The sequence below is a fragment of the Pinus tabuliformis genome, chromosome X (genome assembly GCF_031772625.1).
Source record: "Pinus tabuliformis cultivar Carrire ecotype Pingquan chromosome X, CPIR1, whole genome shotgun sequence".
NCBI classification, from domain to species: Eukaryota; Viridiplantae; Streptophyta; class Pinopsida; order Pinales; family Pinaceae; genus Pinus; species Pinus tabuliformis.
In genome coordinates this window covers 1,549,031,055-1,549,103,143 of record NC_142308.1, presented here as the reverse complement: position 1 = coordinate 1,549,103,143, position 72,089 = coordinate 1,549,031,055, and positions in this window count along the sequence as shown.

Here is a 72,089-nt window from a genome sequence, read left to right as displayed (position 1 = left end):
ATATTTTTATAGAATTTTCCCTAGAGTTATGTTACCCCTTCACAGAATGTTGTATAATAATGATGCCTTGAGGTTTTCCCCCAAAGCTGAAATTGATATTCTCCCTATCGAAAGATGGTTTGGAGAAGATTTTTTTTACTTATACCAGAGTATTTGGAAGCACTGATTTCCCTCATGTACTTCCATTGTATGTTCTTGATAAGCTAATGGCCCGTGAAATAGCCTACCAAACCTGCGGGGTTGGAGGAATGAGAAAAGAATTAAAAGACAAGAAAAAGGCCATCTGGCCACAATTCCCTGTGGCCTATTGGGCCTTTTCACTATTTGATTTAGGGCATGCTTTTAGAGATGTATAAAACATGCTGAGTCCATGACTATTTAAATTTCCACGGAGATAGTTTGATCCTTTTGATGTAATAAAAAACTTTACTACGGTTGTGAAAATAATGGTATTCACTAAAGAAGATGATCTCTTTGATGACATCTTCCAGCAGAAAAGCACACTTAAATACATTTTACACATGGCCCAAATCTAGTTTGGCCCCGCAGAATTCCAAGAGTTTAAACTCTACAGAGAACGGTCATTGGCAAACCTCCCTTTAGACAAGTTGCGCTTAGAACCAATAAGAGAGCCCACTCCCAACATTAGTATAAGTGAAATCTTGGGGATAGACAAGTCCAAATCTAAGTCTTGAGAAGAATCAACATAATGGTCTAAGTGGTTAGAGGGTGACCATAATAAAAGTGAAGGGTCCGTGAGGGATACTGCCCAATCTAAAGAGAACCCAAAACAACAATTTTTTTCACCAACATAAGTGAAGGTTCCCGCTCCTCTCATCTAGCCAACAAAGCTAGTAAGAACTAAGCTGGAGAAAGAGTGGGAAAAATTTAATGAATTAATCAATACTAAGGAGAAAAAGATGAAGACACCTGAGAATATAGCATAGACAATGATAGGAATAGTCATTGAAATAGTAATCAATGCTCCAAAAAAGGAGCATATTCCCATAGCCCCATCATTTGAAATAATGTTGAAGATAAAGGAGATCCCTCCTCTAGATGTATTTTATAGTCCGTAGCACAAAGTAGTGGTAAGAAGAAAGAGAAAGAAATGAAAATTACACAGCATGCTCTCACCTGAGGCAGAGTAGCTAGATGTCCTTTGGCGAGACCCTACCACTGATCCTACAAAAAAATTTGACTAAGTTATCCTAGATCATAGGAGCCTATGCTTCTGCTACAATTGATAAAGTGTCTAGAGTAAAACTATTGCTTAAGGATAAAGAAGAAAAAAATCCTATTTTTGCAACAACAGTTATAGTAGGCTAGTACTAACTGGGAAGTGGAAGAAAAATGGGAAAAATTACAACAGGACTTTCAACAAATGTAGCTAGGGTATTAAAGCAATTTGGAAAAAAAGGAACATCAATTATAGACCATTTTTAAAAATGCATAAAGATGACCCCAAAGTCATAGAATTTGCCTAAGAAGCCCTTGCCTTGAATGATCAACTCTTGCAACAACAAGAGGCACTCTACCAAAGAATATCGCAATGGAGTTCCCATTGTGAGATAAGCGACAAAATTACCAGTCATGTCATGGATTTGCGACTCGATTATGATTCAGTTGATAAGAATATTTTTGATTATTTGAAATGGTAGGAATCAGGTGAAGGCAGGAAAGCAAGGTTACTCATGATCATTGAATTGCATAAAGAAATGTTGTTCAATAAGTGGGATGCATAAATAAAAAAGGCAGAAAAGGCAGCGGAAGAAGCAATGACAACAACAAGCAATGTCATTGAATGTGTCAATGAAAATATGCATAGAGCAAACCTGATATCACAAACTGCTCCAGGATTTCTCCCAAAAGCACAGTAATTGCAGACAAGCTGGAGATAGAGAGCTGAAGTGTCAGGCCAGGCTGTAACTCCTCAAAACAAATTGATTCGTATATTATTCCTTCAGGTTGGTCTTTATTATATACATGAGGGAGAGACTGTTCACTTCATCTCTTGATGACTGTTCATATTACATATTATTTATTTACATTATATTCACCCAATCCTGATGATTAGGTGTCAACATTCCCCCCCTTAATCTGAAGGGATGTTGGTGAGTCCAAGCATCATTTTGAAACATTCAATCTTTTCTCTTCCAAACTCTTTGGTGAATATGTCCGCAATTTGCTCATTATTCGAACAATGAGGGAGATGGATCGTTTTAGCCTCAACATGATGTCAAATCAGAAGATATTTAGTATTGATGTGCTTTGTTCGTTCATAGAACTTTGGGTTATTGTCAATCATGAGTGGAGTTGATTGTACTTGTTTAACCTACAAATTTTAAAGAATTTTCATGAGCCACACAATTTCTTTTGTTTCTTCCGTTGCTGCCATGTATTCTGCATCTGTTGTGGAATCTGCTGGAACTGATTATTTGCATGATCTCTAGGAGACAGCTCTTGATCCAAGACTCATAGCATACCCTAAAGTAGATACTCTCGTTTCTTTGTCTCCATCAAAATCTGAATCAGAGTATCCAATCAAGCTGAAGTCATCCACCTGTGTATACTTGATTCCAAAGTCTTGAGTTCCCTTCAAGTACCTTAGAACTCTTTTTGCAGCAGACCAATGTCCCTCACAAGGCTTTTGCATAAACTTGGAGAGGATCCCAACAGCAAATGAAATGTATGGTCTGGTAGTAGTTAGGTAGCTGAGACTTCCTACAAGTTGTCTATACTTTGTTGCATCCTCAAATTCTTTTCCTTCAATAGATGTGAGATTTAAGTTTTGTTCCATTGGAGTAGTAAGAGGATTTCACTCTATAATCCCAAACCTATTCAATAGATCTCCATTGTACTTCTTTTGAGAAAAAAATATGGACTTCGGATGTTGGGTTACATCAATACAAAGACAGTAATGAACATAGCCCAAATCAGTCATTTCAAAACTTTCCCCAATTCCTTCTTTATGGATGCATTGCAGCTTTCATTGTTCCCTGTCTTCAAAAGATGATCTACATATACCATAATATATACAACTGTTTTTCTAACTTTCTTGACAAATAAAGTTGCATCATCAAGATCATAATGTTTGAAATTGAGTTTCAGAAGATGCTCCGTTAGTTTTTCATACCAGGCTCATGATGCTTGTTTGAGGCCATACAAGGACTTCACAAGTTTGCATACTTTACGTTCATGTCCTTTCATAGCAAATCCTTTAGGCTGGGACATAAAAACATTATCTTTTATAACTCCATCCAAGAAAGCCGTTTTTACATCCATTTGATGGACTTTCCAACCGTTCTGAGCTGCTAGGGCAAAGAGTGTCTGGATGGTAGCCCATTTTGCTGTGGGGGAAAAAGTCTCATCATAATTGACCCCTTCCTTCTGTGCAAAACCTTTTGCCACAAGCCTAGCTTTGTGCTTGTCAAGTGAGCCATCATCTTTATACTTGTTCTTATAGACCCACTTGTAGCCAATTGGTTTGGTTCCTAATGGCGGATGAACCAGCTTCCAAGTGTTGTCCATTATGAGGGCATCACACTCCTTTTGCATCGCTTCTTTCCATTCATCATGAGAAACAACTTATTTGAAGGAGGTTGGTTCAACATCTTTAGAAAATTTCAATTCACAATCATAAGAAACATCCATATCAACAGGTGAATTAGAGTCATCTACATCACCTCCATTTTGCCAGTTCGAATTTCTAGTTCCTGTATTTCCAACCTCATTAGGATGAACAGTTTCTAGTGTCTTTGTCATCCACTTTGGGGGACCTTTCTCAGATGGTCCGGGCTGCTCCGCTAATTGAGTTGGGAGTGAATCAAGGTTGAGTCTCCCAATTCTATCAATCACATCACTTAAAGCATCATCCGTTGTTGGAGTTTCATGTAGGGGAGAGTGTTCTTCAGAATAAGATTCCACATGTTGATCTAGTATAGGAATCCCCCCTTCAAGATGTGGAATCTGATTATCAAATTCTTTAAATGATTTTGCTTTTGCGAATCTATCCAAGTGATCAAGTTGCTGCTCAACAACATTGTCAGTTTTGGATGATTCAAGAAAAATTACATCTCTGGATACAACAAACTTTTTATTTACTTCATCATAGAGATGGTATGCTTTGGAGGTGTTTGAATACCCTAGGAAGATACACTTACGAATTCTTGCACCAAGTTTGTTTCTATGTACCTTTGCTATCAAGGCATAACAGGTGGAACCAAAGACCCTGAGATTCTTTACTGAAGGAACATGTGCATACCACATTTCATATGGATTCTTGCTTCTAATAGCATTAGATGGACATCTATTCTCTATATATGCACCACATAGAATAGCATCATCCCAAAACATTATCTTTACATTTTTGAAGAAGAGCATGGATCGTACCATATTTAAGATTTTCCTATCCATTCTTTCAGCTACGCCATTCTGTTGGGGATTGTAAGGCACAATTCTTTGATGTTTGATCTCATGTTGGCGAAGATAGTTTTCAAATTCATTTGATGTGTATCCGTTTCCATTATCAGTGCGAATAGACCCAATATGAGATTGTGCATCATTTTCAATCCATTTATGAAATTTCTTGAATGTTTGAAAAGCATTAGATTTATTGTTCAATAAATAAACCCAACACAGTGATGAGCCCCAATTTTGGTACAATTTGGGCTCATTTTGGCCTATTTTGCTTGCTCAAACCATTCATTTTTATTGTTTATGCATACACTTCTTAGTTTATTCATGTTGTTTGTAGGAGAAAGGATAGGCACTTTATCTACGTAGCTAATGCAATGTGATTCCAGGTTTTGGCATTAAAAGGGAGCAAAAGACAACGAAAAGGTGGCAAGGAGACAACGAGTTGGCATTGCTGACGTAAGGAGAGGTTGTCCACGGTCTTGGGGGACATTCCTCGGGATCCTCACCAAGAACTCCGAGCCCCACTCCATCCTCCCTCCGAGCTTAATACACGGCCAGCTGTTCTACCATATTTAAGATTTTCCTATCCATTCTTTCAGCTACGCCATTCTGTTGGGGATTATAAGGCACAATTCTTTGATGTTTGATCCCATGTTGGCGAATATAGTTTTCAAATTCATTTGATGTGTATCCTTTTCCATTATCAGTGCGAATAGACCCAATATGAGATTGTGCATCATTTTCAATCCATTTATGAAATTTCTTGAATGTTTGAAAAGCATTAGATTTATTGTTCAATAAATAAACCCGACACATTCTGGTGTAGTCATCAATAAATGTCATCACATATTTATTTCCATTTGCAGAAGGAATGGGATTGGACCACATAAATCTGAATGAATGAGTTCAAGTTTTCTATGTGCTCTTGAATGTGAATGAAAAGATTGTTTGCTATGCTTTCCTATAATGCAAGCATCACATTGCTTAAGTTTCCTCGGAATTGTAGGCAAATCAGCAACACCATTTTTCTTCAACAAGCGGAGGCTGTCATAGTTCAAATGTCTAAATCTAGCATGCCATAATAAACTTGATGGAAGTGTACCTTCTTCATAATGAGAATTGTATGAGAAATGTTGTGCACGAGCAGAGGTTCCTTGCAGCTTGAGAAGCCTTTCTTATTCTATTCCCCTCATGACAAGTGAATGGTCAGATGCTTTTCTTACCTCAAGCTTGCCATCAAACATATGAATGGAGTGACCTTGCTGGGGGGATGTGGACCAAGGACATCATGTTTCTTTTGAGCTGTGGGAGATATAGAACATGATGCAAAAGAAAGTCTGGAAGACCAGGTAGTTTAAGCCTGATTTTACCAAGCCCTGATGGCTTGATTTTTGATTGGTCTGCAAAGTATACTCCTCCATCAACATTGTCAAAAAATTCTTCAAAAAATTATTTTCTATGAGTCATGTGGTAGGTTGCTCCTGAATCAAGCAACCAATCATTTTTCCAAGAAGCAAGGGAAGCATTAAATAAATCTTCATTTACTCCAATATTACATTGTGCCACAACATAGTGAGCATATTCAGGTGCTTTACCTTTGTCTGTATCATCAGTTTTACCTTTCTGTTGGTTTCTTTGCTGCTCAATTTTGTCTCATGGTAACTTGCATGTAGATGCATCATGTGATCCATTTATTTTGCAGTGTATGCATTGCAATCTACCTTTTCTCCTTGAGAGTGTCTGCCCCCCCACCTCTAAAATATCTTCCTCTTCCTCTTTGAACACCTCTTCCTCTTGAAGAATATTGAGCAGGATGCTTTTCTTTATGAGCAAGGCACATAGCCTCTTCAGAAGATTCAGGGGTTGTCTTCTTTCCAAAATATTTCTCTCTTTCAGTAAATTTTTTCACAAGAGAGTCAAAGGTAATGTCTTTAAGATTTCCATTTGCTTGCAATGACTCAAGATAATTAGAGTAAATAGGATAAAGTTCCTTGAGAAAAGTCATAAGAGGAATATCCAAATCAATTTTAGTGGCTTGGATATCATGCATTATAGACTTTACTTCAGATGCAAGAGCAAGATGATCATTATTTTGCAGTTCAAGAGTGAAGAGTTTAATCATGAGTTGAACAACCTCAAGTGCAGAATGTGAGTTATAGAGTTCTTTTAGCTTTTGTAAGGCTTCGAAAGTAGTTGAAAATAATGTAATATGGTGACTCACCTCTTCACTTACAGATGCTGTGATTAATGCATAGGATTTTTTCTTCTTGTTTTCCTAAATGGCGAGCTCTTTTTCTGATGTAGGTTGTTCTGGCTATTTGTCTCCATGTACAATGCACACTCCTTTCCACAACTCATTGAAAATGAGGGCGCGTTTTATCATCCAGGACCACTCAGGATAGTTCTCCTTTCCAGTGAGAACTATTCCCACAATGGATATGATTGAATGCATACTGTAACAAAAACTTCTCCTGCAAAACTTTTACTCTTAATGGAAAAAAATATAATTATGATATGATTGGACAACAAATTCAACTTCGACAGCAAATCCAACGCATGGCATTTAACACATTTTATATGCCAAAAAAATTCAACATATATATAAGTGTAAGCACAAAGGTAGTGGATTTGTGGGATGTAGAAGTTGTTTTTGTCATGAAAATATTAGGTTTCCCAACCAAAAGTCGAAAATATATTTTTGAGCATATTGATCGCAATTTAATCAGTTAGGGCAATGTTTCACTTCAACAACGTGCTTAACTATTTGTCACAAGTGTTTTCTACATTCATGGCAACAATCGACATCAGTCCTACTGAATACATTCAACGCATGACATTTAACACATTTTATATGCCAAGAAAACTTCAACGTATATACTAGCGTTACAATGATAGCAACATTATATAATACCTGCGAGCTACCAACATTTCCATTCCTGGTCAGACGACACTCTTTTACTTCACTTTCGGAATACCAGGTCTTTGACCAAGCCCTCAAACTTCGAATAAAATTAACCTGTTCACAACATCTAAATCCACCAGAGGAGTTTGATGCGTTGTTTCATACAAGGAGAGGAGTGAGCATGATAGAAAACAACGAGAACAATTTCAGAAACAATATGGCATCAATCCTTCCAATTGGGATCCATGAACTTCAAATTACAATAAATTGTCAAAGCGAGAGTAGGAGGAAAATGGAAGGACATCAACATCAACTCAGGTGGTTTCCTAGCATCATTGTGTCCATGAAAATGGCTATAAAACATATAGGATTCAAGGAACAGTCAACTATGCATATGGTGATGGCACGGGCTTAGAGACATTAAGCCTAGGTATAGGAGAAATGAATTACTGTCACTGTCATGGAAACCATATTTTTCCCTTTGTTTTTTTTATAGTTACCGATGCGATACCAAATGGTTTCTGAATTTAGGCAGCAAGAAAATAGTGGACTGACTGCACAATAGGCACACAGAGAGGCAGTGGACACACTGCGTAGTAGACACAGAGCATAATAGATAGTGGACAGAGAGAGCAGTAGGTAGACTCCATAGGGGGCAATGGATATATTGCTGAATGGAGTTACAACTAATTTTGGGGGCTGGCTCTGATACCATGTCAGGCCAAGAAGTAACTCCTCAAAACAAATTGATTTGTATATTATTCCTTTAGGCTGGTCTTATTATATACATGAGGGAGAGACTATTCACTTCATCTCCTAATGACTGTTCATATTACTTATTATTTATTTACATTATATTCATCCAATCATGGGGATTAGGTGTCAAAAAGGGTAGAGTCAATTAAGAAGTTAACTAAGTTGAACTGGGACTCTTACTGGAAATACTTGGTTAAACCGCACAGTCAATGTATGACTCTAAAATGCCTTACAAATTCTGCTGAAAAGATAGTGCCAACACTTGTTGATTTTGTTTTCACAATACAACTAAAATCGAAAGTCGTCCAACTGACACTCCTGAAGATGATGCTAAATGCTCGCAATCTCAGAGAACAGATGCATAGTTAATTTTTTAGATACACTTTTAGTTTTATTTTTTATTTATTTTTTCCTTAGATGAGGATGATCATTTAAACCGCATCCTATATTTTTGTAATAAAATATTTTTAGTCTTTAGCTAGTAGTATTTAAACCCCTCTCATGCATTTAGAGAGGGGTCCAGAAATTTGTCAGAAACATTTCTTCAGAACATGCACCTTTTCACCCTCTAAGGAGGTTTTGATGAATGAATTGAACGAGATTTATTGATATCTAAGTTTAATGTCTGCTACTAAAATGCATTTTTGTACTCTTAATAAATATTAAATAATGAGAAGATAAATCTATATTGCTAAAGCTCATGAGTAGGACTTGTTATCAATGGTACTTTTATCTCTTAATGATTTCTATTTATGTGTCAGGTAATATGTTATGTTCAGTTGTTTATATATGAAATATTGAATGTTTAAGTTATCATTTTGCAGATTTGTATGGTGGTGACTATTTTGTTTATGCTTAATTTATGAATAACTTATTATGTGATATGCTTCTCACAATTTTTTTGGCTAATTTCTTATATGAGACAATTCATTGTTAATGAATTATTTCTTGTATCAATTGAATGACATTTATTACCAATTGCTATTAGAAGCTATTTCAGATCGCATAAGTGAAGAGTTAGTCCCGTGATAGTTTAGAATTAGATGTTTCTGCTTATTAGAATAAAACTGCATGTTTCAGATTAGGATTAGATAATTAAAAACATTTTATTTGGGAACTTTTAGAAAAGGAAACATCAACTCCTAGCATCATCACAAACAAATTGGGAAACCAGTCCCATTATCCCCAGTTGGACCCACCATCCCAAACAGAAAAGGAGCTGCTTTCAAGGTCCGGATCGGGTGGGTATCCCCCTTGTTGTAGACTAGATTTTTGGAGGCTTCAACAAGACCTCAATTGCAATTTCAATATACAAAATGTTATTCTGAAGGACATATTGTGCTGTAAATGACATTTGGAGTTGATGAACAATATATAACTTGCGTTGTTGTTCATTTGGATATTCTGAAGTAGCTAAGCAGTATCCGTTGGTGGCTAGGGCCCGATATCTGGTGGATCTTAATGTTACACAATAATTTGACACTGACCTCATCTTAGTACTTGAACGATATCTCCGTTGTGTCATGCATCAAATAAACATGTCCATATCTTCCCACTCATCGAAGAATATTAAACAAGTGCTCTCTAATACTGAAGATTGACCCTTTTGCCTATGTTTTTGCATCATCGCAAGTGAACCCATTTTTTTCTTTGACGATTCTCTGTTTTTAACTATATCATCACGATGTCGTCGAAGGTGTACACATGTTTCCTACGACAATCTAATTTTAGGGCTCGATGCAAGCCCTCAAAATATTTCTTGTGACGATTGGTCTAAATGGATTGCTTCCTTGCAACATCATCGCTAAGCTCTATTGTATGACTTGCAATGATGCAGATTTGGCGAATTAGTTCAAGTAGTTGGCCTTCTGGGTGATTCTAGAACTGGTTGTTGGGTCAAGCTAGTTTGCCTTTCCTCCTCTGGGATGGTAGTTCCACCTTTTGAGAAACTTCCCTTGAAGATAAGCTCCCTCTCCCTCATTTTTTGGATGCTCCTCCTTTTATAAAAGCACTCCCCATTGCTATGAGAAGCTAGTTCTTGATTTTTGGATTGAGGAAAATTAGCTAGCTTTGGTGTGAGTTTGATAAGTTTGCAGTGTGAATTGTTGATAGTTTATCAATTGATTGTGGATTGCCTTAGACTTGTATTAGAGCTTGTGAGCGAGAGAGAGATTTATCATCCATTTGGGAGACCCATTCTTGAGAGTGAATGCTTGAAGAAACATAATGTCTGGACCCTCCGAGAAGGCTTGCGACCTCAAGGTTTGGTTGTGAGCTTTTGTTTTGATTTATTTTAATACAATCAATGATGATTCCCTATATCTTTTGTACAATTTACTTGATAGCTTATGGTTGCTTGAATCTATAAGTAAATTGATCATTTTTGTTCTCAGTTACATGTTCTGTTGTTCTCTTGTGTTGTTTCGGGTTGATTTCTCATTGAGGAGAAGGAAATGGTAGCTAGAGCGGCACAATGAAAGCTTCATCAAACACTGGTTTGAGGTAGGCTTCCAACAATGATTATTTAAGGAAATTGATTATTGTTTTGTTTTTTTGTGACTAGACCCACTCTAGGGCTAGAGGGGTTGCCTCTGTCCATGGAGGGAACATTTCCCACATCACATGTTGGCGACTCCACTGGGGATTCCTTTGTATGTTTTTCTTTTGTTTACTCTTGATTTGTTTTTGATATAGTGTCTCTTGCTTTTGGGACTAAGCCATCAGTATTCTAGGTTACCTGGGTCAATCTGGGAGTCCCTCTTACTATCTAAAATATTAGTCTGGTGTCCTTTAGGTGTTTTCACTTAGTTTTTTCTCTTAATTGAGATCGTCACGGTTGATACCTTAACAGTTGCAACGAGTCGTGCCTATATTCTTTGGTCAAGTTGTACATCATGGATATCCTGTCATACAACTGCAACGATTCCTAAAATCTGACCATCGCTGAGGATACGTGTACTCTTGTGATGATGTCGCTCACTTTCTAGCTTTGTGCCTACGACGATTTGGCTTTCGTCTCAAGTTGCTAGTTTAAACCTTGCGACAATTCCTGAAATCGAATTGTCTCTGAAAACAAATGTATTCATGCGATGACGTCTCTGAAAACAGGTGTACTCTTTCAACTATGTCAAGTTGTTAGTGTTGCACCTGCAAAAATTTCTATAAGGTTGTTTTTCACAGCCTTACCTCCTGAATCAACCAGTGTTGCTTGTCCCCTGCTGTCTCTTGTCTCTTATCAGCTTGTTTTGACTACTTTTTGTTAAGGTACCTTCCCCTTGGTTTCATTGAGTAGAATATTGTATTTTCAGACAATGTGACCTAGATCCATTAAAGGTTTCATCGAGAATTCATTTCTTTGGGTTACTTGTCCATCCAATATTCATCCACAACCATTCGATTAGTTTTCTTGAGGTTGTTTTACTGCTTGTTGTATTTCTGATTGATCTTTGGTGTTTGGTGATTGAAACAATTCCTCATATTGATTTGATTTCCACACTGTCAAGCATAGATCAAAATTGTTTGGATCAGTCAGTTTTACACTTTCTTGTTTGTCATTAAACTCCAAAATATCAAAAATATTGCATCCATTTAGCTTATGAAAGTGAAAGTACATTTGCATGACAAATTTTCATGATTGAGAAATTGGAAAGCGAACTTTAAATATTTCATTAGTAGTATCGATGCATTGTGAGATTAGTGTATTGATGCATTGTGTTAGTTAGTGCTTGCATTTTCTTTTCTTGGTTTTCGTTCGCTTGGAAATGAACTCTTTACACTCCTTTAGGTAGGTGTTCATCGAAACAATTGATGCTTTACTCATTGTAGTTGCATCCTAGGAATTTTTGAAATACATTCGGTAGGGCGTGAAAACTGAAACTTAATTCAAGATCAACTCTTAAAATCAATTGAATGAACTTAACAAGCATTGGAACTTAATGCACATTATCTAGAGGTCTAGGCTATAAATGTGCTCCAGCATCGTTAAACCTAGTCACTATTGTTTTGCTTAAGGTTGGTTGATTCCTCCTTCTGTGATTCAATAGCTGCTAGTATGAACTTGTGCTCCCCATACCGTCAAGTATATATTAGGATACCCCACTAGGTTATCATCCTATCACCCATAGGAAGCCGAGTCTGTCGCTTTATGAACTGTAACGCATCAAACATAACATTCGGGAAGATTGAATGCGTACAAAAAGTCCTTGGTCATTTCTCTTTCATTTGATCACCAAGGTGTATATGCATTTTTGCGGTTCGTCTAGTAAACCTCTTGTGTAGTACTCTAGAGTAGTCACTTTCGTTCCCTTTCGACTCCTTAAAAGAAAAGGATCATCTAAGAACTTGTCCTTTCAGGCTCATTAAACATTCAAAGGCGACTAGAATCATCTTTTTTCATTTTTCTCGACTCTTTAAATATGAAAAGGTCAAGTTTTGTTCCTTTGTCATAAAATTTACTGCCCACGAAATACTCCTGGTTACAATTACATTTCTTGGTTACAGTGGGAGTGTGTTTCAAGCTCATTCCTGATGGCAACATTCCCCGAGTCTACCGGCCAAGGTCTTCCCCCATTTGGAAATCCTGGTCCGTTTCCGCCTTTTGGAAATGTTGGTGCTCTGTATATGGCAACATTGTCCTTGGCTGGATTAACCATCGGTTTGCCCGTTTGGTTGTTTTCAACCTCGGTTGTCCCAAGCATCATGACTCCTATTCCATTGTCTCCTTCATTTGAATCATGACACGATGATTCCAAGGTTGATCCTACGCCTTCTTCCCATGTTTCTTCATCCACCTCTCCTCCTTTGCCTGGTGAAAGTTCTATATCCAGTAACTAGGAGGCTAAGAAGAAGAAGAGGCAGAAAAAGAAGAAGAAGAAGATAGATAAGTAAGAGGCCACCAATATACCTATCGCTCTGAGTACCTCTCTGGTCGGACCACCTTCTGATCCTCTACGGAAGGTTAAGTTTACTTGTAAATTGTGTAAGGGCGACCATCTTCTTCATGATTGTCCTGGCATTCCTAGAACCTTAGAAGCATGGTCCCACTATCTGGTTCGTCTGTCATTGTCCTCCATAGCCCATGACGATGCTACCCCATCAACTATCTGCGGTAAGAACAAAGGGAAGATTAGATTCCCCTATAGGCTTTATGAAGGCAACCATATCCTTCACCTTTGCCCACTCATGGACAAAGCTTCCGCCGTTTTGGAAAATCTTACAGCTTCTTCACCTCCACTTCTAGTTGGTTATCAGAGGCTCTCTTTAGACCCTCTCCCCACTGAGAAAGATATTGATATGGATTCTTCTCTTGTTTGTCCTCCTCTTCCTAAACCTGGCTGCGCTAAGCCTATTCTTGACCAACCATTGGTCGGAAAGAGTGTCGACTTGGGTTCACCACCAGGTGTTCACTCTGTTTCAAAAGAGCATCATGATCACACTGCTCATTTTCTTCTCGTCTTGTCAGATTCTCCTGAGTCCGAGAAAAACCCTCCTATCCCCGCTGATCAAGAGTGTCCTTCTTCGGTTCCTGTAGAGTAGGGGGCAATCATATGATACCCTGGCCAAGTAGTTCGGTCATTTCCTTTGACTGGACTCATTTGACTGCATTCCGCCTTCCATCCTACGTGCTTTTCCATTCTACAATACACGACTATGCTAAGGTAGTACTTGGAACTCTCTTAGACAAAGGTGCGTCAGTTAGTCTCATGCCTTCCACTATCTGGAAAGCTTTGGGCTTCACACAGCTTTTGCATGTTACACAGAATCTGTTAGCATTTGACAGAGTAACTCGTCAACCTTTCGAGATACTTCCAAAGTTCCATGTTACTTTGGGAGGAAATCCATCTATATAGACATGATGATTGTGCAAGGTGCTTTATATTTCAGTCTTCTCCTTGGTCGTGACTATATTTATGCCATGGGGGCTCTTGTCTCTTCACTTTTCTATGTGGTTTGCTTTCCGCATGATAGAAGAATGGTGACCATAGATCAATTGTCATTCTTTAGTCACCCTATGCCTCCTCTATAACCATCATCCCCTATCTGTTCTTGTTCGAAAGCAGTACCTGCCTTGCCACAGGGCAATTATATGGCTACCCATTCCACCTCCGCCTATGGTGATGATCATGCAAATGGTCTCATACATCATGTATTGGGGGCATTCGAACCCAATCTGCCATTGGTGTCTAATGACATGTGTTCCTCCAAGAGTGTGGTTTTTCCATCCAGTGAATATCTCTTGGGAGTCATGTTTTCATATGTCCCATGAATAGGAGCCCGAGGATAGTTCTTTTCTTATGTTGACCTCGTTAAAAAATGAAACAAGGAGTCCTAAGGATAGTTCTGATCTTGTGTCAACCTCATTAAAAAATGAAACAAGGGTTCAAGGATAGTTTGATCTTGTGTCAACCTCATTAAAAGAATGAAATAAATTTCATGAGGATATTTCTTTTACTGTGTCAACCTCATTAAAAAATGAAACAACTCCCTTTTCAAAATCGAGTCTTTGATTAAGATCTCGTAAAATCCGAGTCGAGTCTTTCAAGGTCTCGAAAGTGAACCTTCATTCCATCCACCTTGTTGACTGCAATGAAGCTTGGGGGCATGTACCTCGATTTGAGTCATTATTCTGGGGGCATGCGAACTTATAACAAGCATAGTTTTTTTTTTAAGCTTGTTTAAACATGAAACCAAATCCAAGAAAAGTCTCCATGGTTCAAACTTGTCTAAAAATGAACCCACACCCAATTTACATCTTGTTATTGTTGTTTTTATCCGCTAAATTCTACTAGATGAGCTTTGGTTGTTTCATTCCATCGCCACCATCGCTTAGACCGATCATATGTTTTCACTTGGTTTTTTTTCCTTTCCTGTGGAACTGCAGCAATGAGTTGTTTTGTTAGCCAGCCTCTTGACAATTACATGTTTTGAGCAGTTCCACCATTGTCGCAACTAGTTGGTACCCTTTATACCACTCTTTCCTCTAGGATGAGTCATCTTTAAGTTCTTTTCTGGCTCATAAAAGCTTAAAAGATTGCCGAGTATTTTTCCCTTTTTGACTCGTTAAAGAGAATAAAAATGGAGGTCTTGTTTCATCTCTTTTCTGACAGTTTAAAAACGAAAAGATGGCTGAGCTCTTGTTGCTTTGAGTTCTTTCTTAGTTTCAAAATGTCATGTCTCTAGTAATTTCTCTACCTTTTCAGACTAGAAACACTCTTCATGAAAAGTACTACTTCATCGAAATGGTCAAGTGGTTCTCTCGTGTATTGTTTTCTATCTATTCGGGCTTGAGGGACACAAACTTACGAAAAGGGACCCCCCTGAAGTTTTCTTTTTCATGTATTTTTGAAAATCTATAAACATGAAAAAGACTTTGAATTTTACCTATGTCGAACTCGCTAATCCGTGATGACATTAGACTTGTCACCATGATGAGACCCGAGCTTCTCCTCCCTAGGGCTCGTTAAAATTTCACTAGGTTGGATTCATCCAAAGTTTGAACTTATATCAAAAGCATATGCTATCCCTTTCAAGCTTGTTTTTCAAAAGTAATTGGGGTACTCACTATCAATGGTGGGTGACAAAATTTGAAAATCTTCATTGGTTACCTATGCCAGCTAGTCACTCTTGAACATCGACACTTTTCATTCTCCTCAATTTTGGGATATCCTTACATCATTGTTGGCCTTCTGGGTTTGGGTTGTCATTTTTCCTCATTCCATTTGATCCTTATTGTCTCCATCAGATCTCTAATCCCTTGGTACTAAAATGTTGCTGCATTTCAGAGTCGTTTCGCCAATATGTGCAAGAGTATAATCCTTCTACAGTTTGTGCCCTTACCTCCTCTTCTGATTCTGTCTTTCACCATCCTCATCTTGTTCCTTGTCTCGTGTCATTGATGGGGAAACATTATGGCCCCCCTGCAATGAGTCGATTCCTGTCGACACCAGCTCATTATCTAGGAAGTCGATCTAGAGATTCCTTTGAGTACCTTGGAGCTTCAATGACTCAGTGGCAAGTTCTTCGTGCTCAGTGACAGGCTTACATCATTGGTATTCGATCGAGTGATTCCACGACTGTTTGACTCCAGATCATTCTTCACACTTTGTGGATTATACTGACAGTACCTTGAGAACCATTGACATTATTGGTTGTCTCTCTCGTGCTTGTTAATGGTTTACGTCATTGACCGGTAATAAAACAATTTTCCATCATGCTTGACTTCAGCACATCTATTCGCATTATTAGAAATTGTACTATAAGCGGTTGGGATTCAAGACCCTAGACTAAGATTACATATGTTCGGGTTGCCTGGATTGGTTTGTGATTGTATACATGACTCTTGGATTGCATGGCTGCGACCATACCTGAGTCTTTCTGGATGGCTGTGACCATACCTCTATCTTTATATATGGTCTTACTGACTGGGTGGCTACGTCCATACCATAGACAAGTTTCACATGTCTTTTGGATGGATGCACCCATGCCTAGACTACATGTATTTCACTGTCAGAGATATCAGTTGTACTTGTGCCTGCTAGTTTTTTGCGATGCTGTTGCAGTTCTATTATGATTTCATAAAGAATTTCATGCCCCCCACTCTCTCGGGCTTCATGCTTTAGGGGGCATTTGTTACACACTAATTTTTCACTGACCTTATCTCAGTCCTTGAGAAACATGTCTGTTGTGTCATGCATCAAATAAACATGTCCATATATTCCCACTCATTCAAGGAGATTAAACAAGTTCTCTCTAATACTGAAGATTGACCCTTTTGCCTATGTTTTTGCATCGTCACAAGTGAACCCCTTTTTGTCTGCAATGATTCTCTATTTTGAACTATATCATCGCGATGTCATCGTAGGTGTACACCTGTTTCTTGTGACGATCAAATTTTAGGGCTCGACGCAAGTCGTCAAGATATTTCTTACAAAAATTGGTCTGAATTCATTTGCTTCCTTGCGACATCTTCGCTAAGCCCTAGTGTATGACTTGTGATGATCTAGATTTGGCAAATTAGTTCAAGCAGTTGGCCTTCTGGGTGATTCTAGATCTAGTTATTGGGTCAAGTTGGTTTGCCTTTCATCCTCTAGGATGGTGGTTCCACCTTTTGAGAAACTTCCCTTGAAGATAAGCTCCCTCTCCATCGTTTTATGGAGGCTCCGCCTCTTATAAAAGCACTCGCCATTGCTATGAGAAGCTTGTTCTTGATTTATGGATTGAAGCAAATTAGCTAGCTTTGGTGTGAGTTTGATAAGTTTGCAGTGTGAATTGCTGATAGTTTAGTAATTGGTTGTGGATTTCCTTAGCCTTGTATTAGAGCTTGTGAGTGAGAGAGAGAGTTATCATCCATTTGGGAGACCAATTCTTGAGAGTGAGTGCTTGAAGAAACATATCGATTGGATCCTCTGAGAAGTCTTGCAACGTCAAGGCTTGGTTGCGAGATTTTCTTTTGATTTATTTTAATACAACCAATGATGATTTCCTATATCGTGTGTACAGTTTACTTGATAGCTTATGGTTCCTTGACTCTATAAGTAAATAGATCATTTTTGTTGTCGGTTACATGTTATGTTGTTCTCTTCTGTTATTTCAGGTTGATTGATCATTGATGAGAAGGAAATGATAGCTGGAGCGGCGTAATGAAAGCTTCATCGAACACTAGTTTGAGGTAGGCTTCTAACAATGACTATTTAAGGAAATTGATTGTTGTTTTGTTTTTCTGTGACTAGACCCACTCTAGGGCTAGAGGGGTCGCCTCTTTCCACAGAGGGAACATTTCCTACTTCACACTTACTGTTGTTCCCTTTTTTATACTTTACCGTTTCGTGTGAGTTTATTATGTTTTATATCATTGCAATTGGTTTACTTTCCTTAATTCTGATTTCGTATACTCATTTCAGTGATATGCAACTCTGTTAGTTGGTTTCATTTATGCATACTATGGATTGAATTAGTTATTAGTGAAGGAATTTTTTCTCATTAATTAATGGAGAGTGTGATTAGTATAGATCTAGCTGAAAGAGCTCAGTTACTGCTATAGTGCTCTCGGTTGATGTTATTCCCATTTGGATTGCATGATTAATGTAGTTCCAACTGAAAGAGCTCAGTTACTGCTACAGTGCTCTCAGTTGATGTTATTCCCATTTGAATTACTTAATTAATGTAGATCCAACTGAAAGAGCTCATTTACTGCTACAGTGCTCTCGGTCGATGTTATTCCCATTCAAATTGCTTGCTTAAGATTGGATTATGGTTTTGCTTGAAATTAAGTCCTGATGCTTAGATGTATTATTTCCTTTAAAAGTTACAGCTTGAGATTTATGATTGCATCTGTTTACTCTTGTATTGAATTTAATAGAGTATCTTAAATCATTACTCTCTAGATTTATAGCTTGCACATATTTTGTACACTCTTGAAACAAAAAGAATTACCTAGGTTGATAATTAATGTGAGGCAATTAGGAGTTTTAAAAGACACCTTTTAGCACTCAATAGGTATGTACCTTGAGAGACAAGGATGAAGGTGTCTATGGGCACTGGTATTGCCAACATTGTTCTCTGATCTAATGAGAGATAGATATGTCAGTAAAGGCCTTGTGGTGGAAATAATGTTGGTTAATATGATGCTTTAAAAAATGGCTAGAATTCAATCTAAAATAAACATTTTCTGATATCATTGGATCTAATGTTTTGTGATCTATAAATTAAGAATGTGTTGAACATTTGCAGGATATAGATTGAAGTAATGGGTAACTATGAAAGCCTGGATGATGATGAACAAGACTGTTGTAATGAGGAGTAAGATCCGCACATCATAGAGATTTATGGGTGTTGCTAGAAGCATTGTAATTGGAATGGTAACTGCTATATTCCTTCTTCACCCTCAACATTGTATGTTCCCTTCTTGGCAACTCCATTTCCATTTTCTATTTGAGGACGCACAAAGCCCATGCCTTGATAGCACTCTGAGAAGGACCAAATCGAGCCTTCTTGAGATTCTCACATCACCTCTCGTGTTCATTTACCCCAACAAAATCTTATCGTTTCATCATCTTTTCCTATTTCGACCTATCTATTTGACATTGTAACAAGGAGGAGGATACAACCTTATGACTTGCCAATCTATTCACACACAACCATATCCTTTGAAAGCTCTAAAATAAATTCCACAAATTTCATACCCTCTCCAATGTCACGTGCAAGTGAACAAACAATAAAATCAATAGCATGATCCACCTCAGCTATTTTTGCCTTATTATGAATTTTGTCCTTTATTAGGCTACAAAGTAATGCTAGAAATTTGTTCCTAATCAATGTCTTATTTTGTCCCAGAAGGCCAACTAAAATATGAATGTAACCTTCTGATGCTATCCATTGCTTTTGCTTTTCTTTCTCCTTTCTTAAACTTAGTAATTCATTAAGAGCATACAACACAATCTGCTCCTTATCAAAATCTAGATTAGGTTTCAATGAAGCTATTGTGACCATTGTATTTCTATCCTTCCACTTTTCTATAGACCTTCGGAGAATAATATTCGGTCTGAGCTCTTTGTTGATTAGCACCTGATTAGTCATGGGACAAGTAGTGTGCCCCTCTACAAACCATCTTTCAATATAACTTCTATCAAATGTTTGACAAGAAGAAATCTCAACAAGGTCTTCCATTACCTCTCAAAAAATTGGATAGTAAAAGGATTATAAGGGAGGCAATGAATGACTTCCAAAAAAGAGCCTTTTCTCGTAATATATCTTATCCCTATCTTTGGCAAAAGGAACCACATCTACACAACGAAGAAATCCAATGATTTGTTCCATTTGCAAAGCCTCTGCTTCATTTTTTTTCTCAATATGGTATCTTCCATATCCCTTTTAAACTCTTCATATTCATGTTTCAAAGTTGATGTATTAGTGGAAACTCCCACTACTTTAGCAATATTAAAAAGTAATTTATATGCATAAAAACTATTAGTATGCCTTTATCTGATCTCATATTCAATTTTATCATCTAATGCACTATCTAGAGAGTGTTAATTGAATTGAATTGAATTGAATTGAAGGAATTTTAATGACGTTCACGAGACTAAGCAGTCTAAGGGACCTAGAGCTCCAAACAAAAAAAATCATGTTTTCAAGTTTCTCTCTATTATTATAAGCCCTCTTGCCATTAATCTTGATCAAGAAGTTCACATTTTTGTGAAGCCCTGCTTCCTCAAACAACTCATTCAAACTGTCCACCTTCAAATTTCTTTCAAACTAATTATTGAATGCAAAGAAATATTTTTTAAGGTAGCTAAAAAAGTTAAATAAATCACAAAATATGTGAAGAATGAAAATAGTCACCAAAAAGGAAGTTAAGTTATTCGATGGAGGAAAAAAATTAAAATTACTTGAAAATTTAAAACTATAAAGATTTTGGTAAGTAGTGATGATCCAAATAGGGTTTTTACCAGACATGGAAATATAAGAGAATTTAGCAGTTGGGTGTGTGTAATCCATTGATAGATTTTTTCAAACAGTCTGCATATATATGATTAATAATTAATGGGTTAGCAGAATAATTGAAAAAAAAACCTAGCAGCATGATAAGAACAAAGATGGGCCAATAAGGGTGCATTTGCTTCTAAGGCACCAAGGAGACTGTAATGTCAACATGTATGATAATACAAATGAAGAATGGGAACCATGATGCTTTTTCTTCTTGGCCACTGAACTGTACACATAGAGAAAGAGGCAAGGGAGGGATGGAAGATACGTTGTAGCATGCAATCAACACTCAAAGCAACAAGCTGGGTAGATTTGAATCCCATGTAATGCATTATGATGTCTATAGATGATGATATTGCTTACATTGAGAATAAAAGCTGCATCCATGCCCAACAATGAAAAAAATGAATTAGGTAATCTCATTTTTAAATTTCAAGGATTATCATAAGGTTTAAGAGGAATTGAACATTCTATGGCAACATTTGTAGGAACTGAAGGTTGTGTGGCAAAACTGGAAGCAATTGAAGATTTTTTTATCCTACAAAAGCATATAAGCAGTTGAATAATTAAGTTTCTAGGTTGGGCATATTGCAGCAGGTTGGTGTTTCACTCTCTATCTAGGGATGCACACAAGAAAATCCATAAAGGACTGAATAAGAGCATTTTCTTATGTGTTATAAAACAATTTCTTCAACTGGCCTCTAACATTCCATAAATATAAAAGGCAACATTTTGCAGAGTACCTAGACTATTCATGGTAGATAAAAGGGTAATCCATTACCAAAATATACAATTTTTATCTTGTGGTATCAATCGATTAACCATCTATAAGTGGAACCCTCTCCAAATAGTTTTCTCTTGGCTCTTCCCACTTTGTGTCTTCTTGGTCGTGCTTCCAAAATCGTAGGTACTGCCAACATGAAAAATCAAGCCAAGGATAAATTCTCAAAGAGCATCGAAAATGAGTATAAAATGGTTCGTGCTTTGGTTGTGTTAAGGCTCTTTCTCCAGCTATGCTCTTTATTTTTTTGTTAACAGAATGTTATTCGCCTGTTTACCCACCAATCCTCCTTGCCATACCCTTTATTTTGTTGTTAACCTAATGTTTTTCACCTGGTTTTCTCATCAATATTCCTTGGTTGTGCCTTCTTAAATCTCCCCGCCAATCCTCCTTGGCCATGCCTTCTTAAATCCCCCTACCAATGCTCCTTAGCCATACCCTCTTAAATATTAAATTTGATGAGTGGGAAAATGAAATTCCAAATGAAAAGCCCAAAATTTTTTACCATAATATAAAAAAATATTATTCAAATATAATAAATATTTTAATTTTTTAAAAAGTTATCTAATGTTTTAATGTTCTTCATTTTAATATTTTTCTAGAAGAAAGGTAGTTGAATTTACAAGTGTTTTTATTTTTTTATTTTTTCATGTTTGCACCTTATGAAATATTTGATTCCTCCATCTTGGTGTTTGGTAGATCCAAAGTTAAGATGGATCTAGATTAGTTTAATTATTAATTACAGTTATAGTTATAGTTATAATCTTTTATTTTATTTTTTACGAAGTCAAAATGTTAAAGAGTACATCACAACAACTCTACCATGGGAGAGGAATTCTATAATTATGGATAAACAGTATAGAAAAATGGAAAAATTGCGGATGAAGAAAGGGGTGGGGAGTTTTTGACTAGAGCAAAGCGTAGTTTTGATGAAGAGTTAATGGGCTTTGGACAATGTCATTTTGATATCCTTGTCAAAATGAAAAATAAGATTAAATGATAACCATGACATTTTTATTCACATGATATATATATTTTTAAGTAAAAAGATCATCATCGTGATAAACCCTTTGAAGACACACAACTACTCATGAGATGTTGGTTTCTTACTATTAGAACCACATGAAAGAGGAGGAGTTGGTAGATTATGCATTGGAGGAGGGGGTTTTCCCAAAATCTAGCCTAGAGAAGGGATTTTATCCATTCACATTTGGTAGTTAGATAAAAAGGTCAGCATGCCTTGGATTTCAGGCTTTCCAGGTCTTCAGAAATAAAATTTAATAATTTGATAGGTTAGTCATCTAGTGATTCAGAGGCCCTAACCCCTACTCCAATTGTGCACTATTCATTTCCTCTAGTTGCGGCCAGCCCAGGGCTCGAGGCCATTTTTGAGGGGATGCAAATGTTTCCTGGAGTTGTTTAGCTTTGAGTTTGCTTTCCCTTTCATCCTAGAGATCGAGGAAAGATACGTAATGTATTATGACTTTCTTAGGGTTTTTAGAAGTTTTAGAAGTTATGACTTTCTCCATTCTTTTTTCTTGTCCTTCATCTCAAGTGTCATTGGCCTTGCCCTCCTTCGATGAACTATTGAAGGAGAGGCTTGCCCTGACAGTGAAGGAATTTTAAACTGATGTTGATAATATATGAATCCATATGCAGTCTTAAAATTCAAAGACAAAACGGTATTTAGAATTTTAACACTGTAAATGGATTCAAAGACCCCTTTGCCTCTAAATATTAACACTAAAGATGGTTTCAGAGATCCTTATAGTGAAATGAAACACTTTAGTATCAAAATTGTAATTTTCCATTTCTGGAGTGAAATAATCAAAATTGCTAACATAAATGACTGATTCATATACTTGTTTTACTTATTATTTGGTCATGTTTTTACTCTTGGACTATAGTAATCATTTACGCTAATCATTGTTAATTTTGTCACTTATTATCTAGTCATATATTTTATCCCTAAACTAAATTAGTGATTTAAGTCGGTCATTTTTAGTTCGGTCACTTAAAGTAGTAATTCACCTGAAATAATTGCGGTGACTAACTTTTTTACTCACCTAGTCACTAATTTCATCATTTTCTACTAGTGATGGGAATTCCTACAATAGTCCACTCTGAGGTCATTGGCTTAGTTGATGGTATATCAATGTATCTAGCACTAGCCGCTAGACGCTGGGGTGGAAAAATGGAAGCATCCATTTCATTAGAAAAAAATAGAATCGAGCTAAAAGGTAATGAATATAAACTAATTATTTCTTTATATCCCAATGGAGGGATACCATGGATTGAACCATGTGTAAAATAGATAGAAACAACAACGCTATATCAACTATTGCATGAAGACATGGACAATTTGGAATCTAATGTGTTTGGAGAAATTGGAATAGGTTCCCCTCTCTCCATTGGATAAAACTCTGATAAATAACTTTTTGAATGACAATTTCAAAATTATGAATCAAAACCAAAGGTGTGTTAGACAATTCAAGCAATACCAACAACACAAATCTTACCTTTCTACTCTAGTAACGCAATAGTGATATATCGAGCAAGGAATTGTAGAGAAACACAATAACTTCTACTAGCTGACTTAAAACAAGATTCTAGCAATATGATTATATTTAAGCAACATGCTTCCCATGCCAACCATGTTAAAAACGTAACCAAATCCATTCAAGAACAAGGAAGGATGATAAGTTTGGTACAAAATTTTACAAGACAAACTGCAAGATGCTGGGATAACCACTCATCTCAACTCAACACATTAATGACAAAAATGATGTATTTTAGAACTATTTGTAGTTTGTAAGCTATTTTACAAGAAAATAAACCAATTTTTAGTCCTGGACAAGACTTGATCCTTCATATATAAAATTTCTAGTCAAGATGGTGTAGAATTGGATGAAGAGATGAAAGGGTATAGCCCCATATGTTTCCAAATGCTTTAGATGACTTGCCTAAAAATAGTACAAATTAGAATAATCTCATGGAAAATCTCTAGAATGGAAGGAGATAAAATAATATTTTATCAAGGATTTCAATTTCTGACTAGAGGAAAACAATTTGCTTGATGCGAGTGAACAAGTAAAATACTTAATAAGGAAAAAAATGCCTTACAATTTCAATCAAGACACAATAGTTGACATCTCATCAACTTGCAATTATGTGTGATGCACATCAAAAAATAAAGTGGCTAGTCAATAAAAAATGGAAGAATCTCATGTACTTGGCCAATGTTTTTACAAGAGGAAGGACCATACAAAAAATCACAAAAGAGTAGAATTAATGTACAAACTTAAAAATCATGAAACTGAGAATCTTGAAAGAGAAAAATTTCCACCTGCATGTCGAGAGGTAAGATTAAGAGACCAATGACTTGATGATTCAAGCACCTCTAACTGGATGGATGCAAAATTAAAAATAAGAGAAGTTGGCATATGAAACAATGATCAACCGAATATTTCCCCACAAGGTGAATATTGGTCATATAAGAAAATAGAAAAATTTGTTGACTTACATAAGGAAAATTAGGACGTGTTTTATCATGACCATAGAGACTCAAAATGACTTCTATGTGAAATGGAGGTGATGAATATCAACCTCATTCCAGGGGCCAAGCCAATTGAAAAGATACCTTGTAAAGTTTCCTCATAATTATAATCCCATAATTCAAGAAGAAATAGAGGGGATGATTGGGATTTGCATCATCTATCAAATTAAACATATAAAACTGTCAATTCTTATGGTTTGCAACCCAAAAGACAGGATCTAACTAGATTCTTCATATGTGTATATTATCATTGATTCAATAAATTGACAGTAACTAATCCATTTCCCACTCAATTCATGGATGAAATTATAAACCAAGTTTCAATACATGAATCCTATTCCTTTATAGATGGATTCTCAAGTTACAATCAGGTATCAATTATAAATAGAAATAAAAAAATAAAAACTTAAATTGAAAATAGAACGAGACATGGCGGAAAAAGAATTAAGCCTCAACTGTATTTTATTCAGAAAATAATGATAATGATATAATATAAACACATCAAGGTTATTCCTTAAGACAGTTCGTTTATATTAGACACACAATCACATTGGTCCAATGAATATCTCAACAACACACCAATATAGGATCCTAACTAGTTGGAGAGAATTTCTCAACCAACTAGACCTCAACAAAATCCTATGTTTGAGGAACAAATTCATTCTATAATCAAATACATGTAGAAATTATTTCAACATTCCCCCCCATCAATCATAAATCCAAATTAAGAACCTAGTACCATCCCTAAGTCTTCATGTTGAAATTGTTGAATTGATCCTCAATGAAGAAATACCTTAAAAACCACCAAAAACTAGATGCTGAAAAAATCCAATATGAGGAGAACACAGCAAGATAAGTGAATTAGATGCAAGTCTGATACCACCCTAATAAATCTTGAAAACTCAACCAAATGACAAGATGAAATGTAAAAGGATCCATATATCCTTTGATTCATCAATTGATCAACCAAGTGAACAAAATAATGTCCAAAAATTTTGTCAATTAGAATCCTAGTTGCTTTCGCACTAGAAAATTATGTTGTTGTTGAAACTTTCAGTATGGCAACCATCAATTTTCCCCTTTTTCAGTTCAAAGGGTAGAGCATATGCATTTTTGTTTTTAATTCTTCCCCCTGCCCCTTCATATGTAGGAGAGTTTCACTGTTATACTACCCGGAGAGCACCATCTTCTTTTAAGATATATGATATTGGATTATGATATATTGGTGGCTGCAATATATGATATTGAATTATGTGGTAAAACTGATACAATTGTTTGACTCTATATTATCACTCCCAAGGATCAATTCATGCATAATTGATCTTAAATCTAGCTATCTAGTTTTGTTTGCAACACCATTCTAAGTAGTTTTTTTTCTTTCCACAATGGTGATAGGGATGGAGGTCAAAAAGATGATCTTCCATATGACCAGTTCTTTGATAATTTTGGAATTTTGGTTTTTCTTCAACTTTCCCATTTCTTTCTAATGTTACATTATCAAGAAATCCTCCATTGATGAACTTGATTGGTTTTGAATAATATGGGACATGAAAGTTGTTCTCATCTTTGTCATATCCTAAACCATGTCGATTTTTGTTATACTAGACTTCCTCCCATGGTTTGATGGTTCACTTGGAACAAGAAGGTTGAACTTGATCTTGTAAAACCTCTACACATGAATTTGTATCATTGAGTGGCTTGGAATTATATTCATCGTTTGAGCTTGTGTTGTTGAATGGCTCACAAACATAATTCTTCAGCTACAACTCATCATGTCGTTGTTGTGATTCAAGTTGTAGAAACTCAATGGTCTCAAGTGCATAATGTAGTTTCCTTTTAATATAAAAAAGAATGACTTTGCTGATTCTCACTGTGTCTTCAGCAGTGGAAAGTATCATATTATTTAGAAATCCTAAAAATTTAATTCTTTTCTCCATTTGAGCTCACTCGCTTGAACTCACACTCACTTGATTTTAACACTTTCTTTATTTTTCGAACTTTCTCACTTGATTTTAACACTCACTTCATTTTTCGAACTCACTTGCTTGATATTGTTTTCTTAAATTTTCTTTCTTGAATTTCACGCTCGCTTGTTCTTAGATTTGTGCTTTTCTTTTCACAATTTCACTTTGACTTTATTTTGTTTTCACAAGCTTAGGGTGTCAGTTACCACAAAAGATTCACCCATGTTAATGGTTTTGCAATGAGTAAATAACAAGTTCAATTGAATTCCCTTGAAATAACTCAACCTCCTAACATTTCTAACTTAATGATTCATGGCTTGGGTGTCATATTCAACCAAGAATACACCTAATACAGCTCAAATTAACTTACAAAGTAAATGATGATTTGAAAGCTACATTAAAATTCAATTTGAACTTTATTTGACTCGTACACAAATTGGTTTCTAGTGAATTATTAAAAAATTAATGTTGAATTAATGTAAATGCTTTTGATGTAGTTGATTGTTGATGTAGACTTGCCTTGGAATGTTGATGATTTCCTGAGTTTGTTCATCGTAACTTCTTTAATGGTTGGTGTTTGAACATCTGTGTTTCACTTATTTGTCCTTGTAGCTACTTGATTACATATTCTTAAAATCCTTGAGTCACTACAACAAAAAAGGTAATTGGTGACAATCATGCTTGTGACGGTCCTTTAAGGTCCATTACCAATGTCGCATATTTTTATGAAACCAGCTCAAGAAAAGAAAGAAAAGATAGATCAACGCCTTACAATTCAGCCTCTTCGAGGGGTAAACCTCCTTTACATTACACAAATGAGCAATTCTTGAATGATTCAAATGACAAAACCTCCTTTCTATATATAGGAGTCTAAGGAGTCACAATATAATCCAACCGACCAAACAATAATAATATAAAGCCACAAAAATAACAATAGATGAATTCTATCAGGCACAGTAATAACGATATCGGGGCAATAGGGGAACAACAATATTAATAATGGGTATAACTACAATACTAATGGGGTAATCATGCTACTATTATAGGGACCCAACATGCCCATTGCCTTCAAAAAAGTGTTGTCCTCAATGCTTGAGTAGTTCTGGATACTTCTGCGTAAAATTCTTATCCTCCCATGTGGAATCTTCAGCAGATAAGTTCTTCCACTTGATAAGATACTCTGAAATTGATCGATTTCGTAGCTGTCGAGTTCTTGTTTCTATGACTGCTTCCAATTCCAATATAATTTTTCTTTCCTCGTCAAGTTCTGGCAATATTGTTTGAACTCGGAGCTTGTCGCCTATAACCTTCTTTAAACATGAAACATGGAAAACTGGGTGCAATCGAGAAGCTGCAGGAAGCTTCAATTTGTATGCCATAGTACCAATCTTTTGCAACACCTTGTATGGACCATAATACTTTGGTGATAATTTATTATCCTTCTTAGCTTGCTTGAGGGACATTTGCTTATATGGTTGTAGTCATAGGAATACCCAATCACCTACATCAAAACTTCTTTCACTGCGATGTTGATCTGCCTATTATTTCATTCTATTCTGTGCCAGCAGGAGGTTATCCTTTAAGAGTTGGAGGACTTGTTGTTGATGTTCGATGTGATGTTCCACTGCATGAACCTTAGAATTTTCTCTTAAATATGATGTGATGGATGGCCCATAAAGTGCCATAAATGGGGTCATTTTTGTTGCTGTATGGAAGGAAGTGTTATACCACCATTCAGCTAGAGGCAACCATTTGACCCATTGTGTCTATTTATCAGATACAAAGCAACGAAGATATCCTTCCAAACATTTGTTTACTATCTTAGTTTGCCCATCAGATTGAGGATGATAAGATGAGCTATGAGGTAACTGAGTACTAAGACAAGAAAATAATTATGTCCAAAAATTTCCAGTGAAAATGGGATCTCTGTCACTTACAATAATCTTTGGGTTTCCATGTAGCTTTTGAATTGTTTCCATAAATGCAATAGAAATCGTAGTGGCCTTAAATGGATGTGATAATGCACAAAAGTGTGCATACTTGGTAAGTCTGTCAACTACCACCATGATGACACTCTTTCCCTCAGGCTTGGGTAAACCTGTGATAAAATCCATTGAAACCTCCTCTCAACATTGGCTTGGAATGGATAAAGGTTGTAATAGACCCGGTGTCTTAATTGTTTCCACTTTATTTTGTTGGCAAACCAAACATTCCACCACAAACTTTTGAATATCTGATTTAAGGCCATCCCAAAAAAACTCCTTCTTAACCCTGTGCTAAGTTTTTAGAAATCCTGAGTGCCCTCCTAAGGGAAAAGTGTGCAATTCCATAAGAATCTTTTGTTTTAGCTGGGAATTCTTACAGAGGTATAAGCGATATTTCTACCATAACGAATCATTTTGCTAGCTAAATGTATTAGACGTACTGGAATCTTGTTGTAGCTTTCGAATAAGTGCCCACACTTCTTCGTCATTCTTCCATTCCTCCCTTGCTTCGTTTATCCAATCTGGTTGGATAATAGAAATGGTGCACAACAATGCTTCCACATCCTCATCCTTTCTTGAGAGTGCATCTGCCACCCCATTTTGCTTCCATTTTTTGTAGATGATTTCAAAGTCATAACCCAACATCTTTGTGACCCACTTTTGTTGCTCTTCAGAGGATAATCTTTGTTCTAAAAAGTATTTAAGGCTATCATGATCCGTTTTTACCTTCAAGTGTCTTCCCATTAGGTAGGTTCGCCATTTCTTAAGTGCATGGACTATTGCGAACATTTCCTTCTCATAGATAGCTTTGCTTAAAAACTTTCCCTTGATTGGATGACTTTCAAAAGCAATGGGTCTTTCATCTTGCATTAGAACAACACCAACTCCATTTCCTGAAGCATCACATTCCACAATAAAGGTTTTTGTGAAGGCCGGTGTAACTAAGGCCGGTGCTTGGCACATTTCCTCTTTCAGATGTTCAAAGGCCTTTGTTGCTTCCGGAGTCCATGACAATGCATCTTTCTTCAATAATGTTGTTAGAGGTGCTGCTATTCTCCCATAATTCTTAACAAACTTGCGATAATACCCTGTTAACCGAAGAAATCCTCGCAGATGCTTTATGCATGTGGGGATTTTCCATTCCTTAATGGCTTTAATTTTGCTAGGGTCTACCTTAACTCCTTCATGAGAAATAGATGATTATGATGTGGAAACATCTAGCGAACATAATTGTGCAATTACACCTCTTTGCTCCTTTTTTAGAAGCTTTGTCATACCATTAGAGCTGATTATCTTTCCTGGTTTCCCTGCAATACCCCTTAATTCAAATTCCTTTCCTTCCGTAGAAAATTTGATGAAAAGTTCTTGAAAATTAAAAGCTATTGTACCCAAGGATTGTAGCCATTGGACTCCTAGTACAACATCAGCACCTCCCATTGGAATGGAAAGCATTGAGCTAGTCAATACATATTCTCCCATGGATAGCTTGATATTATGGCACTTTCCAGAGCAATTTATTGTTCCTCCATTTGCAATCATCACTTGAAACTCTGGTGTTGGATATAGGAAGCAATTCAATTCTTTTGCTACCCTACAATGAATAAAATTGTGGGTGCTTCCTGAATCAATCAACATTACTACATTTTTCTTCTTGATTTGTCCTTTTATCTTGATGGTTTGAGGAGTGGTAATTCCCGCCATTACATTACAAGATATGGTCGGATTTATTTTTTCTTCATCTAGGCTTTGTTCCTGTACTATACCCTCTTCCTTTGACCTTTATTGCTCATTTTCTTCTTCCTCTTCACAATCTATGTAGAATAATTTCTTCTCAGCACACTTATGCCCTTTAGTGTATTTGCTATCACAACTGTAACAAAGCCCTTTTGCTGTTTTTTCTTCCAATTGTTGTGGAGTCAACCTTATAGGTTGTGGAAGACTAGGGGCAACAACACTTCCCTATTTATAGTTGTGAGTGGTATGCTTCCTGGTTGCCATAATTTTGTTTTCCATTTTTGTTGCTAACCTGAATGCCTTCTCTAATGAATCAGGTTCCCAAAGGCGAACATCATGTTGGATATTATCCTTTAAAGACCCTATGAACACATCAATCCTATGCTCCTCTGGAATATCTTTTACCCTCATGTTCAATTTTTGGAACTCTTCAATGTGCTCCATTATTGAACACTTTTGTTTGAGACTTATCAATTGGCTAAAAAAAGTGTTTCTTTTTGTATCCTCATAATGTGCTATCAATTCTTCCGTAAAAATTGCCCAAGTGATAAATTGCTTACGATAGCAAAGCCATTGATACCATACAAGCTGATTTGGTTCCAAATATAAAGTTGCCATACGTACCTTTTGTGTGTTTTGCACATTATTGAGATCGAAAAATTGCTCCATCTGTAATATCAATGTTGCAGGATCCTTGCCATCAAACTTCCTCATATCGATTTTTGGAATATGGTGGGCCTTCAATCCAACATTAGAGTCTATGGTATCATGATTAACATTTCTTTTGTTCACATCATGAGTTTCCTTTACTACCTTTTCACCATTAGTAAGTATTTCTTGTAGAAAATTTGTCAAATCTGTCTTCATATCTGTCATGCCTGTCTTCAAGTTTGTGTTCAAATCTATCTTCAATTCTTCCATGTTTGTCTTCAAACCTGTCTTCCAATGATTCATCTTAGCTTCCATGCCCTTTATCTTAGATTCCATGCCATTTATCTTAGCTTCTGTTAGCTTTTGTGAGTGTGACATTTGTTGCACTTGTTCTTGTAATTTTGATATATCATGTAGCATTTCTTCCTCTTCTTCATGAGTCATGCTAGAGCTTTCAGGTTCCTTACTAGGTGTTTGCATTTTCTTTCCTCGGGGCATCAGTCACTGATAATAATGCTTTACTATGCCCTTTGAATTCCTTCAAACCAAGCTTACGCAAAAATTTAAGAAAAAAACTACACACCTTTTTTCCCTTTGTAGAAGCCTGATATTGAATATGGTGTATCTCTATAATTTCAGATCCTCCAATTCTAAAATTGTGACTTGTCGCAGCCTTTTGCGTCATCTTTCCAATGCTAGAAGTCTGACCCAAATTGGATTATCCAAGGAAGAGTTATACGAAATCTCCCACAGTGACTTGATTATAGACTAGTTCAGTAGAGCTAACTTGTACGATGTGCCACGACTCACTGTTTCGACCTTCAGATCTAAAAAATGCATAAAAGAAACTAAAGTCCGTCCTTTTTCTTTACCTTCTTACGAAATTTCAATCCAATCCCCAGAGAGAAAGTTATGACGATTTTCCCCAGGTCACCTGTTTGGAATGTTATTCAGGAGTCTGCAAAAAGACCAACTTCCTTAGATCATATCTCCGTAAATATAGCACGAAACGCTCTAAAATTTGGACCTAAGGTTCAGCGCGATTTCTTATCAAATGGGTTTTTTTTGTAACTTCTCAAACATCGCAGAAAAAAAAGTTATAGCAAAAATTCCATGATGACTTGTTTGGAGCAGAGAAACCCTAGAATTCAAAGCTCTGATACCAAATGTTATGAAACCAGCTCAAGGAAAGATAGAAAAGATAGATCAACGCCTTAGAATTTAGCCTCTTCGAGGGGGAAAACTCCTTTACATTACACAAATGAGCAATTCTTGGATGATTCAAATGACAAAACCTCCTTTCTATATATAGGATTCTAAGGAGTCACAATATAATCCAGCCAACCGAACAATAATAATATAAAGCCACAAAAATAACAATAGAGGAATTCTATGGGGCACAATAATAAAAATATGGGGGAAATAGGGGCACAACAATATTAATAAGGGGTATAACTACAATAGTAATGGGGTAATCACTAGTATTATAGGGACCCAACACATATGGTGGCGGTCCTTAAAAAAAATGGTGTTTTAGGTGCATATAGTGATGGTCCTTTAAGGTATGTGACCAAAGCCATTTTCAGTGAAACTTTAGGTTAGGGTTGTTAAAGTCCCATCACTAATTCTCTTTTTGGTGACACTTCTAGTGACAATCTTTTATTGACCCTCACCAATGTTGTTTTCGGTTAATTTTGGTCATGGTAAAAAAATGTTTGTCATCATTGATCATGCCAGTGAGTTTTTTATGATGCGATGTGCATGTTATTATATTTTTGGTAAAAAATATAATTATTTAAAACCATTTTTGTGGAGCCTTTTTCATTATGCATCCAATTCCATAGTGGTTAGATTTAGTCAATTTGTTAAGAATAATTAGCACTCTCTGGCACACCCTAACACTCTTCGACATGCCTTGCCACTTTATAACATGTGTATCACTCGATCAAACACATTGGAACTCTGCGGGTGTTGGTGTTTGACAAGTCTTAGCATGGATAACATCCATTGAGATGCCTTGGTATTCTTTGGCATGGTTTAAAATTAAATTTATTTTAGATTAATTATTGGAAAGTAGAAGAGAAGTAACAAAGGAAGACTTAGCACTTAGAATGCACTAACACTTGGCACTTCGAACCTATTGGCACCTAGTATTGGGATGTCTAGCAGGGCCCTCTTGGAAAACATAAATTAATGACTTATTAACCTTTGTATGTGTTCATTTCCTTGTAGCTTAACTTGTTTCTTATTTTTGTTTCCCTGACATTCACTGGCATGTATTTTCACACCCTTGGACATATTCACATGCCTTAACCCTTGACACATCTTAGCATATTTCACATGCCTTGGAACTATCTGGCACATGTTAGCATTCCCTAGTATACATTGGCACTCATGGGCTCACAACTAGCCTTACATGTTTTCACAACTTGGGAGCCTAGTCAAGTCCATAGGTACTGCAGTTCATGTGACATTGACCTACTTCAGCCACAACAACTTGACTAATTGCACCTACTACAACTATATTGTGGCTTTTTCACCTAAGAAATACCTATAACTCATCTTAAGCCACTAATGTCCAAGATCAACTTCTCCGATTTAAGAAATTACCAAGACAATGATTATATCTAGCCATGTCTGTAAAAGAACTAAGCAACATAGCTTACATAGGCAATATTTCACATGTATCTCCAATTCATATAAATAGTAGAGCATTAATTGATAGTTTGCAAGAACGACAAGATGCACAAGACACATAATATATAAGCCGACACAAATCGAGTACCCCAAAATTATACACAACAATGTACAATATGAAATTGTCTAAAATACTTTAAAACATGAGAATTATGCCAAAGTGTGCCACATGTCACATAAAAATAATAGATAAAGGAAAAATAGTGTTGTGCCCAGCACAAAGTCTCCCTTTGTCTGAAACATCTCTATCAAGCCCCTTATCACAACCATGGGCTTGCCTCCTGAAATCGTATTATGAAACTCCTCTAAGACACTTCGTCCATGGAACACTTGAATTCATTGACACTTCCTTGTGATGCATGAACACTCCCTAACATTCCTCATCATGCATTAAAATTCCCTGGCATATGTTAGAACACCTTTTCATTCATTGGCATGCTTTGACTTTCCCTAGCAATCATGTCCTCACAACTACTCTTACTTAATTTGCTACTTACAAACCCAACCAAGTCCTCTCTTGAATACAAGAGCTTGACCAAGTTATGGTTACTATAAATGGACTATCTTGTTGAATTTTGTAGCTTGAGAGGTACTCCAAAGTCCTAGTGAGATGGTTTTGTGAGTTTGTTCAAAACGGCTTTGTGGGAAAATAATCCAAGAGAAGGGGTTTTGGATCCAACATGGGCTTTAAAATATGAAATAAAGTTAAAAAGGAAACTATATATTTCCTAAGGTGTAAGTGGATAAAACTCGTAATTTATGGAGGGTTCCTAAGAGGCCTAACCAACAAAATATATTTAAGAAGGCCTTAGTATGCAGGCAAGAATATCATCTGAGAAGGATGTCATTTGATCGAGGAGGCAAGGAGAGATGTAGTCCTAAGGTAGGTCGAGTTAAAGGTGTTGGCATTATGTTTCTGGTATGGCTTTATGATTCATGTGTTGTACTTGATGGCAACTCATACAGGTGGCAATGCTCTGATCAGGCTCTCAAAATGTTGGAAATTAAGAGGTACGCAGGAGAATAGTTCAAAAGGTGCGTACCCGTAGGTACACCGGCCAGGAAGTGCGTTCATACCCGCAGGTTACCCAATCATGAGGTGCGTACCCCCAGTTCACTCACTTCAAGGCAGAGAAGCGCGCTCACGTGGGGTTTCTTATGTTTGACCCATGGTATTTAGCCCACCGTTCTTGATTCTATGGTTTTGGCCCGTGGTATAGGATCTATTTTAGCCCCGGTTTGGATCCCTTGTATTGGTTATTGATGGTTTTGTCCCATGGTGTGAATAAGGGCTTAACTATAAATAGGGAAGGAGATCACTTGGCTAAGGCATATTTTGCAAATTGAATATCTTAAGATCTGAAATATTGGGTTATCGGTTTAAAAGCTTGATCTATATAAAAGTGAAGTTGAAGGTGAATCTATGAAGGGTGATCTCTCAGGCGCATGATCAGATCTGGGCATCTGACTATCTGTGGCACACTGGGGGACTGCCAATTCGGCCCTAACCAGAGGCACACAGGTGATTAACAGTGCAAGTGCGTGGGTATGCACAGCAGAAGAAGGCGCACTGCGTGGGTATGTAGAGCAGAAGAAGGCGCAGTGCGTGGGTACGCAACGCGACAGAGGATTAGGTGTAGAGGCACAGTGAAAGTACGTGGCGCTACAGAAGCCGCAGGTGCGTAGATACGCGGCGCGATAGCATCTGAGAGTGCGTGGCCACAGTAGCAGTATGCGACGCGATAGAAGCAGTGGGTGCGTGGACATAGTAAAGGTACGTGGCACATTTAAAGGAACAGTGCGTGGATACGCAGAGCAGTTCAAGTATCTCTGCGGGTATACACAGAGGTGCAGAAGCTGAAGTGCGTAGCAACGCATGCCAGAGAAAGAAAAACTGTGTATCTGTATTAAGGCATTTATTTGACTGACTTTTCTCTGTTGATAAGGTGTTCTGGGTTTAGTTTACTGTTACTATTGATCTGGTTACTGCAGTTGACTAGGTGATTTACTTGTACTTGATGATCTCTTGATGTTTATGGATCCAGTTTGAAAATTTATGAAAAGTGTTCCTTGAAAGAAAATAAGTAGGGGGGTTGTAGCTCCCTTCCAGGAGATATTGGAAAACGAGAGAGAGTTGTAGCTCTCTACAGGTTGCAGCCTGCGTACTGGTAAAGGACTGCACCAGTACAAAACCATTGTAAAAGGCGTTTCTAATTTGAAAGAAGATAGAGACATATTGCAGCAGGTGGTTTTCACCCACATTGGGTTTCCACCTTATATCTGGTGTTCTTTGGTGTGACTATCTGTTTTTCTTGTTCATGCTCATTATTTTTATGGTACTGACATGCAAAAATAATTCGATGTATAAATAAGGAAGATTTATTGAAAGAACTTGATAATACTGATTCACCCCCCCTCTCAGTATTATTTCCAACATTTGGTATCGGAGCAGGTCCTTCAGAGAATCTTGATCGCTTGAAGGAAGATCATTCATCATGAGCAACTACGAGAGGGAAGAATCAATCAGGCCACCAATCTTTGATGGGACAAACTTCAATTATTGGAAGGTAAGAGTTACTGCCTATCTTCAATCTCTTGGTAGAGAAGTTTGGGATATCATAGATACAGGCTACACTTTTCCTTCAGCTACTCCTACAGATTCGGCCGAGAAGAAGAAATATGAAACAAATGCTAAAGTAGTCAATACTCTGCTAGGATTCTTATCTCAAACAGAATTCATAAGGGTTATGGAATATAAATCCGCAAAGGAAATATGGGACAAGATTGTCTTGAGCTACGAAGGAGATGAACAGGGAAAGCGTGGTAAACTTCAAACCCTCAGGATTTAGTATGAGAATCTCATAATGTATAATGATGAAAGTGTGGCTAACTATTTTCTTCGGGTAGACGAGATTGTTAATTGCAAGAAAAAATTGGGTGAAGAAATAAAAGAGGCTATTATGGTTGAAAAATTTTTAAGATCATTGTCCCCCACGTTTGAATCTAAAGTGTCTGCAATAGAAGAAAAGGAAAATCTACGAATTCTTACTATGTCTCACTTACATGGAATTCTAACTTCTTATGAAATGAGAAAGGGAGGTCCATCAGACATGAGAGAAGCTGCTTTCAAGGCTTCAGGCAAAGGAGACTACTATGAAGCAAGTCACGTGCTAGAAGAAGAAGAAGAATCAAATTTTGTCAGAAATCTTCAACGGGGTACTGGAAGGTTCAAAGGTAAGTTGCCTTTTAAATGTTTTTCTTGTGGAAGAGTAGGTCATTATGCTATGAAATGTCCTCATAAGGATAAGATTGACAAAGGAAAGGAACCTGCTAGATGGAGCAAGAAACAGAATGCAAATAAGAAAAGCTACTACACTCATGAAGATAGTGATGGTCTATCAAATAGTGATGAAGATGAACGCGGTAATGACTATAAAATTTTAATGGCATTTGAAGATGATGATTACATGGATGCTATAGATGTGGATAGCTTTCATGAACAAATTTCTAGACTCAAGACATGTATAGAAGAAAAGAATATGATCATTGATACTCTACAATTTTAGATTGATGAAAAAGAAAAATATCTTGAAAAGTTAGAAGGTGAAATTGTTGGTCTTAGAAAAGAGATTGAGAAAAAAAGGCTATTAATCTTAAGTTTTTCAAAGGATCTGAAACTCTGGATGAGATCATCAATGTATAGTGTTCTCCACTAAACAAGACAGGTCTGGGGTATAATGGAGAAACTTATCAAGCATCCAGCTCAAAGAGTTATCTTGATGCAGCAAGAAGGAATGAGCAAAAGCACAATGGACATCACCAGGTAAAGCAGGGACCAATTACAAACAAAGACTATCAGGTAAACCAGGGGCAATCCGTCTTAAGGATGAACAAAAGCTACAACCAGCCACAGGTAAAATCCTCTCAATTTGCTTCAAGAATGAATGACAATAGAAATTACAATCGTTTGGCCGGAAGATTTGATAACCACAGAAGTTTCTTCAATGGACAATGCTTCTATTGCCATAACTTTGGTCACAAAGCAGCTCAATGTGTTGCATATAAAACTATCATGACTAGAGAAGCTCAAAAAAAAGGAAGTATGGCTGGGATTACAAAAAGGACCTATAAAAACTTTTCGGTTCTTGAAAATGAATTTGAATGTTCTATTTGCAATAACTTTGGTCATGAAGATTTTAAATGCAGGAGCAGGTTTCAGCAGACAAAGGAACAAGCCTCAAGCACCAAAAAATGGAGAATAAAGGAACCAAAAACAGAAAGATGTGGGATAGCATTTTATGCAGAGGGACAGGAAAATCTATGGTACATTGATAGTGGATGTTCGAAGCATATGACAGGTGATAAAGGAAAACTTGAATCATATTCTACTTTAGAAAATGGAAAGAAAGTTTCTTTTGGAAATGATACTCCTGCAGCTATAAAAGGAAAAAGCACTGCTCAGTTAAAAGAAAAGGTCAAAGCTGGAAATGTTTTGTATGTTGATGGATTGAAGCATAATCTTGTGAGTGTCAGCCAGATGTGTGATCAAGGAACCGAGGTGATATTTAGATCAAATGGATGTCTTGTTCGTGATCTTGATACAGGTAAAACGGTGATCAAAGGTAAAATAACTCCAAATAATCTATACATATTTGAAGAAGGACAACAACAATGCTATCTAAGCAAGGATGATTAACACTGGTTATGGCACCGGAGGTTGGGGCATCTAAGCTTTTCACAAATAAGGAAAGCATGCAAATATCAGGCAGTTCGCGGTCTTCCAGATATCAAAATTCCAGACAACACCATATGAAAATCATGTCAGTTTGGAAAGAAAACCAGAACTAACTTTCCAGAGAAGGAAGGATCAGCTAGCATGCCTCTTGAGCTTGTACATACAGATGTATGTGGACCATTCAGGAAAAGGACACCTCGAGGAGAAGAATACTTGATATTATTCATTGACGATTTCTTCAGGTTTGTCTGGTTAGGACTTATGAAGCACAAAGATGAAGCATTAGAAAAATTCAAATCCTTTAAAGCCTTGGTTGAAAATGAATTAGGATACAAAATTAAGTGCCTCAGATCCGACAGAGGTGGGGAGTTTACCTCAAATGAATTTTTCGATTTCTGTGAAGAACATGGGATAAGAAGAGAATTCTCTATAGCTAGAACTCCTCAGCAAAATGGAGTAGTGGAAAGAATGAACAGAACAGTCCAAAAAATGGCTCGTGCTATGCTTGATGAGTCTGGAACTCCCGCAACTTTCTGGGGTGAAGCTGCATATGCTGCGGTTGTTATTCTTAGCAAAACAAATGTCCGGGTGAACAACACTCAAACTCCTCATGAGCTCTGGTATGGTGAGACTCCTTCGGTAAAGCACTTCAAAATCTTTGGGAGCAAATGCTATATTAAGGATACTGATGAGCAACTTGGAAAACTTGAACCTAGAGCAGATGAAGGCATTCTTCTTGTTTATTCTCCACACAGAAAAGCATACAAGTGCTACAATAAAAGACCTGGAAGAATTGTTGACAGCATTGATGTAGTGGTTGATGAGAAGGGATACATTCCTAGGCAAGTAAATCATGAAGATATCGAAGAAGATGAAGACCACCCTCAAATATAGAATGATGAAGAAGAAGAACCTCAAGAAGAACCAGAGGAGCAGATAAGGATATAAGAGAAGAATCCATCCAGATATGTTCAGAAGAATAATCCAGAATCTCAGATTTTGGGGCAGAAAGAAGCAGGTGTACAAACAAGAAGAACAGTTGCAGAAGCTTCAAGCTATTTGGCATTACTCTCTTCCACTGAACGACAAAATGTGAAAGAGGCATGCAAAGATGAATGTTGGGTCAAAGAAATGGATGAATAACTTGAGCAGATCGAAAAGAACAACACTTGGGAGCTGGTTCCTAGACCAAACGATAAGAATGTTATAGGGACAAAATGGGTCTTCAAAAATAAATTGAATGAAAATGGAGAATTAATTAGAAACAAGGCCGGACTTGTTTGTTAAGGGTATGTGCAGCAAGAAGGAATAGATTTTGAAGAAACCTTTTCTCTTGTTGCAAGACTTGAGGCCATCCGAATATTCCTTGCTCTCTCAAGCTTTCAAAACTTCAAAGTATTTGAAATGGACGTGAAATCAGCCTTTCTGAATGGAGACTTGGAAGAAGAAGTATACATTGAGCAGCCAGATGGTATCATTCTTGGAAATGATCCAAATCTTGTATGCATATTGAAAAAAGCTCTCTATGGTCTCAAACAAGCTCCAAGGGCTTGGTACTATCGCTTGGACAAATATCTTCATCAACAAGGTTTTTCAAAAGGATCAGCAGATAGCAATCTTTATATAAAAGTTGAAAACGATAAATTGCTAATACTTGTTGTGTATGTAGATGAAATTATCTTTGGGAGCAATGAAGAAGCTATGAGTCAAAGCTTTGCCTTGGTAATGCAGAAAGAATTTGAAATTTCCTTGCTGGGAGAACTGACATATTTTCTTGGTTTGCAAATCCAACAAAAAGAAGGAGGGATCCTTTTGTCTCAAACCAAGTATCTCAAGCAGATTTTGAAGAAATATGGCATGGAAGATGCAAAACCAGTATGTACACCCATGGTCACAGGATGTAGCCTCAGTGCAAATGATGAATCAGCAGCAGTGCATCAACCAACCTATAGATCTATGATTGGAAGTCTACTTTATTTGACAGGTACCCGACCCGACATAATGCATGCAGTAGGAATAGTTGGAAGATTTCAGGCAAATCCAAAGGAAAGTCGTCTTCAGGCAGTAAAGAGAATCTTCAAATATCTTCAAGGAACTCAAAACTATGGCTTATGGTATCCTAGAGATACAGATCTCACACTTCATGCTTATACAGATGCAGATTGGGCCGGAAGCGTGGATGACAGGAAGAGCACAAGTGGTGGTGCATTCTTTATGGGTTCCAGATTAGCATCTTGGTTCAGCAAGAAACAGAGTTCGATTTCCTTGTCTACAGCTGAAGCGGAATATGTTGCTGCTGCATCTTGCTGCACTCAACTCCTTTGGATGATGCAGACCTTGCAGGATTTTCAAATCACTTGTATACCACCCATCTCCATCTTATGTGATAATACAAGTGCAATCAACATTTCAAAGAACCCAGTCATGCATTCAAAGACCAAGCACATATCGATCAAGTATCATTTTCTCCGGGAACAAGTACTTGAAAAAAAGGTCAAGTTGGAGTATGTTCCTTCTAAGGAACAAGTTGTTGATATACTTACCAAACCATTACCCACGGAGACCTTTGAATACCTCACACAAAAGCTGGGGGTTATTGATGCATCATCATGTTGTTGAATCTCTTTTGATTGATGGTTGTACGCAAGGTTCATCTGGGGTACATGCGTACACTTTCTGGGTTGCGGATTGGTCGAAGATCGAATGGCACAGGTTCAGGGGGAGAATATAATGCATTGTTGGCATTATGGAGGAAGTACATCATGGATGCTAGTCTGAATATTGCTGCAATATGTCTCTATCTCTTTCATGGTCATTTATGGTGTTTGGTGGATTATGGTTCTTCTTTGCAGATCTGGTTTATATTCAGGGGGAGCATGTTCGTAGGGGGAGCATAACCCTTTGCCCTTGATGTCAAAGGGGGAGAATGACGTTGAATATTTTGAGGTTGCCATCAATTCCAAAGGGGGAGATTGTTGGCATTATGTTTCTGGTATGGCTCTATGATTCATGTGTTGTACTTGATGGCAACTCATACAGGTGGCAATGCTCTGATCAGGCTCTCAAAATGTTGGAAATTAAGAGGTACGCAGGAGAATAGTTCAAAAGGTGCGTACCCGCAGGTACACCGGCCAGGAAGTGCGTTCATACCCGCAAGTTACCCGTTCATGAGGTGTGTACCCCCAGTTCACTCACTTCAAGGCAAAGAAGCGCGCTCACGTGGGGTTTCTTATGTTTGGCCCGTGGTATTTAGCCTGCCGTTCTTGATTCTATGGTTTTGGCCCGTGGTATAGGATCTATTTTAGCCCCGGTTTGGATCCCTTGTATTGGTTATTGATGGTTTTGTCCCATGGTGTGAATAAGGGCTTAACTATAAATAGGGAAGGATATCACTTGGCTAAGGCATCTTTTGCAAATTGAATATCTTAAGATCTGAAATATTGGGTTATCGGTTGAAAAGCTTGATCTATATAAAAGTGAAGTTGAAGGTGAATCTATGAAGGGTGATCTCTCGGGCGCATGATCAGATCTGGGCATCTGACTATTTATGGCACACTGGGGGACTGCCAATTCGGCCCTAACCAGAGGTACGCAGGTGATTAACAGTGCAAGTGCGTGGGTACGCATAGCAGAAGAAGGCGCACTGCGTGAGTACGCAGAGCAGAAGAAGGCGCAGTGCGTGGGTACGCAGCGCGACAGAGGATCAGGTGTGGAGGCACAGTGAAAGTACGCGGCGCTATAGAAGCCGCAGGCGCGTAGATACGCGGTGCGATAACATCTGAGAGTGTGTGGCCACAGTAGCAGTACGCGGTGCGATCGAAGCAGTGGGTGCGTGGACATAGTAAAGGTACGCGGTGCATTTAAAGGAACAGTGCATGGATACACAGAGCAGTTCAAGGATCTCTGCGGGTATACAAAGAGGTGCAGAAGCTGAAGTGCGTAGCAATGCATGCCAGAGAAAGAAAAACTACGTATCTGTATTAAGGCATTTATTTGACTGAATTTTCTCTATTGATAAGGTGTTCTAGGTTTAGTTTACTGTTACTATTGATCTGGTTACTGCAGTTGACTGGGTGATTTACTTGTACTTGATGATCTCTTGATTTTTATGGATCCAGTTTGAAAATTTATGAAAAGTGGTCCTTGAAAGAAAAGAAGTAGGGGGATTGTAGCTCTCTTCCAGGAGAGACTGGAAAATGAGAGAGAGTTGTAGCTCTCTGCAGGTTGTAGCCTGTGTACTGGTAAAGGACTGCACCAGTACAAAACCATTGTGAAAGGAGTTTCTAATTTGAAAGAAGATAGAGACATATTGTAGCAGGTGGTTTTCACCCACATTGGGTTTCGACCTTATATCTGGTGTTCTTTGGTGTGACTATCTGTTTTTCTTGTTCATGCTCATTATTTTTATGGTACTGACATGCAAAAATAATTCGAAGTATAAATAAGGAAGATTTATTAAAAGAACTTGATAATACTGATTCACCGCCCCTCTCAGTATTATTTTGAACAAAAGGGCTAAGTAAGGGTTGCTAAAGGGAGGCCATGATCATCCACCAAGAGCAAGCTCATCATGTGAGGTTTCACAACAATGTCGCATACCTTAATTTGTTCAAGCGAGGAAGTACGATGGCATATTGTTGGTTCTCTTTTGGTAGATCGATCTCAAGAGACGTGACTCATTCAAATTTGGGCATGTGATTTTAGTGGTGTTTATGTTTGAAGGTCGCATCAAATTATGAAATTTCAAACAGGGTTGAGACCCTTTCTTTTGTTGGTTAGTAGCTTGAATGTCCTGTGATAAATACCAACACAAATGGAAGAGGGTCTGCATTGGAATTTAGGGCCATAACTATAGTCACAGGTGTAATATTGACTAAGGTAATCATAGTTTGAGGGTTGTAGAGATCTAAGTCAAAGGTTAATATTTAGTCAAAGAAATATGAAAAATGTATGAATCGATATGAGTTAGGATAATTGCATTATGGAGGCAATAGTTATTGTTTTTTCTATGGGTGGATAGTGATTGTTCTAAAGAAAATAGTGTAGAAGTATAATGCCCTTCCTAGGGTCGTTTCCTATCATGTTTAGTCCATAAGGTATTCCTTTAAGAATCCAACAAATTTGTGTAGAAGAAGAGGGTTTGTGACCCTTAGAGCGAGGTTTATCTTTAAAATATAGACCACATATATGGAGGATGGTTTGCAGAAGTATGTGTGAAGATAGCAGATCAAAAGGAGGGTGGAATATGAATAGAAGATTGAGAAAAAGAAATGTTCAATATGAAGAATTGATTGACATGAAGATTAGTTGATTTTGTGGGTTGTCGATAATGTTTTGGACAAAGATATGAAGAATCATATAAAAAGTTAGTCAATGGACTGTTCATGGATAATTTGTGACCTAACTCATCCATCTATATATTTTTAGAAGGGTGGTAAGAGGAGTAGCTCAGAATTGTTAATATATTGGACAAAAGATACATTTATACACAAGAATATTGATTTTGAGAGGACTCAAATCACTATTGGGTGGCATATTTGAAGAGCCCTAAATGAGGGAAGTGTTGTAGACCCTATATCACTAAAATAATTGATTTTGGTTGGGAAGCTTGATGGAAGTCTAAGTACAGTTGGAGTGTTATTAGGTGACTATCAAAGAATATCGCTAAGTCATGTAATTGTGAAGGAGAGCAAGACTGATAGAGGGGTAGGTGTGTTGGACCTAAGGATGTCTAGACTTTGAAGGACTAAAGTAGCAACTAGGTGTGCTAGAAAAATAGACTTAGTTCATTGTATTGTAGAGGATTGAGCTATTGAGAATAAGGGAAACCTCCACAACTCTAGAATTATCATCTTTGAGAAACATTATTGAAAACGTTGGAAGACCAAAGAGTTTTTCACAAACAAAGTGGTGAAAATTTGATCAAAGACCCTAAGTGTTGTAGAACTTAAAGGAGAAAGGAGGTAGCAAGAGGGAAGAGTTTTTTGAGAATATTTTAGTAACCTAACGGAGATGAACTCATTGTTAAAGGTAGGTTTATCAGTTACAGAATGGGAGGGAAGATGACCTACCAGATTTGGCCAGGAAATGTTAACTGAAATAGATGTGTGTGGCCAACAGATCAACAAGTAGGTAAAATGTTGTATTGTTCAAGGTATATTGGTTGTCAAAGGACTAACACCAAGTCCTAGTTGTATTCTTTGTATCGGTGTGATTGCAAAGGGCCATGATCCTTGGTACCTGTGAAGGAGAACAAGACTGATAGAAGGGTAGGTGTATTGGACCTAAGGGTGTGGAGACTTTGAAGGAATAAAGTAGCAGCTAGGTGGGCTAGAAAAATAGCCTTGGTTCATTGTATTGTAGAGAATTTATTTATTTAGAAGAAGGGAAACCTCCACAACCTTATAATTATCACCTTTGAGAAAAATTATGGAAAAAGTGGGAACACCAAAGAGTTGTTCACAAACAAAGTGGTGAACATTTGATCAAAGACCCTAAGTGTTGTAGAACTTAAAGGAAGAAGGAGGCAGCTAGAGGGAAATGTTTTTTGAGACGATTTCAGTAACCTAAAGTAGATGAGTTCATTGATAAATGTGGATTGATCAGTTGTAGAATGGGCGGCAAGATGACCTACCAAATTTGTTCAGGATAATCTTGACTGAAATGGACGTGTGTGTCCAATCGGTTAGCAAGTAGGTAAAGTGTTGTATTGTTCAATGTATATTGGTTGTCAAAGGACTAACACCAAGTCCTATTTGTATTATTTTTATCAGTGTGATTGTAAATGGCCATGATCCCTAGTACAAGAGATCTATCCTATTCTATTGTAGTTTCTACTATAATGAAGAAGGGTTTGAAAAAGTAAAAAATTGTCACATGCACTAGTTGATTCCCTCTGTGTGTAGATTTCGTTTTACAAAGTAGATTGTTGTGTCACTTGAGTGTGTTCAGATCAAAGATTATAAGATCATACCCAAATTCTCATGTGCCATGGAAATTCAACATATACCTTGTTCACCTAAGAACTACTTGTATCTCATGTTAGGATACTCATCTCTAATTTCAACTCATCCCACTTAACAAGTTACCAAGACAACGCTCATCGCATTCAACCATGGTCGTAAAAAAGCCAAGAAACACAGTTTACATGTTGACATGCCATAGCACCTAGCATATCTTAAAATTTCTTGGAATTATGTGGGGTGTGTTAACATCCCCTACATTCCTTGGAATATTGCTTTGACACTCCCTAGCACATTGTAGCACTTCCTACCACTCCTTGGAAGTTTATCATACCTTCGCACTATCTAGCATATAACCATATCACTCCCTCCTTAACACACCTAGAACTCATTGAAACTCCCTCTCACACAATATTATTCATTCATTTCCATGCATTTTGACCTAATGCTTCCTTATGTTTCCCTGAAACTCCATAAAAATCCCTAACACGCATTGGCACAACCTAACACTTGTCACATATTGGCCTACCACCCTATATTTCTAGCATTCCTCGACACTACCTAGAATACCTGGTCACTCTCTACTTAGCACACTTACCACTCACTAACAATTCTATTCACAAAATCTTATTCGTTCATTTCCATGAATTTTCGCGTAGTGATCCCTTGTGTTTTCCTAACACTCCTTAGCACTCCTTGACACATTTTGGTACACCTTAGAACCTATTACATCTTGGCATGTCACCGTAGCCTCTATTATGACTTAACACTGCATATCATACCATTTTACTCCCTCATTAGTACACCTGGAACTTACTAAAACTTCTGAGCACAAACTCTTATTTACTTGTTAAGTATTATTCACTAAGAAAGTAGGGTTAAGTTTCTTTTATAGTGTTCAATGTGAAAATATTATTAGGTGTATTTACCACACCAGATGGAAGGTGGATAAGCCACAAGCATGATGGTAAGGCTCCTAAACCTTGGATTGTAAAAATAAAAAACAATTATATGACTATAAGATCTTTGGGAAATTGTAGTGCTAAAAAGAGAGTCATGGTAGTGACTTTTTGATTACGCTAGACCTAAAAAATCAATTGTTAATTAGATGCACAGGAGTGGTAGTTTGAAGGAGTAAATGTCAAATGTAAAATGCAACAACATGATGGTGGATTACCTCTGACATATTTTAGTTTTTTATCTTCGTTCTGAAGACACCATGATGTCTAGGTGTGACACCCTCCTTGCAACAATGCCCTTTGAATAGTTACTTAGTTACTTCATTTCCTTTGATTACCCTCTCCTCATATTTTTCTCTCTAAGTTCCTTCTCACTTACTGTCCTCTCACTGTGTTATTTTAGTTCACGTTCTCCTTATCTCAATTTCCCTCCCTTTTATAATTCTTGTTCCATGCTTCCAGTTAGTTAGAGCTTAGCTAACTAGATTTTTGGTTTCCTCCCATTTGGCCTCCCTTTTTGTCCCTATCTATAATTTTCTCTCTTCCTAGGTTTCTTCTAGAATTGACAAGGTGCGAGGGAGAATAAAAATATATTCACATGTGCTAATAGGTTGAAAAATATCTCCCTGCCCTCATTGGTTGCATCAAGGCCTCTAAATATTATGCATGTCACCGACTTCGACTCTCTTTCATGTGTCCTGTGGAGATGTTTTCTCTATTTGAACTATATGAGTCAAGCTATATGCTCTTTGCGCACCCCTCCCCCCCTCCCTCAACCAACCAATTGATAGATTTCATTATATGTATACCATGCCCCTCATATAAAGACATATGTCTAGGTTATGGTGGTGTATGTCGAACTCTGTTATCATCCTCACCTTGAAGTCATTGAGGTTCCATCTAACTCACCCTACTTATTACAAGGTTCTGTGAGTAGAAAATTGTGCCATAAATAATTATAAATGGTTACCTTACGGAAGGAACATTGGTTGAAGCCTCATCAATGGAGGTTGGGTTAGTGGTTGGGGTTTTGATTCAGTTAGACAGTATTCATTATTATATTTGTGGGCATAGTGTAATTATGATATTCCCCATGTACGCAAGGATAACTGAGAAGTGTTTCCCATAATCATGCAAGTGCAACATCAACATGTACACCAGGGTAACCATAAAATATTTTTCATATTTATACAATGCAAGGTGATAGGAAAATATTTACATTATATACATGAATGTAGTAAGATCAAGACCATTAGCATCATATCTACATATTTACCACAAGACTAGGGTCATTACAACCCCTTAAAAATAGCCATAAGGCCTTCCTATTTTTTAGCTCCTTTACTGCAAGGTTTAATTGAAAAACACATAGTTCCTTTCAATATTTGTAGTTTGAGGCAACCAATTCAAGCCCTTGAACTCCAAAAAAATATAATATTTTAAATTTTTTGCAATAAGAAGTCCGCACACTCCACATCTTAGAGTTGGGTAAAGAGGGAGAATACTTGATTGATTCCAACCTTGTAAATGAAAAACTTTTCCTACTCACTGGTTGGACACTCCACCACTAGTAGAAATATATGTGCCCTGAATCAAAGATGTTACCTTAACATAAGTTATCAAGAGTTGAATATAACTTCCATGGATCTCATGGAAAAAATATGGAGATATTCTTTGAATTTAACGAAACTTTTTCTCATAATATACTTATTCTATAGGTAGTAAGGCTTCAATTTTTTCCATTTAATAGGAAATATCATCCAAAATGTCAATCACTGAAGAATCAATCATATGATAAATCACACATACCTTCTTGCTTTTAAGATCCTTGTGAGCTTTCACCTCTAACGCTTAAAATTAGTGCCCTCCAACATGTCGAATGGTGGAATAGTAGACATTGTAATAGGAGGTAAACTCGATTCCCCCTCACATTTTTCAATACCTCTAGAGACACCTGCAATCCATGCCCCTCCTTCGACTCAACATAAAATCTTGTTTTTTTCAACTTCCTTTACATACCCTCCCTTCAAGGGCATCCACATAGGAAGGTCTTGTTGTTGAAATATTACAAAAACCAAATGTGGCCCACCATATATTTATATGGTTTTAAGGGAGGGGTGTTTGAAAATAATCATCTTATTCCCTATAGCCCTTCAGACCTTCTCAATATATAAATGAAACGACAAATTGATAACTCAACCCAAAGAAAGGTCTCAACATTCAATGCCAAATTGAAATAAAAATAATAAAACTATGGGCTAAGAAATGGCACTAAGTTTTTTAGCATTTTCAAATGGAAGGTTTGAAATGCACGTTAAAAGGGGGGCATTTTCACCTTAGCCTTTGGAACGTTTTCCTAAGACGAATCTATCTAATGGACTAGCCTAGATATGTCATGTCCTAGATTTCTAGAGTACTCAATCAATGCGTTTGAGGCCAACACCCTAGCTCCAACTAAAATTTAGTCTTATTGAAGAGGAAACTTGAAAAATAATGCTAATAGGAGACATTTTTCCTTCCTTTTGATTGATTCACAACAAAACTCACTGCCTCTCCTTTATTATCTTCTTCTTCCATTCTCCAAGCTATATATATATATATATATATATATATATATATATATATATATAGATATATTATAAATGATTTATATAGGTAAATATTGCAATCATTTTCCTCAACTCATCAAGTACCTTTACACCTCAACCCATGCAAGTGGACCTAAGTGCATGGTACAACCCATCACACTCTAAGATGGTTTTAATTGTCTCCTCCAAAGTAAGGCATAACACACCCTACAATGCCAAATGGTTAAGCCATCTCAAACTTGTGAGTATTTTATCTTCATCGAACACATTCTAGTTAGTTATCATAAGAAATAATGAACTAATACTACTAACACACACCAAAAGTCCAAGATACCGATAAGATGTGCCCTACACCCAAGTGCTTAGACTAGACCTCCATAAAATGTACCTTCAACTTTGGATGTCCCAAAACAGTAATATCCTACCCCAAATAGGCCTATTTGTTAGATTTGTGTAATTTTACCCTCACCAAATCCTTGCCCCTCCGTTGACGGTGTTGGACCCGCTGACATCTCAAGGAGATCTCCCCAGTAAGAAGTCCCAATTAGACCTCATATTGTTTGGTGTAGGAGTCCCAGTAATGGGTCGTAAGGTATTACCTTGATTGTGATCTCGCAAAGAGGCAACTAAGATAATTCTATCAGTAGAAAGGGCGTGACCGCTACAGTGAGTCAAGGAAGGTGAATGAGAGGTTCTAAAAGTTGATTGCTACCTAGATTTCTGCAAATTCTGGGATCAGTAGCTCTGCTAGGGAAAATTGCGTAATTCCTACTAGGAGCGTTGACTAGAAGAATTGTGCAATCTTGGAGCCCAACAGGGTGCCAGACAGGATTGCGCAATTTCTATAGGGAAGGTAGGTTTCCCTCGAGAAATGCACAATTTCCTTGGGGAAGTTTCTCAGCATGTAGCTGGACTAAGTTCAAGTGAAAAACCTATTAGGGGAGTGGATCAAATTGTGATCGACAAGCTTCCTTGTGCAACCAAAACACTGAACCTTGTGAAATTGATGAAGCAAGGCAAGCTGTTGTGAAAGGTTGGTAGGGAGGCTCCAAAATGGACTAAGACAAAATTTTGGATGGTGGTTGTAACTGCTACAACACCCTCCTTGACACTCCATGGAAAATCTACTCCAATGTTCACCTTCCAAGTTCCAACATGTCCTTTTACAACATGACAAAACCACCTATATATGTTGCAACAACCTTGTGAACTTCTTTAGTGGGTTTCACATATATTTCACGTTTCTTCGTTGTCTTGCAAAGTGGTAGTGTCAAGGAGATGGTATCAAATTCGAACAAGGAATGTTCACTTAGTACCATTTCCAAGTTGCCTTCGTGCAATTCAGTAAATTTCTTATGTTTGCTTCACAATATATCATGTTGCTTAACTTGCTTGTCTACAACTGTAGGTGAGACTACAGCCCCTCAACCTTTCTAACCATTCCACCTCTTCAAGCCTTGTTAGAGTCTTCTTAGACATGCACTCATGGCTCTAGTATAACATAACACTAGCATCCCAAATGTGCATGCTCGTTCCATCTTTGAATGTGAAATAAAACGACATTATCACACTACCTAAAATGAAATGTTCACATGTTAAGGAAAGACACCAACTTTTCTTATGACAACTTAAACTATGTGAGCTGCTTGGAGAGAACTGTATGTTCTCAATATGGAAACATAGGGTCTTACAACCATATTCACATGATAATTTGAATACATTTAACCTAAAGAATGGTACATACCCTACTCCTTCCAATTTTTTCATATGAATTTTAAGAAACTAACACTTTTTTTTAACTATTAAATCCACTTACCATATACTCTCTCTTGTTTGCAGCCACCTAATATATAAGAGCGCTTAAATGTTTTCAATTCAACCAAGTTAAGAGTGAATGTTTCCTTCTTACACTTAAATGTTTTAATACAACCAAGCTAAGAGCACATGTTTCCTTTTCAAATTCCAAAAGTACAACATGTCTACCTCTAAAAACTAACAACAAAATCATTACATAAAAAGGGTAATATTAAAATTAGATTATTGTTATTATGATAAATACACCAAATATGGAAGAAATGTTTTCAAAAGAAACCATAAAAAAATGGTGTTAGTTTGTCAAAGACAAATACAAACTAGTTATTATATAAAATATTATATTTATTATTTGTCTCGGAGAAAATTTTTAGAAATTTTTAAAACATTGACCTTTAATTTTGATGTACAAAGGTCCTCCAATCTTCATTGACATTCTAAAACTAGTATATTTTCACTTTTCACAGTGTAGAGGGAAAACGAGCTTGAAGCGAGTTGCGAATTAGGGTTTTACCAGTAGCAAATCGATATTGAACCCCACCATTGGATATTCAGGCCATTAATAGAGTACATCAATGACACCCATGTATGTTTCATTTCTATGTTTGCTACATTTCCACCCACTTTCAGTGTTCCTCCACACAAAGAAGAGTACCCACACCTCAAATCATTGGTTCAAAATAAACTTTTTTTTTGCATCCTTGATTTTAAGTTTATGCTTTAACCTCCGTGCTACACTCTATTATTGTTTGGAGGGATGGCATTGGCACTTGATAACTTTTGGAGGCCATTTATCATAATAAAGGAGTAGGAGCAGAAGACCCAAATGAGAGGCTTAGATGCTAAAAATGACAACCTTGTGGCCACCACGGTGTTACAAAGCTCTATAGATGTTTAGGATCAATTGGTCAAATAGAAAATGTAACAACTAGATCGAATTTTTTCCTTTGATCTCTAGAAACATAACCCATTAATAAAGAAGTTGTGCTGGCTTGGGGGTATGCTTACCTTAAACCACACATTGAAATCACATCTCAGGTCTATAAGATGGACTGAAACCCTCATCAATCAATAGTTCCAACCTAATAACATCAACTCACCTTTCTCTTACATCTTTGAATGATCTTATAATATTCTCATAAAATAACCCACGTGCAAATTACTACCCCAATTTGAAGAATCTTCTGAGGTAGGGTGATTTTTGTATTACAAGAGGGGGCAACTAGACAAATCATTTTCTATCATTTGTCATAATTTATATCGATTTATCCAAAAACCTGAAATGATGTAAAATCATTTTTGTCCCCTTGCTCGTAATGCATGTGTTCTCAGGTTTGGATTTGGGCTTTTGTGGCCTATAGATTCTTAGGTCTCAAATAAAAGGAGGCTAGGTTTCTATTACAATCCACATGTTCCCTAATCTTGTTAAGTAACCAGGGTTTAGGCTTGATCAATGAAGAGTGCTCAAGGAAGTGAATCACTAGAAAGGTGGTTTGGCATGATTGGCTGGAGTCCATCGTGTTTTCTTTGCAGTTGTAGCGATATTTCAAGGGAACACTTTACACCTTTCACTTAAGAAAGGAAGGTGTTATCCAGTCGGATATGCGCATTTTGGGTAGGTGAGCAGATGGGGATATGGTGAACCAAAATTGGATCTCTCCACGTGCAGGCAGGGGATGGAGTGTTGAACTATTGTAGAAGGTCTTCTCAGGTGGGCAAAGGTAGTGCTTCAGCTACTTCTATAATAGATAAACCTCTCCTATCTAGTTGGGTGGCTCAACTAAAATGGAATAGAAAATACACTCTAGACCCCCTGCAACGATTTCATCAGTAGACATAAGTTCCTAATGATTTTATTCATTCTCTATTTTTGGATCAATGAAACCCCTTAAATTATGAAAATTAGTAGAATTTACTTTAAAACATGTATGATTTATCAATATAAATTACTTTAAAAAAATTGTAGATATTTTGTAAGCAGTGAAATAAGCCAATACTTTGCGATCTACTCACTCTTTCTCACAAAATTTGAGGCCTGTCGAGCTAGATACTCTACATATATCGATGCCTTCCTACTAAAGCTCTTAAAATTGGTGAATGCATTCAGATGTGAGCAATTTTGAGACATAAACATTTTTAATAGATCTCCTTGGCATAGAGGTATGTTTTGCGAGATTCTCACTAACTAAGAGCCACCTAATTACCAACACATATACTCATTACTCAACTATTTCCAAATCTCCATATGAGATGCTTTGAAAGAAAAATGTTTGCGTAGTAATTTGAAAATCTTCTTCTGTTGGCTCTACAACCATCTAGGGTTTTGTACCAAGTTAAACAAATGTTGTTTCTTTGTCTATAGTGGAATAAAATTTTCCAATGCTGAACTAAATTCCTAACCATTGTAGAATATTTCTAAGCATTCACGCATGCCATTAAAAGTATTATTTGATGTTTTTTGGAATTTAAACTTTGAGATAGTTGTAATCATCAATTTTAATTCTAAACCTAATAAAAAATATCATATAGAAGATATAATTTTTTGATAAGAAATAAATCCTTTTGGTTTCGCTATAACATCTGGATCTTTTCAAATTTAATATTTAGAATAGAGAAGGATTAATGTTTATGCAATGTGTTTAAGAGTGAGTCCACTAAAAGTTCTGAATTTGGAATGAGAATGAGATAGAAAATGAACAATTCATTTGTTTGTATAAGTTAAATATTGATGAAAAGTAAATACCACCATGGATCTTTGATTTGTTTCCATATAACCGAAATTCCAACAATCTCAGCTTTCAGTGATAGGTATACTTTTATATCTATCATTATAGAAAAGGATGTCATTAACAAGACAAAGAAGGAAACTTGCACAACTACTGAATGTTTCTCTCTATAATTGTATAAGACTTAGTCTTCACAACTCTTCTCAAAATATGGGATGTATGACACACTTCCATAATGTTGTTATTCTTGGAATGCCTTGTTTATTCCCTAAACCTACACTTGGGTGCTCAAGTCATGTCTAGTCATAATTCTGTAGTAGACAAGGTACAGACTTCGAAACTGCATATTCAGGGTGCAAAATATTTTTAATAACTTAAATATTATCTTTCCCTTGAATCATTGTATCACCAAATTTTCTTTATGAACTTTGAGAGTGCTTAGAAGTCATAATTTCTGTCTTTGAACTTAGAGTAAGAATACAAAGAGTTGTTGTGTGAAAATAGATTTTGTTTAAATATATTGTTTCAACCCTTATATATAAAATGCTTAAAAAGTGAAAGAGAATGGTTTTCAAATCACAACTACAAGCCTACTTTTTCTTTCTCACCACATGTTGCTAACGACTTGACAAACTCCCAGGGAAGCATGTGTCAAAGGCTAAAGCCCACTTCCCTGAATATTCCTCTTCTTCTGTGATGCTCTGTTAAAGTGAAACTGTCTACTATGAAACATGCTAATGAGGAAGCATATATTCAAATAAAAAAAAGGATACAAGTACCTTATATTAATCAGAACTCAATTGAATGCAAAGAAGTTTCCTTTATAATATCACTCCTTAGATTATGTATTTTTATGCACCAGAATCTGCAGTAGAACCCACTTTTCTGGAATGTAAAAAATAATAGATTCTTTATTTTAAGAGTATTAACTATTGTGATTTGTGATGGTAAAACTAGGAATACATTCATTTCACAGTTATAGTTTTCTTGCATTAACTTTTCAATCAGCTTTTTTTATAGGTAAAAGAGGAATTAGATAAAATTATATGCAATACATATAACTTTTCACGGTTGGTTTGAGACTACAAAAAACAAGGTACCCAAGACACTTTAAAATGAAAGGAGAAATAGAAAAAGAGGAATAAAAAGGAAATCATTAGGGAGCTATATATTGCACATGACATTTAAATCGCCAATTTTGTTTTGTAGAGAATCGTGCAACATTTGACATGAGGCCTACAACTAGGTTAGCATGGTTGAATTTCAATATTAGTTTGCTTTTTTTGCCTTTCAAATTGTGTCTATTGTCCAATCCTCTGTGACATTCAAGTTTCAATATACTAACAACGAGAAGGAGAGTCTCTAGAGAACATTTTCCCAAGTCAAGTTTCCATATAACAATTTTGCTACCTACAATGCACACATGAATTTCACCAATGTAGGAACTCTCATGTTGGTGTGAGTTAATCCTCCACACAAACCTCTTATTAGTTTCCTTCATTAAATTATGTTGTGAACCAGGAAATTGGGATTCACTCATAGTGTAGGATATGTTCAAATTACCACCTTTCCCTCCAATAACTTACCTCCCCTCTTGGAATTTTAATATAGATATTCTAATTTCCATTTGGGAATTCTTTTGTTTCCTTAGTTTCATCTTCTTAACAAACAACACTATGGAACTTTTAGAAAAAATATTACATGTGTGGTTGCTTGCATTTTTTTCTAGAGATTTAAAGCTACTATGGTTTCTTTTAATAATACTGGACACAATTATGTGTACTAAATGCTCGACAAGAATAGCATAATCCTAGTGTTGTATGTGAAATTTATGTTCGATGATCACAATCTGTAAAACAATTCTCAATACAATTTTAAAATGATGATTTTGTTAGATTTTTCTTGCAAATTTATCTTTCTATATGAATGGACCTTGATAATTTTTATGAGAACATTTCACATAGAATGTTCAAGTAATGAATTTTTCTAACTCTTGATACCTTTCTTGTATTTTTATTTTTTATTTATATTAGACTGTGATTCAAGATACATTGAACACTCGATTATAATTTTGGTGAGCACAACGGTTTGAATGTATATCCTTTTCCTCATCTCTATCACTAGAAAATGTTAGAGCTTCTTGAATAATGGTTAATTTTCTACCACGATGTTCTCTGAGCCTTCTTAGAAGCATGAGCTCACTTTATTGCAAACACATTAGAGCTACATATATATCTGCATTTTGCTGTAGTATAGGCTTTAGATTTCTCAAAGAAATGTATATCTGAACAGACCATTTGTATGAACCAGAAGAAGTTAAGGGTGAAGTGTAACTATTCTACATTTTTACCATTTTCATTGAAATTTAGCGATAAATTCTTGGTGAGGTCATTATTTTTTATTTTTGAGATTGTTTTGTGAAAACATAAATGTATTTGGCCCCGAAAAACCTCTAGGAAACTGATCCTTAATGGATTTAACAACTAAAATTTGTCAGTCAAACCAATTTTTATTAGACTTTGAGAAAATCTCATTAGAAAATATGCCGAAAGAAAACGTGAAAATGTAGAAGGTTTAGACAAATTAGATATTGTCTCTAGATTTAGAGTGAGCAAACATTGTTTCCTCCATTTTGGCTGAACACTCTATCCATCATCAGGGGAGAAGAAGTTAAAATGGAAATGGCTGGGGTGTCAACTTGAAGGATCAGGCATCACTTTTTCTCACCCATAGTCTAAATTCAAAAGAAATATCCAACATGAATACTTGTGGAAATTTTCATTTACATATAGGTTTAAACTATGCTAAAAGAAAGGAATATCGGATAATTGTAAAACAAATTGTCTGATCTGTAAATTCAACGAAGTACTTTAACCTTAGGAAGATTTTTTAAGACATTCAATTTTTTTTCTTGAAAATGCCATGCTTTTATTTCGCAGTTTAATATATTAGTTGTAGGTTAAAAGGTAGTTGTGAAGGATGATAGAGAGGTGGTTTATTTATTAGAAGTTCAAACACCATAAGAAAGTGAGTAATTGAAGGAATTTCCTTCTGAGGTGGACTTATTAAGTTTTGGATGAGATAGACTAATTGTAATGGAATGATTAGAAGAGTTGAACTTTTCAAATTTTGTTCCATTGTCTGTAATTCACTCAAAATAGGAATGGGAATCTCAATCTTCAAGCACCACCAGTTATACACATGCAATTCGAAGGGAGTGTAATATATTCAAACAAAATTTAGATAACTCATCTATATCACCTTCGCAGAAGACATATAATATAAAGGCAAGATCTATTCAATAAATGGATACAAGAGCCAAGGGAGTAAAGGAAATAGATAAGGTTGCAAGTGTGGCTTCTACCATTTCTCCTACCTGTTCAACTCAAAAGGGAAAAAATCTTGTTACATCTAAGGGTCATATTTTTTATTCAATCCACATGTTGTGAGACTGGGGCAGTTCAAAACTTTTAACTGCTAGTGCGAAAGTAGAGCTCTCATGGGGAATACAGGTATTTGCTTTAGAAATTTCTTGATTTCTTTTTTAATTGAGTAATTCTATCACGTGGTTTTTTTCACCAGTGTATTCAAGCACTTAGCTATACAAATATTTATTAGAAGTTCACTCTCTTAATAGTGTCATATGACCAATGCCAATATCTAATAATGTGAAACATATTTTATATGATCTGAAACTATTATTCAGGCAATTGTTTCCTTTTTTATCTCAATTTTAAATAACTTTAATTATTATGAAAAAAATTCAATATATGAACTTAGGGTCATCAGAGGACGACAATATGTTTTTTCTCATGCTTCTATACTAAATCTAGATTTAATGTGTCCATTTACAATTTATTCAATGTGTACTTTCTAGTTTTTTACACTTGCAAATTTCAACCCTTTGGGTGTTTAGCCTTGTATGGATTATACAACCATTTATTATAGTTCCTACCACAGATGGAAAGGAGAAAAACACAAAATAAAACCCAAAATTGTGTCCCTAAAGTCTACAAAAAAGTGCTTTTCAACCACAGATGATTATTTTTTGATATTATTGAATACAAATGTGCCTATGAAAATATTAATTAGTATGCCTTTCTCATGTATATTATAGGTGATATTTCATCAGAGAATATGATATGGATCTAGCATTGGAAAAATCAAAACCTTGTAAATAGCATGTGTATGCTACTAACAATCTGAATATGCATCTTACATTGCAACCTAGAAACCTATAAGTTGAACTTTATCAATTTATAAGATTTATAACCATCTACTAAGATTTGAAATGTAAGATTTGAACTTTATAAATTTGAAAAAACTTATAAGTTGGGAGTCTTCCGTATATGGGCTACATGCTAGATGTCACCTTACACTACTAGAACACTAGAAGGACAAGTTTTCCATTCACAGTTTTGTCTATACCAAATTTTTTCTTGTCCATTGTCTTCTCTTTGCAGTTTGAGTTATAAGTGTTGTACTTAACATATATATGAACTCCCTTTAACATGCCGATTTTGATAAGATTATTTTTGTAAACTAACCATGCAATGGTATGGAAATTGGAACTGATAATATGTTTCCTTGTCTTTCTTCTAAAGATTAGTTAGGCATCAATCATACAATAATGGTCTCTTGCTGGTAAGCTGGTATTTACTATTATTACAGAGATGAGTAAGGGAATTCATTGTCATTAGGGTTTCTCTTAAGGTTATTTTGATGACTGTGTAGTGGGGCTTCCAGATAAGTCTAAGTATAATAATTAGTTAGAGATGTTTAACTGTAGGATATAAAAAAATTATCGGTTACTTTGACATCCTATACCATGGATATTTCTCACATGTCTAAAAAGGGACAATATAAATGTGAAGTCCATTATGGGAAGCTATGAGTAGTGTATGGTGGCATAGGATTAGAGATTTTAGATTTTCTCTATGGAGAAAAAATAGAATCTTAACGGAAAACATTGTATCAAGCTATTACGTACCATATTGGTAATTATGAATAGGACAATCATAACTAAATAAATAACAATAGAATTCTTTAGTAGTTATTAATAGAGAGACAACAATGTGACTATTTGATGTAGAGATATGAATACAATATAATATAAATGAACCTATTGTAATAGTCATTGGATATATATCGATAAAAATGGAATTCATACTTTGGGCTCTCTCACCTCTGGTGTATGAAAAATCCCCTCTGAGGATGGATATTTTCCATGACTCGGACATGCAAATATATTCTCTCATGGTGCACAAATCAATTTATTATGATTATATTTTTTCTATTAGATCCTAGATGTGAGGAGTCAACACCATGTACTAATTACAAGCTCCTAATATGATTGGTTTAAAATATTTTCATTCATGTTCTTTTGCAAAAGGAGCCAAGTAGAGTAGCATATTTTAATACAAATTTATTTTCAAGAGATAAAAGAAATAATTTTATTTATTTATACAAAAATATTAGACAAGAAGTTAGACTAAGGGCAACCCCAAAATCCAAAATTGCAGGTGTAACCTCTTAGCTCAAACCCAAACTTCTCTAAGAGATATACCCATTGGGTCAAGGATATGGTGTTTTCTAGTAGCTTAAGTAGTTTTTCCTCATCCCCAGTCTAAGTTTTCTTTGAACCCCCTAACATTGTAAATCAATGCACTCATTTGGTTCATATCTCATACAACATTTCTAGTACCTTGTCCAATTGAACGTGTGTCCTTCAACATGTTTTTGTTGTTTAATTGTATTTTCTATCAAATGTTGCTGTTGTTTTTCCATGCCCCATAGATCGGCTCTGAGCTTTACTATACTCCATATATTGATCATAGTCCCATTAAATTTTGAAAATCTCTCGCCTAATTCCTAAGAGAATTTTTCAAGATTTATCTTGGACATATTTTGCAAAGTAAAAGTATTTTTCTTAGTTTCGGAATGACCTAGGCCATCCTGGTTCTTGTCTCCTCTTGAAATCCCTCCTATTAACTCCTTTGATTCCCTCTTGTTTGCTTCAACTTTAGAAGCTACATCCTTTTCTTCTTTTTGTTTTTGGGGAATTATGAATTCTCCTCGGTCATTTATTTTCATTCTTGCTTCCTCTAGTATTTTAAAATTTTTGAGATTCAAGCTTATTTATATTGTTTGGTAAAAAAAATCATAGACATGATTGTGGAATTTGATACCCACATTACACATGAGTACACATAATCAGGGTGTGTCCTTATTATGATATATTTGTCTATAGTTTCCTTATCAACATTAGCTTTTTGAATTATTTATAGCTCTCCTTGTATACTAAATATTTTTCTTTTCCTCCCTGCTAGCTTCCTTTATCTCTCTACATATCACCTATGCTTGAATAATCTCATCCACGTATTTTTTAGCTTGTCCCACAGATATTGAGATGGAAAAATTTTCGAAGCTTGTCATAATTTTGTGCCAGGTGGAGGGGGTTGTTTTCCCTTTTTGCAGGCTCGGGAGCTGAAAAAGAATATGCACTAGTTGTGTTGTTATTGCAACAACTAGATGTGTCTGAACGTCTTATGATTCACCACTAAAGGCATCTCTGACGGTGTTATGGTCCTTATGCATTTACCTGTGTTGTTATCATTTATTATGTGCCAAGCTATATATTGTCTTCTATCATAAATTATGAATATAATTTTTTCTTTCCTTCTACATTATCAAATTGTTAAGATCAAAGTCTTTGTACATATGTTGTTGACGAAGTTGATGATAAATTTTAAGTTTTATTAAACAATTATTGGGAATTGGTTAGTCTCTTTCCTATTAGATCATTTTTCTTAACCTGTTTAGCATTCTAACTCTTTGAGTAAATGCATAAAACCATAATAACTCTATAAAAATACTCTCTAATGGTTTCTAGATGTATAGCCCATTTTTTCCCTAGACAACTTCTTCCAAGTTCACTTAAACACCATAGATAGGGATTCAGACCCTAGTCGAGTACTGCTAAAAAAGAATTAGCATAATGTTTTAGATGAATGATCCAAAATACTTAACTGACCCATAAATTCCTATCACTTATTAATATGTGGAACAGAAAATTCCTTTACAAAATTGCTAACTCATGCTATATGATTCTATTAATATTTTTTGGTGTCTCATTTCAGATATTGACAGAATCAATAGAAGTAGCTTCTTCAATGTAAGCATTTCAGGTGTGGAAGAATTTAGGGAAGCACCTATTCACTCCTAGTGCCGAGTCAGTATTTCAAAAATTACTAATATATGTAAATAATGAAATGGAGCCAGCATTCAATATGTTATTTTCCCATGGTTGATACCAGATCACATCATCATGCCAAGTGCATGCACAAGGCCAACCGAAAGCCACAAGCCTTTAAAACCACACAACACACTTTTGATAGAGACAAACCCTAATACTAAGTTTAACTAATTGAAGCCTCTCTAGCTAAGGTGTACTTGGAGAAAATAGTTGTGAGTAATATTCATGCTAATCTTTTGTAATATAAACACCTGAGGCTATTGTCATTTGGTCCGAGTGCATTCTCATCATAAAATACTTTTATTGGGTAAAAAGGGTTAGAGGAATTTTTATGCAATTATAATTAATGAATTCCCCAATAAATAGCATACTTTACTTCACCACTCTTAGTCTTGGGGACATGATTTGACAGTGATAGACAAAGGTGCAAGGCAAAGTGATGGTCATCATGCATCGAGCAAATGAAATAAACGTGAGAGAACCACCCTTCAATCAAAATAATTCCTCTCAACCAAACAAATAATGCACTACAACCACCTCAAGTCCAAGGAGATTTAGCGTCACCATTTGGACTAGAAAGCTTCCATGATGCTTATGTGCTACTAGGTATCATTGGAGAGACACAACAAAAGAAATGATACTCAATACTTTATCTTCACAGCCTGTTGAAAAAATTTCTTAGGTAATATTTAAAAACAATAATACAGATGAAATAAAATTCTTATCTTATGTTATCTGCCTTATTTTTTATCTGACATGCCATGTGAGAAATATCTACGCAATTTTCTCCTTTGATGCATGTGAGGTGTGGACTAATAAATAATGGAATTCAGTTTTCGATATATTGAGGTTGAATTGGTTTATGGGATCACAAATTATGAATGTTGATATACATATATACAGCATAATACATTCATAATAAGTTTTCTAATAAATTGTACACAGGTGTTTTCAAGGAGCTTTTGAACCACAACCCTGATCTGAGCAAAAATTTGGATTTATCAAATGTGACACCTCTTATTTCTACTACAACTAAGGTTCATTTTGAGGTGGTTAATGAGTTTCTTGCTAGAAAAAGTCAGTTTATAGGGACTAGTAGAAGCAATGGCAACATTGCCCTGCATTTCATTGCAAGAAGTAGTTACATAGATATTGTTAGAGTTTTACTTGTAAATATCCACAAATGGCTCAAATAAAAGAGAGAAGGGGCCATACACTAATACACATGGAAACCAATGGAGTCAACTTCTTGGATGTGGTGAAGAAGCTACTTAAGGTTGACCCAACAATATTTATGATACATGACAAAAACGGAAACATACCACTACATTTACCTAGAAGGAATAAGCATAAGGAGGTATTGTCACTTGATATAGCCTACTAGAATTTCCTTTAATTATATGACTTGGTTTAGAGTTGTACATTTTAATTAGTATGAGAAGGGAGCTTCCCGTTCAACCAAGAAACACAAAGGTAAGATTTATTTCCACTTGGTGCCTATATATATATATATATATATATATATATATATATATATATATATATATATATGAATTTATTACTCTGACATAGCTACCATTTTTCATTTTAACTATTTTTATTCAGCTACATTGCAGTGATGTAACATTTCATTCTACCATGGACTTTCTAGCCCTTATAAAGTGACAAGCACATGTAAAATGTAGAGCCCAACCATAAGCTTCCACTAAATAGTCAATCTAGTCTACTGAATTTTTTGTTGTTATTTGAACTATGGTTATTGTAAGAGAAAAAACTCTTATAGTTTGTGGAGAGTATACAAATTGTTGAACATCATATATCCTCTTATCTTTCATGATGAGATTGAGACATGTCTTTAACAAGAAATCAATACATTAAACGAGATGGTGAAGTCGTTGACCTTATACAATAAGAAAAATATATCATTAAATCAATCATTGATCATTCTAAGAGATCATCAACGGCTTATTCGTCAAAATAATTGATTTCCTTCAGTAACTGATGTAGGAGTTGTTTTTGGTTAGTATGTAACTTCAGTTGAACTTGAATTTTGTTTTGGCCAACAAACAACTAAGGACAAACTTTACCTTTAGCATTATGAATAGGCTCTTTGCACTTTTTCAGTGGAACTATTAGAGCATCCGAAATATTTTTAGAAGCATGAACTTCCTGAACTATAGCATATCTTGTTGTTAGCAAAGAATAGAAGCATGTCAATGGAAAACTTTGTAAAACATTCTTAGGAGAATTTAACCTCATTTTAGCTAAATGGAGACAAAGAAGTGTAATTACATAAAATATGTCTCTTTTAATGTTTGGGATTAGAAGACAAAAATATTATATTCCTTCAATGTATCTTTACATCTTTAGGGGAAATATCTATCCTTATTCTCTATGGATCTTTTCATTATTCCCCTAGATCTATTACATAAATGTAGAAGGGGGATGGAGTGTATTTTTGTAGTGTCTGCTTCTTTTTTCTTTTAGGTTGTTTTCCTCCCACTGCTTTTCTAATTGAAGTACTTGTGGGAATACATATTTAACATTGAGAGGTAGAGAGTGCTTTCCTTGTATCCATGCAATTTCATTTTTGGATACTCGTGCTTGGTGTGGATGTCGAAGTGTTTGTATGCCCCTTTGATATTTTTTTGGTGTCACAAATATTAGCCAAAATTTATTCTTAAGTTTGACATATTTTTAGTGGTCTAATTTCAAGGTCATCATTGATCATTGTATTTTAAAATCTTGAATTAATTAATAATGAGAAGCACTCCCAATTAGCTTTCTAGACCCCATAACGAGTAGGCTTCTAGTGTGTAGCTCATTATTCATCATTTCATCATATATACTCATTGTTTTTTACTTTTTCGCATGAAAAGCTGAATGTTTTAGAGGAAAGTTTCTATGTTGTAACAACATATTTACATTATTGACAAGGTGAAAAATTAATTTTTGGTGTAATTGCAAATTTTAGGTTTGATAATTGTATGTTATTTATAGGATATAAATGTATTCAAAGTTTCACTTTTAATTGAGTATTCAGCTGAACATATTGAGTAGCTTATACATAAATATTTTTTCTTGCACTCACTTTTCATAACATCCATAACCGTTAGGGAAATACCTGCAACATTGATGTTATTTTGCTTGTCTAATAAAAGATTTTCCAAGAATTTACAAAGTTTTATAATTTAATGAAAGTTGTAGAATTTACAATTTATGAAGTTTCAATGTAAAAAATTTTAAATTCTAATTCTTTAAAGGGTGCTAGCTCAATGGAATAGCACCTACCTTAAAAGCGGGAGAGTGGTGGTCTATTTCCAAGGTGCCCTAATATTCATATGGAATGGCGATGATCAATTTTTGGTGATGGTGGCTCTTTTGAGCATTACTAGTGAGATTATGGTGACATTTTTCGTGCCTCACCGAAATATGAAATGGTGAACATAAACATATGCCACAATATATATATATATATATATATATATATATATATATATATATATATATATATATATATGCATCAATAGTGGTAGCCATGAAAGATACGTCAACATAAATCACTGTTCTTCGTATGAAATGTTGACAATCACTATCTGTCATTATAATCATTATTCACGACGCACTGTGAATGTCACCACAACACATATAATTTTGTTGATGTGGCCTTTAGTGATGTTGATTTTTTGGTGATAGACTCTTTTAACCATTGGGAATGAGCTTATGGTAACATTTTTTGACCCTCACCAAAATATGAAATTGTAGCAGTCAATGAACGCCACCATATATATATGCATCAATAGTGGGAACCATGAAAGGTCCATCACACTAAATCGTTCTTGTTCATATGAAATGGTGACGATCACTATTTGTCATTCTAATCATTATTCGTGATGGATGTTGAATGTCACCACAACACTTATACTTTTGCTGACGTTCATATGTTTTATCAAGGAGCCGAAGGTCTATCACCATTGCTCATATGAAATGGTGATGGTCACTATCCCTCTGTTGATGGTGCTGGACACACCAATAGTTAAGGGGATCTCCACAGTAAGGAGTCCCAATTATACATTAGAGAATTTGGTGTAGGATTCCCAGTAGTGGGTTGTATAGTAATTCCTTGACCATGATTTCGCACAGAGTCAAGTAAGATAACTTTGTTTGTAGCAAGGTGTTATAGACAATTTTGTGCCTTACAGCAACAAGCATGAATTGTCAATAATCCAAGGGATCTAAAGTTCCCTAAACATGATGTTCCTACCCCTAGAGGAACAAGGTCAGCAAACCAACAGCTCACAGATCAGTTCTCCACCTGAAAACACTCAAAAACAAGCAATCCTGAAATCAAAGCAGGTGCTCCACTAGGTTTGTGCGCTGAAACTCAGTTGCTCCATGGTGTACCTACGTTGCAAAGCAAGTGGAACAAAGGCCACCTGCACTGAGCGAGAAAGGACAAGTGGCACAGTGAGTCATTGCTTTGGAATCTTCCAAAAATGACACTTGGATCAGGTATTTCGCCTTGTGATGAGTTGGAGGCTTTGTTTCTCCAAGTGGAAGCAAGGTTCACCAAGTGGACTCAAGAACTAAAGATCAACTAAAGATTAACTGAAGAGAGGGAGGACACAAGGCAGCTACACATCAGTTGCAAGCTGACTCATCCTTTCTCAATTCATCTATATATTGAGCTCTCTCCTATGAGCTCTGGAGGCTGGAATTTTGTGCAAAGTAATGATATGTTGTTGGTTTCATTATTGAGTTATTGGGTGATTGTTTGAGAGAGGTGAAGAAGAGCAATTCTTTCTGCTGGGAGGTGTTGCTGGGTTGGAGCCTGCAATGGTTGTAATACTCTCAGAACCTTTATTTCTTCATTAATAAAAACTATTGAGGTTCTTCTATGTGCTCTTGTTTCAATTATATATTGTGATGATTGCATGTTTGGTTTACACTAATCCATGAACCAGTTATGATTGCATGCCTCTTGTAGTTTCCTTCTTTGTTATTTTGCAGGATCTCATTGTAGCTGGGCGAGCAGAAGAACAAAGAGCTAGGAGCAAGCGGCCAAAGAGAAGATTTTTGGATTCGACATTAAGCGCAAGGCAACGGTTAGTGCTTTCTCCACTCTCTTTTGCTTTCATAAAGAAGTAAACCTTAAGTAGTTTGTTTTACAGTTGTTGCTAAGGAATTGTCACCCTTAGAGTGGGATAGGGTCATCCGAGTCGGATACTTTTCCCTACAACAAACTGGCGACTCCGCTGGGGATCGTATCCGTTTGATTGTGTTTGTAGTATTTTTCTATTCATTTCCTGAACAAAAGAGTACCAAATCGAAAAGCTTTTGACTATATCAAAAGCGAAGTAGAGGGCAGCTACTCTTGCTCATTTCCTGAGCAAATTCATGATTTGAAGAGCTGATCTACAAGGATCCTTGTAAGCTCTTAGTGATAGCTTTGCACCTTCTTAATCATCCCTTTGAGTGTGCTTGACTGATTGCTTCTGATTTGAGAAAAAACCGTGCATTTTTGAGAAAATTATGACCCGGAAACTGTGAAAACGCAATTCTCGTTTTCCAAAGCAGGTAGTACACAGGCTACCTGCTTTGCAACGCAGGTCCCGAAGGGGCTACCTGCACTGAGAGCCAGTTTGGCTGTGCAGAGCCTGCGTTGGCCCAAATTTGCCTAGTGCATTTGGGGTTTCCTTCTTTCTCTTGCCTGTTTTCACCTAGTTTTGCTGCTAGGTGTCAGTCTTGTGCCTGTTTTGAAACCAATATTACTTGCCATCATTCCGCCTCTGTTATATAACGAAATTGTACTTGTTCTTTGTATTTCTTACTCATTTACAATTTCCCATAACGAAAAGTAAATTAGTCATGCTTTTGGCCTCTTAGATCTGAACCTGTGTTAGGCATTTTGCTGGTCTAAAGAGTTAGCTTGTTTGCTGTCCATAGCTGATTAGTCATTTTACTTTCGTTAGTATGGTTTGATTTCATGTATTTCCAGTGATTAAGCAAGTGAATCTTAAGGTGTCTTTTGATTTTGGACAAACTTGTTTGTTTTCGCTCTAAATCGAAATCAAAGTTATATAACCACTTTCTTTTTGTAATCCATCCACATTAAGAAAGGGAAAAGAAAATACATGCATTGTGCATTTTGCATTTGAAAAGTTTGCATGATGATTTAGGAGAAAGTGCATTAGTTTGTGCTGTATGAACTGTGTGAAAAGAATTTGCCTTTCTTCTCTCTCAGTAGTTAAGATTTTCATCAGTCAAAAAGATTTGAAAAAGCTTGCTTCTCATCTTAGGTTGCATTTAGGAATTTGTCATATACATCTCGTGGCGAACCTTGAAAGGCAAACTTTAAAAAGATCAACTTAAAATATACTGAATGAACCTAACAACGCATTTGAAACATAACGCAAACATCTAGAGGTCTAGGTAGAGACGTGTTCCGGCGTCGTTAAACATAGTGACTGTCGATCTCTACGAAGGTGGGTGATTCCTCCTGAGAGTCGGTGGCACTAATACGGATTTGTGCTCCCACGTACCATCGTGTATATATTGGGAGACCCCTATAGGCAATTATCCTTTATCCATAGGAAGCCATGTCGGCCGCCCTACTGATCGCGATGCAGTGAACACAGCATTCACGAAGATCGACCACCCGTACCGTAAAACGTATTCTGTGGTTTCGCGAAAGGTTTGGCACACCTTCTGCCTAGATCTCCAGAGCAGTTTCTTTTGGCCTTTTTCAAACTCTATAACTGAAAAGGTCCAACCGAGCATTTGTCACTTCGGGCCCGTTAATACATCGAAGGAGACTAGAGTCATCTTTAGCTTTTTCTCGACTCTTAAAACATGAAAAAGCAAAGTTATGTTCAAAAGCGTCTAATAAAATTCATTCAAATCGGAAACACAAATTTTCCCCTTTATATTTTAGTTTATCGAGTAATCCGCAATCGTGGAAGAAAGTCAATTGAATATCCATCGTTCTCGGAGGCTTGCGAGTCAACCGTCTTTGTCTCCGGAATCGAAAACAATCCGGACAAAGCGAGCTCGTTGAACCAGTTCAAAATCTCCTTTAAAAGTTAGAACAAGTGTTCCAACAACATCTGAGATTTTGGTCACTCCAAACATTTCCGGAAACCCTGCCTCCATAGAAGAAGTTCAACCACCACAGAGGGACAGTAATACTGATCCTAGTCTGGGGGCAAATACTTGTATGACTGAACCAGTTCCATCTGTAACCGGTCCAGAGAGTTTTGTTCTCAAACATCTGTCGCGGTCGATACAACCCCTTCTTCGGCACCGGAAATCTTTTACGGACCTGACGGTCTTCCTCTTCCACCTGGTCTGATTGCGATAGAGGAAATTATAGAGGAACCGCAAGTATCCACTCCAATTCAATTTGGAGTAGGGGTCACTCTATTTCCTGCTACAACAGAAGTTTGTCCATCACCAGTGGAAGTTCCTGTAAAATCACTAAGTGATCAATTGGATAGACTAAAAATGACTGAACAACCGTCGACATCTAGGACTATGTCAAATGACACGGCGACGGCAGAATTACCTGCTGCAAATCCAACAATGTTCGCCGGCATACCATCTGTCCCAACTAGCTCTCAGTCGCTAGAAGGAGTCCACCAAGAGACTATCTCGACAGTATGGTCTGTTCCTGTTTGTTCCGGAGTAATTTCTGGTAACTCTCATGGTGAGGCTCATCAAATTGACCCTTTTGGGAATCTAATTAGGCCATCCAGTCCTCCAGGACAGTCAATTGCCTTGAGTTCTGGGTTGCTACCGTATGGGGGGCAGTACCCATACGGGAGTTCTCAACCTTATTCAAGTTATGGCAGAATTGCAACGAGTAGTTGGGTACCTATGATATCCCAGCCACCGAGAGTTGTATATTCTATGCAACAGTGTGTACCTGTGACAAACATCCCAACTACACCGGCTATTGTGACCGTGTCGCAAGTTCAAACAATGCCTGTTGTATGTCAACCTCAGATTTCTCAGGTTCTCATGCAATAGCCCCTTGGCTCGGCGACCCAACCACAATCGCCTACTGGTGGGGCAACACAAGTACAGTTGGGTACAGCTACCCCACATCTTGGTCCAATGGTTAGTGTAGCGCAACAACCCATGGTGTCGCAACCGTGGATAATGCAATACCAACAGCCGCAATTCCAACAAGTATACCAAGGTTCTGAACAGCAAATATTTGCGAATACTGGACAACCATATATTCAAAATGGTCAAAATCAACCACTTTATAGTGGTCAAGTCCATCAACCGTATTCATCATACCAACATCAACTCCATTATGCTGGTATGCAAAGACTGACTGTTCAGGCGATTCCATCGTATCCTGGTTACGCTTCACCTAACTTGGACCAGCAGTTACCATTCGTGGCGACTTTAGAGTTGCCTGATTTACATCGGTTAACAAACGATCCAATTGCTTACGCCCCTTGGTGGCCAGTGATTCCACACAAACTTCCATCCGACATTCCTAAATTCAATGGAAATCCAGGTGAAGACTCGTCGAATCATGTGATGACATTTCATCTATGGTGTTCGTCGAACACTTTGAATGACGATTCGATAAGACTTCGCCTCTTTCAGAGGACATTGACAGGTCCAGTGGCAAAATGGTATATAGAATTGCCTAGAGCTTCGTTCGACAATTTTGGCTCCCTTGCCACGACATTCTTGACCCACTTTCAATTACCAATAAGGTATGAAACGGGAACATAGATATTGACTAACTTCAAACAGACAACCGCAACTCATATATCAGATCATATACATGAGTGGTGACGTCGACGAAGAATGGTTAAAACATACGTTCCTGATCAGCTTTTAGCTGAGTGGTTTATAAAGTCATTACTTCTGGCTATAACGGAAGATGTAGCAAAGGGAGGAGTCGTAACAGAAGAGCAAGTTATCGCTCGTGCACAATACTTGGATTTAGTATATACTCAGTCCGGCACGCTCTATGACAAAATACCAGACGCCCCTAGACCAGAGTTTTCAATCCCTCCTCCTCCTAAATCAAACAGCGACTCTCATGCCGGCGATGGCGTGATTGGCACGGCAAACACGAATCCGAAAAGGACCCATCAAAAGAAGGCCCGTAAGGATTCGAATCAAAATGCACATGAAGAAGTTCTTGCTTCGGAAGTAAATGTCGTATCGACATATAAGGGCAAAGAAACCAATCAATCAGGAAGCAAGAAGAAACAAAACAAAGGGAAGAGGAATAAACAAGGTGAGTCATCTCCTAAGAAAAATTCTTCAAGCCCTCCTCGAGATAGGAAACCACCTTATGGGTGTCAGATATGTGATGAGGATCACTGGACGAGAGAATGTCCATACAAAGCTGATCTAAAAATATTCTTAAAGAGTTCGCAAACTCTAGCTGTGTTAACTGATCCATTTCCCGATCGAGGAAAAAATCTGGTTGGTAGTGGAAATGCTTCACCGTCGCAAGTGCTTATGTTATCGATATCGAAGCAACAGAATGATGCTTTGATCTCGACAAGGAACAAAGATTACGGGAATCCACAGGTGTCGAACGATAAAGGTAAAGATCAACCTAGCAGTTCGACGAAAACTTCGGCAGAAGTTGTACCCCCCATCACACATGAATTAACAATAAAACCGCCGAAGGGAGTAGTAAACAAGTCGACATTTAATCCTCGTGCCAGAGCGGCACAGCATTACAACATAGTAGAAGATTTGGCGCAATCGCCATCTGCTATGTCGACTCTTGAGGTATTACAAAATTGCCCATCCCAAAGGCAGGCATTGTTATCAGCAATTGGTGGGGTGGATCCTAAAGATTCCAATCTTGTATCCTTTGATCACAAAGGATATGATCCTCAGTTACCAGCTCAACTAGCTTTCCTCATCCAAGTGAAAGCCCTCAACAAAACAGTTCATAGAACGATTATTGATGAGGGAGCATCGACGTGTATTATGTCGATGAGTTGCTGGAAAACTTTAGGATCTCCAACCTTGTCGCGATCATCGACAACATTAAAAGCATTCGACGGAAGGATATATACCCCTTACGGTATCCTTAGTAACCTGAAGGTTGAACTAGGGGGAAAAACAGTAGAAATAGATGTTGAAGTCATCGATGGCAATCTTGACTATAACATCCTACTGGGAAGGCCATGGATTTATGCCATGCAAGCTGTTGTGTCGAATTATTTTAGGAAGATCGCATTCCCCTTTGAAGGAGGGATTACAGTCGTCGATCAACAAAACTTCCTCCCTAATGGTTCACAAGTTACAGGAAGCGTTCCCCTGATCCATGGAAGCGACCATTCGTTTCAAAATATCGGAGTAGGCCTACTAAAAGATCCTACATTAATGGGAACTTTCACCCTTCCGCCAACGTTCATTGTGGGAGAAATGGCGACAGTAGGAACCTGCAATATGATATCTTCCGCACAAAAGATGTCAGAAAACGATATCAGCATGGATCATGCAAAGGTTTTGTCCCCAAACCCAATGGAAGTATTGTAGCGATCAATTTTCTTGGCCTGGGGGGCAACCCCAAATCAACGCTCATCAAGCGTTTGGATAGATAGGTCTAGAGAATATGGCACCCCTTTAAGTCCTTGGTCGCGAGTGCATGGAACCGACAAAGGAATAGTCCAATCAATGGTAATTGACGGGGCGCCATGGAATGATTTCCACCATCGTTCCCTTCTCCCAGGTTGTGGGGAAGATACTCAAAATAACCTTTATCATCCTTCAGTTTTCGATTTTCTATGCGAATACTGTAAATACAGTGGGAAATGAGGATAGTTCTTTTACTATGTCAACCTCATTAAAAAATGAAACGATCCCCTTTCTAGATCTCAATGGTAAACCTTCATTCCAACCAACAAAGTTGAATGCAATGAAGCTTGGGGGGCATATGCCTCATCTGCATTATTATGCTGGGGGCATCACCGAGCAGTTTTAGCACATAGTTCATGCTCGTTAAAAAATAAACATAAGTTGTGAGCAATCTCCCCCTAGAGTTCAAGCTCACCTAGAAAAAATGAACCGGTAAATAACTTTGGGAAACGTAACCTTTGACTGCCATATTAAAAGCCCTTGGTCGTGTTT